Source organism: Mya arenaria, chromosome 14 (genome assembly GCF_026914265.1).
Source record: "Mya arenaria isolate MELC-2E11 chromosome 14, ASM2691426v1".
In the NCBI taxonomy this organism is placed as follows: domain Eukaryota; kingdom Metazoa; phylum Mollusca; class Bivalvia; order Myida; family Myidae; genus Mya; species Mya arenaria.
In genome coordinates this window covers 24,085,456-24,157,544 of record NC_069135.1, presented here as the reverse complement: position 1 = coordinate 24,157,544, position 72,089 = coordinate 24,085,456, and the positions used below count along the sequence as shown (strand labels likewise).

At 35.1% G+C, this 72,089-nt stretch overlaps 1 protein-coding gene across 1 annotated transcript; it reads right to left on the bottom strand.

Moving 5' to 3' along the window:
• Nucleotides 1-32,303: 32,303 nt before the first annotated feature.
• LOC128215934 (uncharacterized) lies at nt 32,304-52,646 on the bottom strand. The gene is made up of 15 exons (XM_052922534.1): nt 52,548-52,646; nt 51,762-51,932; nt 49,687-49,860; nt 47,710-47,880; nt 47,293-47,463; nt 46,668-46,838; nt 46,272-46,442; nt 36,218-36,379; nt 35,712-35,971; nt 35,178-35,376; nt 34,542-34,688; nt 34,153-34,323; nt 33,432-33,578; nt 33,042-33,212; nt 32,304-32,483 (listed from the first exon to the last, which is right to left on the bottom strand). The coding sequence occupies exons 2-15, from the start codon at nt 51,862-51,864 to the stop codon at nt 32,338-32,340; spliced, it is 2,364 nt and encodes a 787-aa protein (XP_052778494.1). The 5' UTR covers nt 51,865-51,932; nt 52,548-52,646; the 3' UTR covers nt 32,304-32,337.
• Between the last annotated feature and the right edge of the window lie 19,443 nt (nt 52,647-72,089).

Here is a 72,089-nt window from a genome sequence, read left to right as displayed (position 1 = left end):
ATTACGTTGCAAGATAACATCAGACACAACGCTGCAAGATAACATAAGGCACAACGCTGCAAGATAACATAAGACACAACGATGCAAGATAGCATAAGACACTACGCTGCAAGATAACATAAAGCACAATGCTGCAAGATAACTTATGACACTACGCTGCAAGATAACAGTAGACACTACGCTGCAAGATAACAGAAGACACAACGCAGCAAGATAACATTAGACACTACGCTGCAAGATAATATAAGGCACAACGCTGCAAGATAACATGAGACACAACGCTGCAAGATAACAAACGACACTACGCTGCAACTAAACACTAGACACAACGCTGCAAGATAACAGAAGACACAACGATGCAAGATAACATGAGACACTACGCTGCAAGATAACATAAGACACAACGCTGCAAAATAACATAAAACACAACGCTGCAACATAACACTAGACACAACGCTGCAAGATAACACTAGACACTTCGCTGCAAGATAACATATGACACTACGCTGCAAGATAACATAAGGCACAACGCTGCAAGATAACATAAGACACAACGTTGTAAGATAGCATAAGACACTACGCTGCAAGATAACATAAGACACAACGCTGCAAGATAACACTAGACACTACGCTGCAAGATAACATACGACACTACGCTGCAAGATAAAAGAAGACACAACGCTGCAAGATAACAGTAGACACTAGGCTGCAAGATAACATAAGACACAACGCTGCAAGATAACATAAGACACAACGCTGCAAGATAACATACGACACTACACTGCAACTTAACACTAGACACAACGCTGCAAGATAACAGAAGACACAACGCTGCAAGATAACAGAAGACACAACGCTGCAAGATAACAGAAGACACAACGCTGCAAGATAACAGAAGACACAACGATGCAAGATAACATAAGACACAACGCTGCAAGATAACATAAGACACAACGCTGCAAGATAACATTAGACACAACGCTGTAACATAACCATAGACACAACGCTGCAATATACCACTAGAAACTTCGCTGCAAGATAACATAAGACACTACGCTGCAAGATACCATAAGGCACAACGCTGCAAGATAGCATTAGACACTACGTTGCATGAAAGCATAAGACACAACGTTGCAAGATAACACTAGACACTACGCTGCAAGATAACATACGACACTACGCTGCAAGATAAAAGAAGACACAACAGTGCAAGATAACATAAGACACTACGCTGCAAGATAACATAAGACACAACGCTGCAAGATAACATAAGCCACAACGCTGCAAGATAACACACGACACTACGCTGCAACTTAACACTAGACACAACGCTGCAAGATAACAGAAGACACAACGATGCAAGATAACATGAGACACTACGCTGCAAGATAACATAAGACACAACGCTGCAAGATAACATAAGACAAAACGCTGCAAGATAACACTAGACACAACGCTGCAAGATAACACTAGACACTACGCTGCAAGATAACATACGAAACTACGCCGCAAGATAACATGAAACACTACGCTGCAAGATAACATAAGACACTACGCTGCAAGATAACATAAGACACAACGCTGCAACATAACACTAGACACAACGCTGCAAGATAACACTAGACACTTCGCTGCAAGATAACATACGACACTACGCTGCAAGATAACATAAGACACAACGCTGCAAGATAACATAAGGCACAACGCTGCAAGATAACATAAGACACAACGTTGCAAGATAGCATAAGACACTACGCTGCAAGATAACATAAAGCAAAACGCTGCAAGATAACACTAGACACTACGCTGCAAGATAACATACGACACTGCACTGCAAGATAACAGAAGACACAATGCTTTAAGATAACAGTAGACACTACGCTGCAAGATAACATAAAGCACAACGCTGCAAGATAACACTAGACACTACGCTACAAGATAACATAAGACACAACGCTGCAAGATAACATAAGCCACAACGCTGCAAGATAACACTAGACACAACGCTGCAAGATAACACTAGACACTACGCTGCAAGATAACATACGACACTACGCTGCAAGATAACATGAAACACTACGCTGCAAGATAACATAAGACACTACGCTGCAAGATAACATTAGACACAACGCTGCAACATAACACTAGACACAACGCTGCAAGGTAACACTAGACACTTCACTGCAAGATAACATACGACACTACGCTGCAAGATAATGTAAGACACAACGCTGCAAGATAACATAAGACACAACGCTGCAAGATAACATAAGACACTAAGCTGCAAGATAACATAAAGCCCAACGCTGCAAGATAACACTAGACACTACACTGCAAGATAACATACGAGTACGACACTACGCTGCAAGATAACAGAAGACACAACGCTTCAAGATAACAGTAGACACTACGCTGCAAGATAACATAAAGCACAACGCTGCAAGATAACACTAGACACCACGCTGCAAGATAACATAAGACACAACGCTGCAAGATAACATAAGACACTACGCTGCAAGATAACATAAGACACTACGCTGCAAGATAACATAAGACACAACGCTGCAAGATAACAGTAGACACTACGCTGCAAGATAACATAAGACGCAACGCTGCAAGATAACAGTAGACACTACGCTGCAAGATAACATAAGACACAACGCTGCAAGATAACAGTAGACACTACGCTGCAAGATAACATAAGACACAACGCTGCAAGATAACATAAGACACAACGCTGCAAGATAACAGAAGACACTACGCTGCAAGATAACATAAGACACAACGCTGCAAGATAACAGTAGACACTACGCTGAAATATAACATTAGACACAACGCTGCAAGATAACATGAGACACAACGCTGCAAGATAACATTAGAAACAACGCTGCAAGATAACATAACACATTAAGTTTCAAGATAACATCAGACACAACGCTGCAAGATAACATAAGGCACAACGCTGCACGAACAATAAGACACAACGTTACAAGATAACAGTAGACACAACGCTGCAAGATAACATAAGATACAACGATGCAAGATATCGCAACACGCAACGCTGCAAGATAACATAAGACACAACGTCACAAGATATGAGTAGACACAACGCTGCAAAATCATACTAGACACAACGCTGCACGATAGCATAAGACACAACGTTACAAGATAAAAGTAGACACAACGCTGCAAAATCATACTAGACACAACGCACCACGATACCATAAGACACAATGTCACAATATAACATAAGACACAACGCTGCAAGATAACATAAGACACAACGATGCAAGACAACGCAAGACACAACGCTGCAAGATAACATAAGATACAACGATGCAAGATAACGCAAGACACAACGCTGCAAGATAACGCAAGAAACAACGCTGCAATATACCATAAGACACAGCGATGAAGATAACGCAAGACACAACCGCTGCAAGATAACATAAGATACAACGATGCAAGATAACAAACATTACACATTTCAATGTCAGGTGATAATATCATTCGTGAAATTGAGGAATGTAAAAAAACTTCATTTACAAAGAGGGATCTTTTTTACGCACATGCATCCAAACTTTAGATACAGCAGGCTTGGTTTGATTTGAAATATTTATTGTTAATAGAAGTAATGATAAATACAACGCTAGCATGGGCTTAAGCACTTTGTATTCTCAAACAATATTGCAATCACAGATGCCACCTACCTGCACAGTTCTGATCAAAGCAATCGTTGCTTTCTCGTCCTTCGCCTTCACAATATCTGCCTCCGTGTTCAGGCTTAGGATTTTCACAAAGCCTTAGTCTGAGATGTGTTCCATGCCCGCAGGTCGCCGAACAAGCCATCCATGAGTACCAATTAGTCCAGCCTCCCTGCGCTGAATGTAGTATACCTCATTTAGAGTATGTGTCTGTTTCTCAAGAAAGTAATTGTGGGTTGTAGCATCTCAAATGATGACAGGAGATGTTTGTCAAACAATCTGCCCCCACCCACCTGAGCGCCATGTTGTCAGGATTATTTGGACAATTGAATGAAATATGCATAGACCGAAAGGACAGCTGATTTGGCATTGATATGGATGCCTTTGGGACAGTTTTAAGATTATGACCATTCAAAGGGTGAGGATAGTAGATACAGTTTTTAATCATGTTCAGATGATGACTGAAATTTGCAGATTAAAATATATCCTCTTAGCAGCAGGGAATAAGTAAATAAGACAAAATTTTAATGATGAACATGAGTTATGACCATGCCTTTGACTCTATGACCTCAAAATCCTTAGGGGTCATCAACTGGTCTCCCAAAACTTAAATGTCAAGTTTGAGGGTCATGGGTGCAGGCATTGTCAAGACCTTGACCTTTGACCTGCTGACCCCTAAAATTCAAAAGGGGTAATCGACAGGTCAGGCACAACCTGCAAGTCAAATTTGAAGGCCATTGGTGCAGGCATTGTCAAGTTATGACTCGAACAACATTTTCGCAGCCTCCATGTCAAGTTTTATGACCATACGTCCAGGAATAGATATCACTTGGACAAGCTATGTTCTACCGACGGACCGACCGACCGACCTACCGACCGACAGACACGTGCAAAGCAGTATACCCCTCTTCTTCGAAGGGGGCATAAAGATGAAAACGTTTAAGGTGAATTTCAATAAAGAGGCAAATTATGTTTTTAAACTATGTTAAAACGTGACAAACCTGAAAGTACTAATATGCATTACGTGAAATATGATAGACTTACATGGGAAAAGGATAGGTGATATGTCAATGACATTGTACTTAGCTAAAACCTGTCCAGTATAAACAATATATCATCATTTTGCGGGGTAAGTGAGGTCATACTTGGACATAGGGCTGAGGCATCAGGTATGCAGCCGATGATTTGTGTGTAGTTTCCCTCACACTGCTTCCCTGCGCCAACTGGTGACGGATTTTCACATTTTCTTTTCCTGTTCTGTTCGTTTTCACAGTCACATATCGACCAGGACTCCCACGTTCCCCACCCACCGTCAACTGTATTAAAACAAATAAACTGATATGCTAAGAATGAATCACTCAAACTACAGGAACAAGATTAAACCAATATCAAGTGAGGGTGCATTAGCTCAAGTAACCGCTGGTACCGCTATAACTGTCATCTGTTCACTTAGTTAATTACCCAAACATACACCTATACATATACCGGAATAAATTAAGTGCATTCACGCCTATGCTGGCCATAAAAAACTATCTGCGAATTGGGTACGATGCCTGTTTGGAGCAACATTTAGTTTTTAATTTGAGAAATATGGCAATTTATCGACCTTTTTTTTCGGCTAGACCGATTCATTTTTCCCATACATATAGTGACAAGGTTTGGTAAAAAATCAATGAAATAGAACTAATTTAGAGAGCGGATAGTTGTGACTCCGTCTACGACTCACTATATAAACTACTAAGCATTCGGCACGTTGTGGCCCTACCATAGTGTCACTTTTAATCCTCATATGTTGGTGTGGATTTTAGAATTCACGATAACGTTCGAATGTGTGTTGGTTATATAAGTTCCATTGCTTAAAATAGGCAAATCAGAGTTATACATTTCAAGCACTATATTAAGTATATTGGTGTACGGTTTATTAATAGGACCATGTCATCACACTTCATGATGAACTTACGCAGGTTTCAAAGATAAACTGTAAGTCAATTAAAGAGCATGTATTACAAAAAAAGCAAACGTATCTAAACGTTCAGTGTCTCTCCTTTAAATAAAACCTTTTCATTATGTAAAACTTAGTAGATGAACTATAACCTGTGCATATTCATAAAAAAATGTAATGACCTACCTGGACAGACGACATTACGACAGGTCTCAGTAGCGAAGAAGCTTCCGATCGTACAGTTCTCTCCACCAAAGGCCGGTTTGGGGTCAGAGCAACTACGATTACGTGACCGCTGGCCCTCTCCGCACGTCACTGAACATTCCGTCCAGTTGCCCCACAGTGACCAATGGCCATCCACTAGCATAAGTTTATAGACATCTCGTTCATTCTTATTGGCAATTTTCAATAAGTTGAGCTAATCCACTAAATTGCTTTGTTAAAAATGGCACTGAATCGTAGTTGTTGTAGAATCAGAGGTATTACATATGTGATTGAAATGATAATCGCTTAACAAAGGGATTCTAAAAGAGTTTAAACATTGTATAAAAAGTTACATGTTGAAAGGTAATTCCAGAAAAACAAACCCGGGCAAGGATCAACACCACAAACTGCCGCGTCCGTAGGGCTTCCAATACTACTGCAGTCATGCCCCCCTGCTGAAGGCCTGGGATTGTCGCATTGTCGGTTACGTATCCGATACCCACCACCCCATCCGCCATCACATGATACAGTACAATGTCCCCATTCGTTCCACACGGAGTACCCCCCATCAACTGTACAAAATTGAAATGCTAAAATGCTACATGGTTTTACCAAACAACATCATTTAATGTTAGATAAAGAAATAAGTTTGACATTTCATCGAGCTATTTGTATAAATATTCAATGTTCATGAACTTCAGGTACTCATTTGAATAATTACAATAGGTAGAGTAAAGGTATTGGATGTTTTATTGTTTTTTAATTTATCTTGTTTTTTTACACCTTTATGTATCCCACCTACAAATATGTGGAATTTGGATGGTTTTGGAACCAATATGTTTCGGTATTATTTGAAAGAGTGTCCTGTATAGAAACATGCAAGTCAAGTCAAGTCAAGTCAATATTTATTTATTGTCGGGTACTATCATCAACAGTTTAACATAAGCTATGAATAGCTTTTGACCGACATAATAAAAAAGCATAATTTATGTAACTAATATATCACACACATCAGTGCATGCAAATAATAATATTCAGTACAGCATGTACACTTGAAAAAAATAAATAATTCTTATAATATTTATTTGTTTCAGGTGTACATGCTGTACTGAATATTATTATTATGTTATAGTATGCGCGCTTTCAAAACCAATAAAGAGCAAATATACAATCTTATGTCCTAATAGCCTGGACAAGCAGTTACTTGAATTCTATCTTCCGTTTGTACCTAAACAACTATTGCCGTTTGAAGAAGTGGGCAAAATATTTCAGTTTGAAAATTATAACACCATGTTTTGGGCATTCACATTTATCAAAGATTTAGTAATGATAAATCAAGCCTCTTATTCAATCGCTGTTATATCATAAATTGATATTTTTCCTTATTTCTTTTATGATCGTAGACAAATCATAACACACGTTACATAAAGCATACTTAAATATTGAGCGCTGCCTGATCACTATTTATTATTCTTTTAATCTGTAAAGTTAAACACTCTGTTTTTGTACGTTTGTGAATTGTCGTTCTTTAGCAAATATCATAATTCAGAAATTTACCATTAACACACAATGCATTCTGGTACTTAAGTTCATCATGGACAAATATTCTAATGAAGTAATAGTTGTAAATGAGAACAAATCAACTATCAAATATTGGAATAACGCTTCGAAACATTCATCTTAAACAACACATATAAGATGGACATATCGCACAATGTTATGTTTGATAACGCCATTGGTTTAAAGGTTCGTAAGATTTATCGCGGCTATATTGAGGAAGGTTGGGGGACAATATTGTGCAAGTATTCTTCGAGGGTGGTGCTGCGGAGGGTGTTTTATTGATATTGACACAATATATTGTACACACTCACCTAGGACTACTAAATATATATTTCATCGTTAATAAAATAAAATATCCAATCAAGTTCCTTTTCTTGAAATACATCGTCTGTATGGTAAAGCAAATCGTCATGTTATATGCAACCAAGCATATGAACTTAGGATAATCCGTAAAATTGGTTTCAAATATAAAACAATGTTAGAGTGTAAGAAAATTATAATCATTTAAAAAAACCTTTCCAAAAGAGGCGGTTAATCCGTAAAACCAAACATCAATTATGCAATAATAATACGACAGACATAACAACAAAACAAAGATGTAAGTAAGTAACCGTTATTTACACGACACATGATACAACTTTAAAATATATTATGCATAAATATAATATCAAAATATTTCGTTGATAAAGAATGCAAACATACAATATCAAACTTTCAGAGTGTAGAATACGTTAAATATCGTTTTGACAAAGGCTATTCCTCTAAAACTGTGATATAAACAGATAAATTGGAAATATTAAAAAAGGTAAGGCTTTAAACTAGCGTATGTTTTAAAGGCATTCGAATAAATTTTGTTAGAACAAACTAATAGCCTTCTAATAGCGTTTGTTTAAAATGTCTACTATTAGAGTATGTATTTATGTGTCTTAATAGTTTGTCCTAAAAAGCTTACTCATAGCGTTTGCCTTAACAAGCCTACTTGCGCATTTGTCGGGTGATCTACAATCCCTCATGGCATACTCATCACCCTGACACTTGGCTCCGCCGAACAAGGGATGTGGGTTGTCACATGATCTGTTTCTCGACTGAGTGCCCTGTCCATCACACGTGACTGAACACTGCGTCCATTCTGTCCAGTACGACCAGCCGCCGTCAACTGTTGCAAGGAAAACACATTAATGCCGAGCTTAGGTTACCTAAAATTGAGGACGCAATTAAACAAATCATTTAATAATAAAATACAATATTAAATGCCAGACCTTCAAGTAAATTAAAAAAACAACATGATACAACCTTCGACTACTTAGTTTAAGATTCATTTAAAAAAGCCAGACGTTTGCTAAATGTGAATGAGAGAAATCTAACAACGCCAGAACTTCTCTTACAGTAAGTTGAATTCATTCGACATCTCTAGACTTAAGATGCATTTGACAACGCCGGGAATTAAACAAATCTACAACGCCAGACATTCTGTAACTGTAAACTAAAAACACATTATACAACGTCAGTTCTTCGGTCACTGTAAATGGAAAACATGGTAAAACCGTCAAGCATTCAGCCATTCTTGAAGAAATATGTATTCAGCAAAGCAACTCCGGTTAACACAAAACGTTATAGTCAGAATTGCTCTAGAATGACGGAACTAATTCATTGCTTACGTACGACATATGGCAAACACATATAACTCATAAATAATAAAGTTATCTGAAAACTGTGAAACTTTGGTAAAATGGTTATTCTTTTATCACCTTTAATGATTGATGAAATAAAGTCAGTTACGTTCAAACTTTAAAATATACATTTCTATGATAGAGTTAGGTAATAAATTTAACTTACCAGGACAAAGAACATAAGGGCATTTAACATTCTGTTTAGATGACCCGAAACAGTTTTCTCCGCCATTGTGTGGCGCAGGATTGGTACAAGTACGGGATTGTGTTTTGTAAGCATCTCCGCATGAGGCAGAGCAATCTGAGGTGTCCACCCACATAGACCAACGGCCGTGCACTAGTATAATAAAAAAACACAATTTCGTACCTTTGGTATATATGTCGCCAGATAAACAAAATGGGTAAATATCGATTTCAAATACTCTGAAAATAAAATGTGTTGTACTTTACTCAAATCTATATTAATAATTAAATAACAATATTTATCACTTCTACAGACAAATAATAAGTCATATATAAGGTAAAAATATACGAATCGTTCATAAAAATCATAATAAGTATTATCTGTTGAGCATGTAAAATATTTACCCGGACACTTGTCATCACCTCCTCGAACACAGCTTTCAGATTGGTATGACTGTCCTTCACAAAAGGTGCCGTTATTTTGAGGTGCAGGATGGTCACATGCTCTCTGTCTGTAGCGGATGTTGTTACAGCTACATACTCCCCAGCTTTGCCAGTCCGACCAGCTTCCCGCGACTTGTAATAATACAATGGGAACTACACGAACAAGCCTAATATACAGTGAACTATGTAGAGCTGGTTAAGAGGCACCTTAGGGAACAACCAGACACACACAGAGCAACAGCACGACAAAGACAAATTACTTATAGATTGAAATTCATTTATTATAAAAACTCGGGCGAGCGGTTAAACAAGTTTTCAAGAGCAAAGTACACGACAAGAGCATATTACAGGGTTATGTTTAAACAATAAAATCCACTTTTTAAGGGAAGCAGCATTTTAACACGATATTTAAAAAAGGCGTGCATGTTCGTATTTGGAAAGCAAGGCTGTTGCTACAGAAAAGGGCGTAATGAAACTGCCATAGAGTCGGTAATGTTATCAACGAACGTTTGCGTCTTACAACTGACAGCGTTATCACCATGATTGTTTATCTGTTTACATATTTGTAATGCTTATGATGAAAATAAAATGCATACAATTTCTTTTCCCATTGCAATTGCCATTCCAATTACACAGAAAATACCAGTGCGCTTTCTTGCACGATTATCTGTCAACACTGAAAATACCAGTGCGTTTTCTTTCACGACTATCTGCCACCACAGAAAATACCAGTGCGCTTTCGTTCACGTGTATCTGTCAATACTGAAAATACCAGTGCGATTTCTTTCACGTGTATCTGGCAATACTGAAAAAAATAATATCAGTGCGCTTTCTTTTACGACTATCTGTCAATACTGAAAATACCGATGCACTTTCTTTTACGACTATCTGTCAACACTGAAAAAACCAGTGCGCTTTCTTTCACGACTATCTGTCAGTACTGAAAATATCAGAGCGCTTTGTTTCACGACTATATGTCAATACTGAGAATACCAGTACGCTTTCTTTCACGACTACCTGCCAACACAGAAAATACCTGAGCGCTTTCTTTCACGACTATCTCTCAACACAGAAAATATCAGTGCGCCTTCCATCACGACTATCTGCAACCACAGCAAATATTAGTGCGCTTTCTTTTACGACTATCTAATACTGTACATACCAGTGCGCTTACTTTCACGACTATTCGTCAATACTGACCATACCAGTGCGCTTTCACAACTATCTATCAATACTGAAAATACCAGTGCGCTTTCCATTACGACTATCTGCCACCACAGAAAATACCAGTGCGCTTTCTTTCACGACTATCTGTCAGCACTGAAAATACCAGTGCGCTTTCATTCACGACTATCTGTCAACACTGAAAATACCAGTGCGCTTTCATTCACGACTATCGGTCAATACTGAAAATTACAGAGCGTCTTCCATCACGACTATCTGCCACCACAAAAATACTAGTGCGCTTTCTTTCACTGTCAGCACTGAAAATACCAGTGCGCTTTCATTCACGACTATCTGTCAACACTGAAAATACCAGTGCGCTTTCTTTCACGACTATCTCTCAACACAGAAAATATCAGTGCGCCTTCCATCACGACTATCTGCAACCACAGCAAATACTAGTGCGCTTTCTTTTACGACTATCTAATACTGTACATACCAGTGCGCTTACTTTCACGACTATTCGTCAATACTGACCATACCAGTGAGCTTTCACAACTATCTATCAATACTGAAAATACCAGTGCGCTTTCCATTACGACTATCTGCCACCACAGAAAATACCAGTGCGCTTTCTTTCACGACTATCTGTCAGCACTGAAAATACCAGTGCGCTTTCATTCACGACTATCTGTCAACACTGAAAATACCAGTGCGCTTTCATTCACGACTATCGGTCAATACTGAAAATTACAGAGCGTCTTCCATCACGACTATCTGCCACCACAAAAATACTAGTGCGCTTTCTTTCACTGTCAGCACTGAAAATACCAGTGCGCTTTCATTCACGACTATCTGTCAACACTGAAAATACCAGTGCGCTTTCATTCACGACTATCTGTCAACACTTAAAATACCAATGCGCTTTCTATCACGACTATGTGCCAAAACAGAAAATACCAATGCGCCTTCTTTCACGACTGTCTGCCAACACTGAAAATACCAATGCGCATTCTATCACGACTATGTGCCAAAAGAAAAAAATACCAATGTGCCTTCTATCACCACTGTCTGCCAATACAGAAAATACCAATGCGCCTTCTATCACGATTCTCTGCCAACTCAGAAAAAATCACAATTTTGGGAAAAGTGTGGTAAATACTTGCACGACCATCTGTCAACACTGAAGTTTCAGTGCGCATACTATCACATCTATATTTTAGCATCTAAATACCATTGCAATATTGTCATGACTATATGTCAACTGGGTTAATTTCGTTCGAAATCTACAATTAAAAGACAGGAATAGTTTTATCATTATACAAAAGGATATAAAAAAACATAAAAATGACGATGACAATTTAAAAAAGGCAACCATTGCCGCACTCTACGAGTGAAAAAGAATGGTATAGTCTGCGTTTTCTTTATCAATCTCAACAAAACATGTACGCAATTGAGAAATGAGAAATTATATAATACACTAATAGAGAAAACAGTCCAATATCGCTATGCAATTGCAGTTATTTAGAAACAGTCCCGAAAAAATAGTAGAAGAGCGTCCAGTTCGGCAAGGAAGGCCCCGGGTTCAATCATTGACAACGTCATACCGAAAGACGTTAAAACTATAACCAAAAGTTGCCTGGAGCTGGGCAATCTTGGGTAGCACTAGGCGAATTGGAGTACTCAGTAAACCTGGTGACCCCATATGATGTTGGTAGCGTATGTTAAGAGAAGGAATGTATAACAAATATATCGAAAACATCTTAAACAAAGACGTTGTTTGGACTGGAATTCTTGCAAATGAGGTACTTTTATATATAAATTATGTTGAATTAAAACACATAAACATAAACTGCATTATTTCTTATCTATACTCGATTTGTCTTTGGCGTTTAAACAGTGCCATTAAACCGGGTTTATGTTTAAACCTTTTGCTACTGAGCTTGTTTCTGTAGCTTTTTGCATAAATATTGCGATCATTTTTCTTACATATATAGTAATCTGTAAGCAATTCCAATCCAAAATATACCAAATTGATCTATTTTAAGTACGTCGAGCTATATATAATGCAGCCTGTGTTCTCAAACATACCTTTATAAACTACAGAAACCAAAATGTTATCAACTAGCCCTACCACATTACAATTGTGCACAAGAAGAAAGTTTCTCAAAAGTTTAATGCTATCTTTTGTGGCAAAAAAAACCACAAAGATGTCGGTGTTTTGCATAATAATATGTTTTAGCGTAAATTGTTCCAATTCTCCGCATGATTTAAAGTGATACTCTTATTCAAAATCAATACATACAAATGTAACAAACATACATTTTGAGTGATAAATCTCAAACCACTTTCTAGAAAATGCATTTATGTAAAATATTAAATACTGAGAAAAAAAAACAACGTGTATTTAATAGCTGTAAAGGAAAAAAAATAAACGAATGGTGAGTGATAAAACATTTACTGTGATCTTTAACGTCTCATAACGTAGAAATACCGTATGTCTGCACTTTCCTTTAAAATTAAACTCGGTCTCCTTCATAAGAACCATTGTTTTCGATATTTATGTATTCTGTTTGCTATATTAAAATAATTATATTCATTGTGGTAAATCTTTTTTGGAAGTAAGAAGGCATCGTAAACAATAAATGCATTCATATCACTTTGAAATGTTTGTAAAATTGGAACAGTACATAATATATAATGACTCTAATGGCTCCAGAAAATAGGAGTCTTTCTGTGTCTCAATAAATTGAGATTTCAAATAATTTCAAATGCAGCGGTATCGATACTTAATGAAATCCTACTACATCAATTTTCAGTTTTTCAATAACAAATCTGGATCGTATGCAATAATAAATTGTAATAAAAAGCGTTAGTTTGACTCACTTGTTGAGGATTTCAAGCAATAAAACTATTGTCTGATTGAATGTAAAATTTAACAAAAATTGATTACTGTCGCAAGTATCATTGAAGCATTGCCCCCTCTCGTATATTGGTTCATGGCATGTATTGTTGACATAACACGCCCGCAGTCTGTGAAATATGAATTGGATATATATATATATGAATACATATATAAAAGGCAATAAGGTATTATGCAACTATCAACCTTAAAGCGTTTTCTGTATATATTATTATGTTTTGTATATAAATAACACAATGAAAACTACAGGGACTTTCCCATTTTGTCACAACCTGATAGAATGCTTAAGGTTTTGGTTTCACACGGCACAAAACAAGATACACAATCGTACAGATACCACACTCAAATGACACAAGTAAGTGTTTGAGACAAATATATCTATAATTGGTTCCATTGTCATAGCTAGGATGCTGTAGTTTACGACATAACTAAGGTTCGGACTAATAATCATAAAATAAAACATAACAAAACAATTCAATCAACTCAAGTGAACAAATTAAATATATCATATGAATAACAATATGTATGACATTTTGATTATGATATTATATTTTTGATGTCTGAATGTTTTATTTAACCAAACAAGCAATTTCTTACCTAAACGATGTTCCAATTTTACAATTTTCAGCTCCAAAGCAAGGACTCCAGGCCCCCCATTCCCCCCAGTCTGAAGATACAGTTTACTACAATAAATAACCTTTTATTTTTATGAATGAAATATAACGAAATAACTATAATGCAAGTAATACGTCCAGTTGAAAAGGGAAACATACTGCTGATGTTTTCTGACAGAAATGGTCAAACTCCCAACTAAAGGTCGACTAGGACATTGATACATAAAGGATAACTGTTTGTTTTTTTGTAAAATCGTAATATATTCCTCCGAGGAAGCACAAAAAACGTATTTCACGAGTAATGCATATTATTTGGTGTTCATGAGGTGAAATATAATGCGATCTTACATTGGAACAATATATATATATATATATATATATATATATATATATATATATATATATATATATATATATATATATATATATATATATATATATATATATATATATATTGTATATTGTATGCCTAAAGAGGATTAAGAATAACAGTTAATGGTATTTATTTGGAAAAGGGCGCAAAATTGTATACGAACGTAGCATCATTTCGGGAATAAAGTCGTTAAAATTGTGTCCCAATCCCGTGCGCGCTGACCTTTGATTTGAAAATAAAAGCGGGCTACAATTTCAAAACGGTGAAAACTATCAAATTGCTATTTCAATGTTGGAAACAATGGATAATTTTTACTTTACTGATAAATCTCTTTAAACCAACGGAAAACATTGAAAACAATTTTAATAACAAACAGCATCAATAAAAGCTTGCTTTGCAAATAAATTAATTCAAAGCATGATGCAGATTAAAGTTAAACATATATTTATATATGTAAATGAAAAGGTTTTATATTTGTTAGAATTTATGGTTCAAATTCAAGCTTATTGAACTGTTTAAGCTGTGTAGATTTTAACAGATTCGCGCTTAAAGCAATCAAATTACCACAGGAAATTAATTCGCTTTCCTATAGTTTTAAAGAGAAGGTTTTTAAGAATAATTGAACATTGATAACAATATTAGTCTTAAAATGACTTGCTATGTGTTTCATTAAACTGAAATTCACTGATAATATTCCTTAAGGGTTAGAAAGCGAGACATTCAAACAATTAAGTAATTTGTTAGAATTGAACGCATTTTTTGTTCAAATTGCTGCCATGTTTCCGGCCAAACAAAATATTGTTTAAATAGTGGGTGCTTCTAGTAAATAAACGGAATTACTCTACATTTCAGAACAAAAATAAGTCATAAAATGAACGAAACCTGTTTGATACAGAGGTACAGAAAGGGTAATTACTCGGTTAATTAGTTAAAATACGTTACAAAATTATATAGTTTGCTATAAAAGTTGTATGCCATTTTTGAATGTGATTGTCGATAAACAACATTACATATATTGGAATTTGAAAAGTGATAAAATAGAAAATGTTGTTAAGTGTATAACCCTAAAACTTTGGAGGAAAATTTTACTGAAACATAAAATGTCGCTGTATACTGACGCACATTGTCATGAAATTTGTTGCGAAACTTCTAACACTAAATGGTATTCATTCAAAATCTTACCATTACTACATGTTTTATATTCATATCCAAATCCATTGCAATAATTTCCTCCGTTCGATGGTTTTGGATTATCGCACAGACGGTGTCTAATACAAGAAAGAAACACAGAAAACAATATCGTGAGTTTTTGTTTTTGTCTTAAGTTGTCTCTATGCACCTATGCTGAGTGGATACATGACGTCGTATAACATATTGCTTTATATCTAATGGGCCGACTGTTCAGATTTTGGTTAAAATCAATAATGAGATAAACGAGATAGTTGTTGACTTTTAAACGTAAATTATTTTATATTAAAAAAAACAGGTACAGCTTTAAGATTTGTCTCAAATATCGTAGGAAGTACTTTAGGTGACCAGTGTATCCAATAAACTTCTAGAACAGTGAAAAAACAAAATCAACAACGATGACGTTAACAACGTTGTTAACTTTAACAATGTTCTGAATAATCGGCCGAATGTGTACATTGTCAGAGACTGAAATTTCCGGGTGTTTTTCATTAACCGTTCAAACTCGGCAGAGGTCATACATAACGGGACATGTAATGTTACTGTATACTGAATATGTTTGCCGTCATTTTGTCTCTTCAAAGGGGATACATTCTAGCATAATTATAATGTTCTAATATAGCGAGTATGAATGCCGTCAGTTGTCCCTTTATAGCGGGGAAAATCTAACAATATTATGATGTTTTTGTATACTGAGAGTATGTATGCCGCCAGTCGTCCCTACATGGCGGTAATACCTTGAACATAATATCACTATAAATTGAATGTGTATGTAGCCATTTTTCTTATGTGGTGGGAAAATAATATAATTTCGCTATTTACCGACTTTGTAAGCCGTCATTTGTACTTTCATAGCGGGAACATGCATTCCATTCACCCCAGTCCGTCCATCCTCCATCGACTGTAATTTAGAAATAGCACAAGCTTAAATAGCACAGAATATTACAACTTATATTACTATAATGATGTTGAATTGTAAAGGGACAATGAATAAACAGAAAATGAATATTGTATCAAATAAATCGTATATAAATACATATTGATTTTATAAAAATGTATATGATTATAAAACAAGCAAAGTTCAATTATCTATTTTCCAACATAAATAACTAACCATCATAACATACAATATATAACAATGGATTGGTGACCTAGAAATAAAAGTATTTAGTTTTAAATAGGTAAAATTTGGGGAAAATATTAACAAAAGCCAGTTATTTTCATTCAGACAGTTGCAAGGAGTAAATTGGGTAATCAATGTATACACTGATAGCATCATCTAGTTTTCTCGGCAATAATTCCAGTCAACACGGTTCCGCTTGTTGAATTTCTACTGTATTTTAGTTAGTTATTTCAAGAATATGAATAAAAGATAATACTAGTAAACACCAGAGTTAATATGTACATTCTGTAATGTTAGTAACAGCATGGTAGAGTAATGCGTATTTGGTTGAAAACAATGTTATTGGTTAATGTACTGCTTTAGCCTGCTAAAAAATATTTTGGAAAGTATTGCTTAGAGAAGGAACTTTACTAACCCTGTAATTATATGTAGATTAAAACAGACTTTGCTCCCATTATCAGAAAAAGAAATGTACACATTGTGTCATGGTTGTTCTCTATTGGAATGAATGGGGTTAAAGTCGCACAAACGTGTTGCGATTATTAAATTATTAATCAAGTTCAACTATCAAATCTTTCGTCGAAATGATATATTTGTGAAAAGAAAGAAAATTGCCTCAAACTCTTGCCACTTCTTTCCATAATTGATATGTTAGTTTTGATTTATCTAATCGAGTATCATTGGCAAGACCATATCCTCTTCCATTTAATTATTACACTTGTGTTTGAATTGTACTTGACATGATAATTTGCATTCAAGTATTAAACCAAATTAATTTAGAAACTAATCAAAACTAATTGAAATAAAAGACATGATGTACTTAACAATCAGCTGCCAGCCTCAAATATATTTGGTTGCGAAGTTTTTCCCTGTTCTATGCCCATGTTCATATGTTGCTTTTAAATGACGTCTAATTGGACGGTTGACATTATATTTCAAGATGCTATCAACATCAAGCAAAAAAAATGTCCGCTTCTTCTGTAAATGATCCTAAACCTTAAAGTCAGAATATAATACACAAAATCTGTGTATTGATCTTTATATGTATTGCCTCCCTACAGTCTTTTGTCAGGTATCTGCTATATTACCTGTGTATTGCTGGTTGAGATGAAATTCTCTCTTGCCAACGGGGTCCATGTTATTGTATTAAGGTATAATTAAATATTATTTACCATACCGAATTATTCTATTCGAAATTGATATTAGGAAATATAATACAAGTTATTTTATAAATATGCAAGGTCTTGAAAAGCACTCTTATGTTTATAAAATAACTAAAATTTATGAGTACACAAGAATGGATTTCTAAGACTTCAGATGTAAGTTTTCACTAGTCCCTTTACTAAATATTTTGACTTTGTTTCTTTGATATTATTTGGAAGCATTTTGCACTCCCTTTTACCTTTGTAATAAATGGAAGATGCTGTTAGACCATCAATATGCGGGACATGAAAAATTAAGTTATATCTTCTTCCATATGAGTGAACTTCAGTACATTTGGTAAACGATCCTTTCTTTACTTTAACATGGACATTTGTCATAAAATATTTTATGAGTATGATTTTTTCTACATATCTGTTTGACATTCAAAAATCGAAGATCGTCAAAACTTGCCACCGAGAGCGAGGTTCTACAATGAGCATAAGTGATCAAAGGGACCATTTAATTATATTCTACCTGGAGTTTTTAACTCCATGGTGAGACCACAGACCCGAGACGAAGAAGCATAATCCAGATGACTTGTACTAATGTGTTACAGAGAGTTTTCCTGAGAAGTTTGATTTAAAATTTCACTTCGTCTATATATGTTTGATTCTAGTGTTACCTTCTTATTAATAGTGTTCACAATAGATGTACCTGACAAATCAGAGTCCGAAATTGACACTAGATATTTGACAGATTCTTGTGACTTGATTTTATGGCGAAACCATTGTTCGCTAAAACACCGACTTTACCAAGCGTAGGTTTGATACATTAATAAAAATCCCTATTCTGAATAAAATCTAATATATCAGAATGAATACCTGGTCACTTCTCTGTTTTCAGCGTTCTTCCTAAATAGGAGTAATGTTGTTTAAAACGGATAAAATGCATCTCTAAAAATAACCAAGATGATTGTAAAGAATCCATCGTAAACATTTCAAACCAATCACAAAGTTTTTATTTACAGATGACATCATCAACTCTAGTTTTTGGTTCACCTTACATTAAACAGTATTGCGTTTGTAAGGTTAAACATTTGTAGATTTTCTTGTGCAAAAGACTGAAAAATGATCACTCAAATGAATTGGTTATGTATCTGACTTAGAACTAGGTTTACTAGGTTTGTAAATTGTTCGTTTATAAAACATTTAAACTTTAACAATATATCAAAATAATGTGATACATATTTATAATAAAAACAATATTTAAACATCTTAATGTTTAACAAATTGTTTTTTCATAAACTAATTCTGCAGTAAGTTATTAAATTTCAAACGCTTTATTATTTACATGAAAGGTCAGAATGAAAGTTATGCTCTAAATCTTAATTAACATTAAAACATCCGTTAAACTACACACATCATGCTCAGTTTCACTGTAAATTAATATTTATTATAGACTGAAGAAGCCTTATCTGGTCAGCCCCTTGTCTTTATTTAGTATTTCCCTTGTCTTACCCCAGTACACCATGTAGTGCACATGTAGTGCACCACTACTGCATACAAAGTGCACAAAGTGTCAAGTTTAGTCTTAAAAGTACTGTAAATATTAAAAGTCGATCAAAGAAAATTAGAGTATTTATAGGTCCATCTCGATTATTCAAACTATTTCCGAACTATATCTGAAATATTTCTCAAACAAGACCCAACATATTTATTCTCAACTAAGAACACCCTTAACACTTACATGTACAAACATTTCACATAAACTGTAAACAGAATTCCTTCAAAATTATTCCTGCCAACCTGCAATTAATTAATAGATTAATTAATGATTGACTGAATGCATTTGATTCTGGTAATGCAGCAGGAGCCTTTTTTCTTGATGTAAGAAAACCATTTTATCTAGTTGATAATACTTTTGTACAGCTGAAATTACAACAAATTTGAACATGCAATACTGTTCTGGAAATTATACCTTTTACATAGGCAACAATGCATTTAACTTAGAAAAGTACAGACTTCAAAGTTGAAAAAAAGATCACCAGGGCTCTATACTTGGTCCATGAAATCGTGTTTTAGAAATAGAATGGGTTTTCATCTAAACCAAACAAAGTGTACGCTATTGGGATCACAGTATAAATTTGGACAAAATAAAAACGTGGGGCAGTCATAACGCATTGTTTTCAAAAAAGCGTAACAAAAATATCTCTTTTAAAGTGCTTTATATCTCATTTTATAAAGTATCTATTTTACAATCCAAAGTGAGATCTTTTCTTGAACACTAATGTCCAGTATCTGTAAAAGCAGCGAGTATGTATAACTGCACTGCAAAGAAGAAACTGATCAGAAAACCATCCATTTAAATTTCTGAACCGTGTTTTTCTTCTTTTAGTGCGTTTCGCTTTGAAAACGTAAACAGTGCTGGGCAAGAACACCAATGACTTTATCTGACTTAATACATTGAATATTTCGGGTTGTGAATGCAACACAGGTACACGTCGTATTTCGCATTCTTGCTATATTTCATTCCGAAACAATTGTTAGACTGATCACGTACGAAACAACAAGTTTGAATTAAACACGTGCTTGTGTTTGAAATAATATGTTTATCGGAACAATAATATTGATTACTTATTTCTTTTTGAAACCCACGGTAATTCTTATTGCTATGTAAACTCTGATATGTCAATAAGCTAGACGTATATAAACCGCTTTAACTTTTACTCTTATTCTTTTTTGGTCAGGATCATGTGATTTTAACTGCTGTATTTCTCATTGTTGCATTTATTGCAGAGGAAATGCCAATTTGATATTTGACGCCGGGTCGTGTTTGTCGTGGGCCTACCTGGTTTTGTAGTTGTTCCTGCGATCGTGGTCATCCCAGCTATGGGGCCAGCGTCCTTGCACCAGGTCGGGGCTACAATATGAATCCTGTGGTCTAAACATTGGGCCTGTGCCAAAAAACAACTGAAAAAGATACAACTAAATTATGTATCTTCGATGCAGCCTCAAAGTATAATCAATTATTTGAGTGATTTCATACGATTATATATTTATTTGAGCAATACACTTACTATGAAACTAGGATAATTATTATACTGAACACGGCATTCAAGGAGAATTGTTTAGTAGTCATGATCTTTATTCAAGGTGTAATATCGATGTGTTTCATGGACTATTTGATTAACTGACAAATACACTGTATAGAATCACTGATAATAAGGATAAGTGATATTATGAATACCACCCTTGGCGTATTATTTGTTAAGGAATAAAGTTAATCAAAATGTGAACTGTGTCAATATCTATTTGATAATAGGTGACTTATTATTATAAACCAATGAAATGTTTAATGCATCATTTAAAGAAATATATTTAATTAAATGACATTGTAATGAGCCGTTGGGCATAAAATCCCTGTCATAGAAAATAAATCGAAAAAAGAGAAGATAATTGTTGGTTTCATTGCGATATCAATTATGTCACATTCAGTAAATATACTAACTTTCTTCATGAGGCCAAAATAATTGCTATCTTACTGAAACAATAAATTGCTTAAAGCTCCTTCAAAATGATGTTAATTAGTATTTAATTGAAAAAGCGCGCTAAATTCTTGATGACGGCAATCCATTACGGATTGCATTGCAGATATGTTCAAGCTTTGTTCGTGCTGACGTCAGATTAAGGTACTGAAACTGGCCACAGTTATAAAACAGTGGATTTTATCAAAATGTTATGTAACTGACACAGAACAGTAAGATATCATTTTCAAAAAATACCTATAACAAGTAAAACTCTCTAACGTTTCAATCGGATGAAATTTTATAATGAACGTCTTACTCCTGTTATTCATTTATATATTAGTGTGTATATATAAATGCTTTAATATTTGATATCATAGTTTGAGACTCTGTCAGATCATTTTTTTGTGTATGTTAGTTTTAGGCCTTGTCCGAGCACTATGCCATCGTTCTATACTGATAATATATATCAATACAAGGTCTGACGGACCTGTTCTGATAAGTCACCCCATTACTGCCACAGACGTGTGACATGGCGCGGGTGGAACAGTCCAACTTCAGGATGAAAGTGTTGCACTGGCTCTGACATCTCACTCCTGAAATCGTCATTTGTACAGTATAGATTAAAACATATATACATTCGTATGATATCATTTCTATGTGTATACTAACCTCAACAATTAACATGAAATAGATCACCCGATGAAAAAACGGTTAAACTCAAAATAGTAAATTGAACAGAATGTTAGACTGTTCAATTAAGACGAAGATACCTTTTTAATTTACTAATCGGTCATTTAAAAGAATAGATTAGTTTGTGACATATATTAATACATTACTAAAATTCTGATTTTAAAATGATTGTCGTAATTTGATAAACTTAAGAGACACACTATGTGTTAGAATTTCAAATTTTAATTACATGTTTAATTTTAACAGCAATAATAGCAAGTGTTACATTAAAGTGTTTGATGCCTAGTCGTTTTCACTGTACTTGATTGCATCCAACTACACGTAAGACTTTTGCTATCGATACTATCTCATTAGTATTCATGTAAACATGTTTACCTGCTCAAATCAAACATATCAAAATCCATTGTTGATATGTCAACCTTATTGATCGTTGTTCAAAACAATTATCAGCCAAGATATGAATACTTGAATACAAATTGTACGAAAGCACGCTATATAAGATTATAATACGTTCAATTTGACTCACCTACAACCAGCACAACAAAAAGTATAAGTGATTTCATTGTTTTTTTTATAAACAATTTTTGTAGAATAGTGGAAATTTAGTCATTCTTCTTAATGTGTAAGAAATCCTCCTATCTTACAATATTTGCACATGGCCCTCCTATCTCACAATATTTGCACATGCCAATAAGAACGCAGACAATGGTAGTGATAAAGTAATACTGCCCTAATTTACAAGATTTTAATATTATCACACATCTTTCCATATTTGACATCGGAATAGCGGAATTTGTCTGTCGTATATCACGAAACACTTAAAATCCATTCAGAAACGTTTGGTTACAAATGCCGTAACAGTCATTTATAAATATACTTATGATCGGAAGTAGAGCAGCAACTAAGGCAAGCCCGTAGTGGATATTCTATTACCAACTATTACAACCAAGAAAAACATAGCCTTTTCAATATTTATTTCATTTTCATTGTCTTTATCTTATGTTAGGGAAATAATGGGCAAGGCTCGGACAAAGTGTCGATAAAATATCAACGGTTCTGTCATGGTATATCTATGATCAGATCCGACCAATCTATTTAAATACCACAACTTGTCCATAAACAGTTACTTGAGAGTTGCCAATCGCCAATGATAGGCGGAGATAGTGAAAGCCGATCTGCCCCAAAAAAGCACACACCAAATACTATACATAGTGAGTAGGTCAAATATTTTGGATTTTTTTGGCTTGGCAACACGAAATGTTACAAATTGAGCGTGCCGTTTTTTGTTTGCGAATGCGCCAAGCAAGGTCTTACGCACATAGTAAAATGACTTTATAAAGGCTATAACAAGACATAGCATAGCGTAGCAAACATTGCATATATGTATGTATAAATGAATTGCGTTTTAAAGAGCCAAGAGCATTGAGGCATGTTGCAAGATTTAAAAGCTGAATTTCTCATTTCTGTTTTATACCCATCTTCATCATATATTGCAAAGAGCTAAGGCCGGGCCAAAGTTGCCTCAGGAAAGTTACTAATTGTGTCACCTGCCAATAATTTAGTTTAATTTATACATATTTATTTTACAACGATTGTGAAACAAGTTATTACAACATTATATTAATCACTCTCATTGGCCCGATTTTACGCGAGAGTGTGGTCATGCCAATAATTTGGTTGGCGTTTTTATGGCGATGCTATATATTCGCAGCAATATGATTTATTACATATATAAATTTAGCATGCAATGGGTGTTGTTGCATAGCATTGCGTGGTGTTGTTGCATAGTATAGCCTGGCAACCATAGCATAGCGTTCCGGCCTTCAGAATTCTGAAGGCCATGTATATGTTAACAGCTGTGTAAGACCATCACTGTATATATGTAGTTAAGATTACTAGTATTTCGTTGGTTGTCCAATCTGCTTTTACATGATTATTATTTTGGTTGTTTATATATCTTGCACCAAAGTGTTTCACAAAAAGACACTTCAAAGTAAAATAGTTCAAGCATGGTTATAATATAAATATATGAAGCTGGTGTCAGTAAGTGATATGCAACACGCATAGAAAATACGTAGTTGACGATATATTTTTGGTTTGCAAATTGAATTCGAATTATTTCTTTGTAAGAAGTGGCTTATTCCATCAAGTCCAGTGGCTTCTTTACGTCTACATTACTAAGTATATCTGTTATATCTTGTTCTGTTATTTCATTTCAAAATATTCATTTAGTGCATATCTTTATCAGTAAATATATACTTATTGTCATTAAATGATAAAAAGGTGGTATTTGTGCACAGGCCTTATTTTCTTTTAAAAGTTTTATTGTTTTCCAATATTTGCTCGAATTATTTTGAGACATATCATTTGAAGAATTCTCTAAATGTCCGTACAATAATTCTTTTCCATGTTTCATCAAGTTATTAATCTTATTTCTAAGTGTTATATATTTATTCCAGTTGCTAGGTAACTTTTTTATTATAGCTTTACGTTTTTGTCGTTCTCTATGTCGAAAAAAGTTCCGTATTACAGAGTCGTACCACGGTTTATCAATTGGTCTAATAATCACTGTTTTTCGTGCAATATGTTTTTCAGCTATCTCAATAAAAACTTTTGTGAAGGCACAACGTGTATCATCCACAGACTTATGAACTATAAATGACCAGTTATACTCATTAGTTTCATTATTAAGTTACTCGTAATTTCCATTTTTATACCGCTATCTTGAACATATATATTGTTGGATATCATAATTGGATCAAATAATGTCTGTTTAATTTGAGTGACTCGTGTTGGTTGCGTTATAATATTATTTTTTTTTTAGATCAAATGTCATCATTGTCGGGACGAGTTTATTATTTCTATTTAATAGGAATTTCAAAGGCTCTTTATAGGCTAGTTTTAAATCTGTCCCAAAATTCAACTTCTAGTATTTGGACGCCTATACAATGTACATAGTAAATATATGTTAACAACGTCAATTAATTAAATCCAAATTGATTCAGAAGGATCATTCTCAAGTTCGGTGACACGTTGCGATACTAAATCATTGTTATTGGCGTATACTAGAATCCCACCAGAGAAATTATTCATATCTTATCTATAAATAGTGTTCAAGTTATTTAGTTTTACAGTTGAGTCTAAAACTTCATTTGAAAGGTGGGTTTCAGAAAAACATAATATTTCAATCTGGTATTTGTTCGTTTATGTATGCTAATTTATTTCTTAAGCTGATGTTTAGATTAATGATTGATAGCGAATTGCAACCTTCTTCAGTAATCGGATCGGGATTCTGTTCAATTCGTTAGATAGAAGGAATTATAATATAGTGATGTACATGTACATATGTATACCTAACATCGACAAAGTACTGTCTACCCAATAAGTACTTATCATTTTAAAATACGTTTCTTTCAAGTCACTTGACATTTGTATGAAACAAATATTTAGAAAAGGCTGTGAAACAATACGCACAAACCTCCGTTTTAAGGTGAGGGTAAAATAGCAACTGGTGACAAAGTGTAATTGTTTGACCTAGTTACCCCATTTCTTTTAGCGTAGTACAATCCGATGGATGCTCGCCATTGGTCTTGTTTAATACCCGTGTTTTACATGGTATTAATCAGAATGATTGGATATGTAAGAATGGCTATGCATCCACCGAAGGGACCACATATAACTGAATACCCAGACTAATATATATTGGAAAACAATGAGTCAGACATAGGAGAAGAGTAAAGATAAATAAATCAATAAAGAACTGAAATGGTAGCAATGTTTTCCGAAACTTATTTATTATTTATTATTTTTCTTCTGCATTCATCCCAGCCACGACTTTGGTGCGCGCAAAATGATTTTGTGTAGAACCGAGCTTTTCTCAATGAATTCGTTATTTTTTCAATAAAATTTGGGTGGAGAAAGTGTATTTGTTTGTCTCACTACAGTCATTGTTTTCCATTGTTTTCCATTAAAAGTCAACAATTATTTACATCTAAAAAAGTACAAGACGAAAACAAATCAGATAATACTAAAGGTTTTGTCAAATCTCTTATTCTTATTAACACTTAATTAGCTATTTTTGGACCTTCTCAGGATTAAGTAAGCAATACCCTTCCAGAAGATTCGTTGCATATCAGCAGCATATCATATTTTCATATTAAGCAAATAACCAAGTGGATGTCAATGCCCTTTAATCGATCAAATAACATGACAAATGTTCGTGTTTTTCATTGTGAACAGTCGCTCAAAGTTGTGTGCTAATACATTTGATGGTGTACAACGTATTACGAAAACTAAATACATTATTGGCAGGAGGTTCCTTGGATGCACAATTTTGACAAAAGTATAAAAATAACCTTCAAGTTCATCGTAACAATTTATTGGCAGTTACAAAACGGGATACTCTTTCAACGCCTCATAGCACCAGCTTGAAATGAGAGAAAAAAAAATCTATATTTTTAATATTTATAAAAAGGCTTCACAAATACGGTATAAAAAAGTTAAGAAAAACTGTCATTATTTAAAATGTATATCAACAGATAGCAAGTGACTGTTAGTTGGAGTATTTGAACGTATTATGTGGCAATTTAAAGCTTTAAAAGCGCGAATATTTGAAATGCGATATGGGATAGCAATCAATACGTACCTCACTTTGCAAACAGAATGTATATAGTATGGAAGCTGAATGCCAATCCGAATAAAACTTGATAGTCTCGATTCAAGTCATTTAACTTTATGAAATGATCTCAGAAGTAAAAAATCATATTGCTATAACTAGTATTGTCGCTGCAAATTCCGAAAAATTACAACTAGTATGTTTAAACATTTAAACACATGCAGGTACCTTTCGGAAAGACCTACGAAAGAACACAAAAACAAAAACAAAACAAGAAACATGGAAGAACAGCACAAAACTCCACAAACAGCACAGTGCATTCATACTAAAAAAAAACTAGGTTTATCAAGGATTGTTAGGTACCGCCTTGTAACGGTCAGTAAAATATAAAATTACTGAAGTTTCATAGCTTTAGGTGCAATACTCTTGGACCCACGAGTAGCTATATAGTACAATATTTTTCATATATTTCTTTATTAAGTCAAGTACAATTACTCTTGTTAGTCAGACGGCAATGTGAGGAGCACGGCAGCCAATTCTGACCAACACAAATGTGAAGCAGTATAGTTAATGCTATATGCCACACAATAATTTGCATACCAATTATTACCAAGATTTTTTTATGCAAGACATTAAAGACACGATTAAAATATTTGCCTGTAAACTGTAAATGAATGTATTACATTATTAAACCCAGAGAGTGCCATGTTGTCAAAAAAAAACGTAAATGTTTAAATAAAACATAAATTAAACAATAAAACACCTCCCAAATTGCAGCCAATTAGTCAATTCGCAGTATAAAACATTTATAAAACAATTTAGGGGAATTGTAGATAATATTCCACACACATAAGGTTGGTATATAGGTGGGTAATCGCCTCCTTTGAGTTTATGAGGATCTTTTCTTGCCCTATAATGGCTGCATTATCGCTTAATATACGTAATCGTCTGGAACAAATCGTTTATTTTAGGAATCCTATCATTGCGATTAACCACAGACCTGTAAAAAGGTGAATCAATATTGGGATCCCCGCTACATTTCCTTTATTCTATCAAAGGCATCTCTGAATGGTTAGCAAAATTGGTCCAAACTACCGCACGTGCAGGGATGCTTAGCTATCTTCGAAACAAGGTACCCAAATTTACGGTATTTTCGCGCTATTTTGATCGTAAACGAGAAAGTTGCACGTGTTAGTAAACGTTGACGCCGGCACGTCAGAGATGCGCCGACTGTCGTGTCACGTAGGGCATGGAAATATCAAAACAGCAATACCGGTCCCGACCGCCCGCATTTGTGGTTCCGGTGATATCGTCGGAATGAACTTTACATAATAATGTATGGCAAAAACCGCTGAAAAACTACAGTTTTGGACGCATCTTGCGGCCTAAGAAACCGGTGATCGCATAACGTCCCAGGCACACCCAAAATTGCATACGTAGTTATTAGCAAACCCTATACAGCAAAATTCAGTCCCAACTTCTGCACATGTATGGAGCTTAGCTATTTTCGACACGTGTACCACATTGTATGGTATTTTCGTGCCATTTGGATCGTAAACGAGAACGTTGCACGTGTTAAGAATGCTGGCACGTCAGAGATGCGCCGAGTGTCGCGCGAATTAGGGAATGGAGATTCCTAAACGACAATACAAGTCCCGACCGCGCCGCATTTGTGGTTCCGGGGATAACGTCGGCATTAACCTTACAATATAAGGTATAGCAAAATGCTAAAAAAACTACGGTTTTTGACGCACTTTGCTGGGTTAGAATCCGGTCTCCGAATAACGTCCCTGGCACACCGAATATGCGTCACGTAGGTATGAGCAAACCATACACAGCAAAATTGGTCCAAAATTCCGCACGTGCAGGGATGCTTAGCTATCTCCAACACGAGGTTCACCATTTTACGGTATGTTCGCGCCATTTTGATCGTTAACGAGAAAGTTGCATGCGTAAGGAAACGTTGACGCCGGCATTTCAGAGATGCGCCGAATGTCGCGCCACGTAGGCAATACCGGTCCCGACCACCCGACTTTTGTGATTTCGGAGATATCGTCGGCATTATCTTAACTTATATGGTTTGGCAAAAACCGCTGAAAAAATATGGCTTTGGACGCACTTTGCGGCCTTTGCAACCGGTGACCGAATAACGTCCCAGGCACACCGGAAATTGCGTCACTTAGGTATAAGCAAACACTACACATCACAATTAGTCCCACTGTCAACACGTGCAGGGACGCTTAGCTATCTTCGACACGAGGTTCCCCATTTTATGGTATTTTCGCGCCATTTTGATCGTAAACGAGACAGTTGCACGCGTAAGGAAACGGAAAGGCTGGCGCTTCAGTGATGCGACGATGGTTGCGCCACGTAGAAAATTGAGATACCTAAACGGCAATACAGGTCCCGACCGCCCCGCATTTGTGGTTCCGGAGATATCGTCGGCATTAACTTTACAATAATAGGTATAGCAAAACCGCTGAAAAGCTATGGTTTTGGACGCACTTTGCGGCCCTGGAAATCGTGACCAAATAACGTCACAGGGACACCAAAAATTGCGTCACGTAGGTATAAGAAAACCCTTCACAGCACAATTTGCCCCAACTTCAGCACGTACAGGGATGCATAGCTATCTTCGACACAGAATATCGTTTTGTGGACCTGTTCAATCGGTTGCCGTTTGTTGTTTATGAAAGGTCCAATCAAAATCGTCCCGCTCTAGACGTTATGCCAGGACGTACACAACGTGCTGTCTTCAAAAGCGCAGTTAACTAAAGACTGAAAGTTTGCTAACTTCATTGTATCTTCCACTTCTGTTTCCGCATTGGTAACCTCAAAACATGCATAAGGAGACACCAATCGAAGGGTACTACGTTATAAACACGTCAAGTAGGACTAATTAAAATCACTGGATAATATATTATCTCTTGTTTTCTATCCCACGCATAATAGTGACATAATAATGAGTTGTCACTTTTGTCTCCGAATCTAGTAAATAAGTTTTCTTAGTGACCTATAGTTGTTGCAATCATTTTCATAAGGAAATATAAACTTTAATTTGGGGACAGAACTGGGGACGTGGGAGGTTGCTAAATACATATTTCAACAGACTGATTGTAAGAAAATTGCTGTATTTATTGCATCAAACGCAAGAGTATGACTTCAACCTTACTCGTTTACATAATAATATAATATTTCTCCCTCACTGGTATAAATCGCATTATTTGATCTAGGTTCCTTTCACCAGATCCCCTCTCTGCGCCCATCCGCTATCAAGAGCGCTTCCACCGTTATGGGCATTGCTATGCCTGCGCGTAGTGTCTCTGTCGACATGTGTTCTGAATTCCATTTGAAAATCATAAACGTTTTTAAGCTTCTTCAACGTGAAATCGATTGAACGCCGACGACTGCAACACAATTAAACTATCAACAAAACTCCACGTATGAGTAAAAAGATGCACACTTCAATAAGTATGACGTGTACTAGCATTCTTTTTCAAAATCTTTTTTTTTAGTCTTTTATATTTCAGTGATCACAAATAGAAGATGTGGAGAGAGAGGTAAAACTTGAGTTAATATTTTAACGGCATGTTGCAAGGACAATATAATTGAAATATATTTTCATTTGAAAAAGTGTAGAAAAAATATTTTATAGATTTACATTTTTATGATTTGTATGTTCATTAATCAGTAATCAAACCATCTTTGGTATATATCTGGTCAAAAGAAAATCAGCATCCAAATCAATACGATCATCAGCACACGATACCTTATCAATTGTGAAAGTTTGAAGAAAATCTGCCAATGTTGTGAAAGGACTCAGGAACACAATATGTTATTGCCATATTATCTATTATCGATATTGAGACAAACCAATCAAAAGAGGTGCAAGTGAAGCGCAAAAGCTCAATAAACATGACTTCTGCCTATTGTGTATCAGGATTACGGCAAATCACTAAAGGGCGTAAGAGGAATTCAAAAGAAGAATAATTCACTATATTATAATATATAGAGAAAAAACAACAAAGGGCCATACACAAAATAGACAGACCACTAAATTATTTCTTTTGATCATATGCACATATTGCAAATATTGCAAAATGAGATCGGCACAAGATGTTTCGGTACTCACGTTCGTTCGCATACAGATTGCTTGCAAGAGCAATTGTTTATATTGCTGCTACTTTTGTGGGAAATAAAACAAACATGATCTATTGCAATACGTTTTTGATGTTTTATTTTTAGAGTTAGATGTACCAATACCAATTACACGTGCATAAACACACTACCAAGTGTCAGCAGCCCGGCCTTGTGCAGGAAAACGAGCTAAAAGCACTACCTAAGCAGTCCTCGTCATTATCAGAGGGGCAACACCTTAGTCGAGACATTGATCCGACACCGCAAGTAACAGAGCAGACCCATCAAACACGCCGACCATGCTAAAAATAAAACAGTTGGTGTAGAGAAGTCTGTGTTCTCTTTATGGTTCCACCATTTCGATTAATATATTAATAATATTATTAATTTCATGAGACCATGGTCAAGCAAAGAAGTGAAATATCAAAACTTATTTGTAATAGATCTGGTGAAAAAACGCAGCACAAATTCCTTTACGCTTATCTCATCATGGTACACTATTAACAGTAAAAGTTTGTTGCAGTCCTGGTAATATCAATGATTGTGGTGTGTGTATGTGATGTACGTTTGTTTTGGTGTTGGTGTTTTTGTACGTGATGTTAATATGTTTGTAGTTCATTGTCGTTTGGGTCCTTGATCTGCGCCCATAAACAGTGATTTATTTTCTATTCTTTGACTACTGGGCTTGTGACTGTATTTATCATTGTTTTATCGAGATGATGTAGGCATAAAGATGTTTGGTTTGTACTCTAATATCGAAACAGATAAGAACTATATGGTTGGGGGGAGGGATAGCGCAATTGACCCATTTACAAAATGATAATGCGAAAAAACAACAACATTTTTTCACTTTCACTTCGAATATATAGAAAAAAAACCAAAGGGCAATACTTACAAATAGAGTACTAAATATTTTCATTTCAAGCATATGAAAATCGTAACTTTATGATCGTTAGCACATGTTCTAAATATTTGTACGCAAATATATTCACTGCGCAGGCAAATTTGTGTATGACTACTTCTTTTATGGGGTATAAAACACACACACAACCTAAAAATGCATTTCTTGGAGTTTAATTCTAGATTCAGACGTACCAATACCAATTACACATGCAAACAAAATGTAATCAGGTTTCAGCAGCCCGGCTTTGTGCAGGAATACGAGTCAAAGGGACTACCTAAACAGTCCTCATCGTTACCAGAGGAGCAAAACCTTAGTCGAGACATTGTTCCGACACCGCACGTAACAGAGCAGTCCCCATCAAACCATGCCGACCATGCTACAAATGAAACAGTCGGTTTAGAGACGAAGAGTTGTTTGTTTATGTTTTCTTTACGATTCCATCAAATTTGAAATAAGCTTAATGCTTATATTTTATATATAATAAAAACGAAATGATTAAACAATTCTTTTACTCAAAGCGGCACTCTCACAGATTTACCATTTTTACAACTTTTATTTTTTGTCTTGGAAATTTTTGTGAAAACATCTTCAAACCAATAATATATGATTGCTGACAAAAACTCAGATCGTAGATTTTCATATTTCCGTTCGAAAATAAATGTTTTATGGCCTAAACCTTACTAACGGTTTAAGAAAAATGCATAAAACATCATTTTTTGAACTTTAATACAAATATCTGCGATCTAATTTTTGTCAGCATTCTTATTTAACTTGTTTCCATGGATTTTCGCAAAAATTGGATCGTTCCAAGACAAAAAATAATAAAGTTGTAAAAATGGTAAATCTGTGAGGGTGCAGCTTTAATGTATCGTTTACTTGAATCAAATCGTTTGATTAAAATTTTTTTAAAGCTTGTATTTAAAGTGACAAGTACATGGACATGTAGCCAATGAGCATTGAAGCATCTCGATGCCATTTCCGCTGCAGTCGTGTCCTCCATGTGCAGGTGCAGGGTTAGTACATGTGCGCATGCGCTGGACGTGGCCGTTCTCACATGTAACATCGCACTGCGACCAAGCTGACCAACTACTCCATCCGCCATGAACTATATAAAATACATTACATTGAAAACAATTATTTATGACAATCCGTCTGTTATTGAACATATCATTTTACTTTACATATAGATGACAGTTTAAGAACAAAGGCTGTCATGACTAAGATTAAATATGTCAAAGAATAAATTATCTTAACATCTTATCAATACCTGATCCATTTTCAAAGTGTACTTTTATGTTGCATCTTTGACAACTATTCGACGTACCTGTACACGGCGTCATGTTGCATGTGACAGTGTCCATGTTTTTGCCGGAACAGTCATCCACGTGTCCGCTGCTGCAGTGGCGTAATCGGGTTCGAGTTCCATTGCCGCACGTTGTTGAGCATGGTAAGTTAAACCAGCTCGACCACGCTGAATAAGAACTATATTACTAAAGATGGACATTAGTTCCACATCTTGGCAATAAATTAAAGTCAAATTTTGTTATAATAATGAATGTTATTACTTATCTATGCCATTGCATGTGATGTTTAATGATTTGTTCTGCCCGATTAAAAGGCATGTCTCTGGATCAAAAGTCAAAACCCGTTTCACCCCGTAGAGATGATTTTACTAGTAAATCAAAATGTTTTGTTTTGGAGTTAAGGTTTGGTTATTAGTAAGGCTAAAGACTACTGGAAATTATCGAGGTGATATGTTTTACCAAATAATCATTAATCTTGGTCAGAATGACTTCGATGAACTTTTGATTAAAATCCATAATGAGTAATGCTGCTAATCATAATAGTGACAATTTTCTTCCAGCAACAAATCGTTATTTATTTTCATCGCAATAATCATTAAATGATTCTTGTGATCATATATCAAAATGTTCAAACCTTCTAGAAACAAGAATGGTAAGAGCCTTAACAAAACAATCAATATATTTGTGTAAAATATGTTCACCAAATATCGTTCTAATCTAATGTATATATGTAGTGCTTACTCGGACATGCTTTCAGTGTACATGTTTCTGTCTCCTTGTCTGTGCCAGTGCAGTTCTTTCCATCAAACATTGGTGCCGGGTTAGAGCATGTGCGAGCGCGCTGTCTGTAACCACTAGCGCAAGTGACGTCACACTGTGACCAAGAAGACCACTCGATCCAAACGCCATCAACTGTGCGCAAATATTTATCTTATTGTTATGATAATATTCTAACACAAACAATTATGGTAATACTATGTAGTGTAGTACCCACCATATTTTATTATTACACCATGGATCATTTCAAGCGGGAACATACATCTGAACAGAACCAGGAAAGTGACCTGGCTCTCGACTCTTTACTTACTTTGGCTTGAATAATAACTTATGAATTGCCTCTAAAATAAAACCTGGACAAGACTTCATTTGACAGGCGATTGTTTCCGTTTTATTGCCCGGGCAATCCACCACGTGTCCCGTGTTACAATGACGTAGTCTGGTTTGGCTCCCTGTACCGCAGGTTACCGAACATGGACCGTGGAACCAAGCAGACCATCCTGTTAACAATGAAAAGAGATACATTATACAAGATAATACACATCTTTTTACAAACACGGCGAACTTCATTGAAATGCAGAAATTCAATTGATACTGCCGTTTTTAGAATTGTCAACTGCTTTAGTGTTTACATGCACATAGGGCAGCAGTGATTTTTTAAATGTTTTCCATGCCTATATATGTTTGGCTCTTTACACCAACTTTATGTTTTTAAAGCACCTTTTCTGTTGGTGTTGTTGTTGTTGTTGTTTTTAAAATTAAAATTGTGTTAATAGCCGCTGTTTCCCAAACAAATATGTATTTTGTATATATATATATATATAGGTTAGGAAAACATAAACCTTACTTTGCCCCTTTGTTAACATGATAGAAGTGTATCGGTAAATATATATAAAATGATAAAAAATATTAATCAAATGAGACTTTTATAAATACAGACATAAGCTCATCGTATCAGAAAATACAATTTTACTCGCAAATGAAAGTACCAGATATATGAGTTACGGGTGTTGTAGATGTGAATGCCTGTTGTTGTGAAGTATGTGATACTGTCGTGTGTACCATTGTCGTATAAACCGATGGGTTCGCTGACTCTGGTAACATGATACAGTGACGGTCGTCTAATGATATGTCGTCAATTGCTACATCACCAAGGTAGCCGTTGCCAACGGTAGCCTCAATAATTACCTTAAAATCACACAATACAAAATCTTCAAACTGGAAAAAGAACTGCTGAGTATCGGTATAAGGTTTGTAGCAAAGTAGACGACGTTTGATTTACTATAATGATATGGTTTAAGCCAGGAGGACTGATTGATCTATAGGAGGTTTTATACAGCCGCAACGAAACTTAAACCAAGGAATTATTAAATAGGTTTTAACAAGATACTGTATCTCTAGTATTGTGTAAAAACATATCAAACACGTCAAGGCTGATAAGCTCTTACTACTCGTAATTTTATTATTGGAATATTCAAATTCCGTTTGTTTAGATGAATCATAATTTTAAAACATATACGAACTGAGAAGATGACGTTCGATGTTAATGGAACATTAGCTTGCTGCCACTTATTTCCTTGGTTTCCATCTAAAGACCACGCTATTTTTCCGGGACGTTGAGACCCATCGTACTCGTAAATGTTAAGTTGACCAATACTAGAACCGTACATAGAAAACCAGAACGATAAACAAAGAGGGTGCCTTGCAGCAATCAACTGGCTCTCTAACCAGGCTTTCTCATTGGTTTGACGGGGTGAACTGGATTCTATATAGATATATGTGCCTGAAAAACGAGAGCAATTGTCAGCGCACTCAAAGTAAGAAAACATCAGAGTTTGTCTATGCATATGAACAAGTGAAACATTTATTGAACATGTAACTGGCTTGACAAATAATTAGATCAAAACTAAACACAACACTTATAAGTAATAGTTAAGCGGTACATTACTACATGTTCAATTTTCTAAATGTTAGCTTTAAAGTTATGGAACATATCTTTTGGCTGCCCATATGAACATTTAAAACTCACCAGAGCTGTTGCCAAAAGTATGATCGTTTTGTGGCCCTGTTCCGTCGGTTGCCGTTTGTTGTTTATGAAGAGTCCAATCAAAATCGTCCCCGCCCTGGGCGTTATGCCAGGACGTACACAACGTGGTGTCTTCAAAATCGCAGTCAACTAAAGGCTGAAACCCTACAAGTGTAAAACACAGTCATTATGCAAATAAAATACCGAAATGCTCAATACCGTTTCATTAAATCTCCCACGTCCGTGTCGCTATTGATAACGTCAAAACATGCAAAATGGGATACCAATAGAAGGGTAGTACGTCATACGCATATCATGTTGCGGTGAACACTTATATGAACTTCCACTGTACAAGCTTACGTAAAAAAACTTTATTTCTTAGGTCTTCACTAAACTCCCTTATTATTTTTGTTAAGGTTTTGGATTTGCTACCAGCCTCAAATCTGGTAGCCTGAAATAGATATTTAGTTATGCAGTTTTTAGGGTTTATCTGATTTAAATTCTCAATATGTTTTTCAAATTTAGTAAGCTGTATCTTTTATTACAAATTTATATGTTTTATCTTTAAAAAACACCTATATTTTCCAAACATTTTAAGGTATAGCTCTGGTTACTTAAAGCGTAACTGAAATCTGTTGAACGCAAATAAGTGTACCTTGGTACAAATGTTGCCAAAGACAATTACACACATGTAAAGCAATGGCCCGAAACTAAGGTTATACTATTCAGAATTTATTTCAAAACCAGGTACTTTTGCTCACGATGTTGTCTAAATTAAGGAATGAATTGCGGTATTGATGTCATTATCGGGGATATGAACGCAATTGGGCTGGTCAAAGTGTGTGGACTCCACGCGTACTTTGACCAGCCCAATTATGTTCATATCCACGATAATGACATCAATCCCGCAATTCATTACTTATGTTTACATCAATAGTTCATTATTTCATTCAAGAATTGTTAAACTTACTTCATTTTATTTAAGACAACTTTCAGTAATCTTTTCTCACCCATTCTGTAAAAAGAACGACACGACTGTAACCGGAAATATTTTATCAAATCACAATAACGCGGAAAAAGATCAATCACTTGAAATCACGTTTAAACGTAAAACTGAAACATTTATGGCAAAAACATTTATCATATCATAAATTAACACTTTTTAAAATGTTAATTTATATTTTATGGGACCTGCTGACACAATACAAATCAAAACAAGATCAACAATTTTAATGTTTATTATTATGCGATGAGTTGCGAGCCGAACATATCCGAATATGTTGCGTTCATCTGATGATAATCGCAATTGCCGAAAGGCAGTTCATTTAAAGAATTGAAGTTGAGGTGTAAATTTAGTAGCTTATACAATCACTGCTACAAACTTATTGTAAAAAGGATAAAGATGAACTTTTTATGATTTTGTACAAATGCAAATGAAAAGTTATGAAAAGGTATTTTCTTAAATATCAATAACAACAACAACAACAACAACAACATCAACGACCTTTATTTCCCATGGTAACATGGCTACAACAGACTACAAAGTTCGATGAAGCATCGGTAAACAAGATAGTAATGAATATTTCGTTAACGATACATTTGCTTAGATATTTCTATGCTATCAAAGTGAAATTATTACGCAATATAATAATGTTAACTTTTGCAACTGAAGCTTTATGAACGTACGAGTATTTATTTTAACAAATCATTTTCCTTTTAAACAACCACCCACCATATTTCCCAGATTTGGCACCGTTTGATTTTGCAATCTTCCCGACAAAAAAAAAAACAATTGAAAGGAAATCGTTTTGATTCGCTGACAGATCTCCGTACAGCGACATCACAAATTATCAAACAATATGATTCTGAGTGGTATAGGGATGTATTCCGACACCAATGGACTCATCGCCACCAACGGTGCATTCACTGTGACGGCGATTATTTTGAAAAATACTAGGTTGACGTCGTTTACGTTGTTAACGTCATTCTAATGCATTCGGCGTGCGCCGGGTCTGCGTTAGTGACCCTGTTCAGACCCCTGTAACTTCTGCACCATGCATACAAATTTCATGATATTGTCAGTGTTTGTAGCGGATACTATCCGCATCTTGTTAATGTATATTTTGATGTAGAAATATTAAACCATATTTGTTATATGATAACAATCCTGTTTATTTTGGATCATCCCTCTTATTGGCGGGTTCAGTGACATTGGTAAAATTAGTTAAACAATTCATTTGACACTTTGAAGTAAAATGTATATTTCTTTATTTTCATTTTGTTTTGGGGAAAATCAAACGTAAAATAGTATTTTATGCAAATAAAAAAAATAATATCAATAACAGTATGAATATTGTTAAACCCATACACAATACGTGCCAGCGTTAATTCACGACTTAAAATTGGCAATCTTATTTATAATTAAGGACAACTGCCCCTCTAAAATACATCCAGGTTATATAATTATACTAAATTATGCGAGTAATTAAGGACAAGCTTTGTAGTATGATAAACGCGAGATCTATAAAAATGTTTAAAAATGATTTTCAATAAAATTCATCGTAATCTATTGACATACTGCTTTATTTATATCATGCTTATTATTTTAGGTTCAAGTGAACGTCTTCTAATTTATATGGGACATTTTCAAATGTCCTGATTTTTGTTTATACTCTTGAAGCAAATTTTGTGGAAATGTAATCTATGACGTAAAGGTATCGTTTGATTATTCCTTTAGTTATAACTAACATAAAATGCTCTATCGACAGGATTCGAGTTTGCGATGTGCAGTCCTTCAATTCACTACAATGATTAAAAAACACCAACGAACTCCAACAATAACAAAATCCAAATTTGGCGTTATAATTCATTATATCACCCTAGACTGTGTATTTATTCCTAAATTTTATTTATATTTAAGATATTTTGGCAATCATGCAATACATTAAGAAGCTACTCGTTTTAGTATGGTGTCAGTTTTGTTAAAAAAAATCGTGTCAAAGTTGCAGTCAGCATTCAGTTTTCAATGAGATTCCTTTTATGTGTAATGTTAACAATAGTACATTCACATGAAATAAAAATCAGTTTTCCGACATAATATCAAAACATATATATAATATATTAACATGGCCATGAACTATGATCGTTAAAATCTAAACGGTATAGAAATACAAACGAGCTAATCTTTAAGCTTATTGTCATTTATTTTTAGTAGTTAAACAAGGTAATTCAATTTGACTTTAGATATACTTTTTCACATCTATTAAGTTTCATTTTATGCGTGTGGGCAACGCTTGAAGTGACACTTACTGCAACAATCATGTCAAAGTATATATTCATATTTATAAAAAAGCTTAACATTGACCATCGTTTGGAGGTCAGATTAAATACATTCGATTATTGCTATGAACATTCATTTGCAAATCCCTAAATCAATTACTAGTATATCATCATTAAAGAATGAACTTAAAAATTACTAACCTGTGCACTCCCTTTCAAAACACGTTGTCAAAGTATGTGTGAGAAAAATCCCAAATGGTTCTCTAATAGTCAAAGTAGTTTCGCATAAACACGATCTATCAGCCTAGCTAATTCAGTTCTTTTTCTTCCAATAAGTACGCGGAAAAAAAATTTGTAAGTATTTAAAATATCTGAAAAAAGACTCACAACAGTATCTGATTTTCATAATTGTTTAAGATAATTTAGGCAGAGTGCCCCCCCCCCCCGCCCACTTCCGATTAACAGAATGAAAATGAAAAATGAGTATTCCAAATGGTGCGCCGATAACGTCGGGTTTTAGGAACGGTATAATAAGTATTTTAATTTGATAAGAATGAGAATTTTAGAAGTATCTGTCGTTTTACCCCCTTCCCCCTTACCTCAAATCCTGGACACGCCCCTGTTGCTAATTCATTACGCCGCATTGACAGAGGATGTTCCGTTATGAATATAAAATCAAAAATGCCTGATGATTATATCAAGAAAAGTTAGTGTTATTTCCTTGCAATGTCAACGCAAAACATAAACACAGTTTGACTTTCTAAAATAAGCAACGTACTTATACGTTTTGCGATACTGTGTACCTCGTATTAGAGTGATAAGTCTTAAACTGTGGTAGTTTATCACTGCACAGGTCTTATATTGATGATCGTAAAGGGCAGGTAACTGAGTGACGTGGAGCTTGAAGCTCACGACAAATATGTCAGTAAGGTATTCCTATGATTGAGTTAATGTATGACAGGTTTAATAGTACGAGTGAGGGCCTTCCAATCCCATAATATACATATCCGTTATAAAAGCAATATTTAACATCGCAGTTATCTCGCGGTGAGTACACCTTTAATTCCGTATAGGAGCCTACACAGTCGGCACCGTACTGGGCTGGAGGGTTGCAGGTGCGGTTGCGAGATTTGTACTGTGATGAATAGCTCTTAACGCCTAAGGACGTGCCTATCCCATTACATAAACTTAATATTTACTATTGCAGTTATCCCGCGGTAAGCACACATTAGAGTCCGTAAAGGAGCCTACACAGCCAGCACCGTTGTACTGGGCTGGAGGGATGCGAGATTTGGCACCATTCAGACACGTCACGGTACATATCAGACCATACACCCCATCCGCTCCATTTTCCATCAACTTAAATACGCTAACTAGTAAAAATAGATTGTTATATTTAGACGATATTTCAAAAGAAATTACAAAATATTTCGGAGTTTAAATAGTACAGGTTTACCACAATTTTACTCACAGACTGAAATAGATAAGTTGATGGAGTGGATTACACAAAGTACAAATGATTTTGTGCGTCGTCTTAATTTCGCTGTATTTTGAGGTAAACATTACCCCGGTTCCCGTTCGCGCGTAAAGTTGAAAAGCGCATGCCGGGTCAGGCCGGTATGCATGGTCCAAATTACTGGCGAAGATTTGTAAGTCGGTAAAAAAAACAGTGTTCTTGGCAGAATTGTCAAAGAAAATTGCGAAAACGCTTCTAGTTTGTGCTTGTTGAGCGATTGCACCTTGGAGATAACTTTCTTCTGAACATGCATGCGACGTATACAGTTGTTTTATCGAAAAAATCTTGTAGATTTGAGCTCGTTTTCACACATATGTCTCAGCCCGAAATCTGCTAACCTTTTTTTTTCTTTTTGAGACATCAATGAAGTCCCTTTTATTTTCCCCAAAACATATGTGCTACCAGGGATTGGGGCACCCCTGACAACACTTACAATTATACATAACAAAAATAATTAATCAGTGTTTCGACAAAGGAAATGTTTCAAAGAAATATATCAGATATACATATATATTTTATCAGCAATACATCAATTCAGTGGTGCAATAAATATGGTGTAGTGTAGCCCCATTCACGGGTTACCTCCCTTATCTTGAACATTTCTACTTCCGTTAAATTTACATGTGCTTCGAATTTATACATTGTTCTTTTTGTCAAGTTCTAGATGTTATTTTCGTTTGTCAAGCAAAGATTCAATTGGAATACGCAGGAAGAATACTTGGATCTACTTCATCCATCAAAATCTACTAAATATCTTTGTGAGTAATGACTAATTGTGATACGAAATGTATCAACATTTAACAGTTTAACATAGTCATAGAGAATGTACATTGTATTATTAAGATACTGATATTTTTCAAGCTATAATAAAATATTTACAGAATATCATAAATATGTAAGCTCAAGATCAGATTTTGTGGCTTTGCATCATTTTAAGTTTAAAATTTTATTTAAATTCCTTTTTTTCTCTCTTTCAGGTCAGTCGCAGGGATGTTTATCTTTGATTCTTTTCGCCATTGTTTTTAGTTATCAAAAACAAAAGTAATGGTGAAATTATCAAATTTACTTCATGGAGTATTGACACTTGTCGTTGCCTGTATGGAACGAAAAAAAAAATGAAGGCGTTGATGTGTGACTCTTAACCTTAATTAAATTGTGAGTATTTAAAAAAATATTTCATTAAAGAAAGAATTTTTACACTCATCTTTTAAGAATTTATTTTCTAGCTTATACTCTTATCTTTTTTATCAGTGTACATAAATGAGTTTGATATTTCGTACGACTTATTATGCATGTACAATATTCAAATATTCCACCTTATTTTTTTAATACAGCTTCTTCTGATAGTCCTGTTGCACCATTAAATTTACATTCATTTCTCTGTTTCCATATTTGCCATTTTGTTTCAAAAATAATTGTTTTTATGATGTCTTTCATTTTAGATTTTTCAACCCCTAGAACAAGACAGTTATAGTTCAATTGAATACTGTTTTCATTGTTATATTTGAGTATCTGATTCACTAAGTTGTTAATTTTGTTCCAAATTAGTTTAACAACTGAACAATCCCAAAAGAGATGAAATAATGTCTCTCTATTCTTGAGACATATATTACATAATCCATATCTTGATACTTTCATAAGAGCAAGGCGATGCTCTGTGAAGATTATATTTAATATGTACTTCCATTGAAATTGCCGAGCACCTAAAGATGCATTTAAGCTATAAATATGGTTCCAATTTTTTTTTCCAATTTAGGTTTGCATTGTTTAAACTCGCTTCCCATTTTATTTCACTTGGGATTTTCTTACTTTGCCTTTGGAGGTTAAATTGTTTAATGATAGTTTTAACTCTAAGTTCACTACCTTTAAATTTGCTAACCTTCAATACTTGTGAATGATAAAGAATGTATGGAATTTTAAAATACTTAATGTATAAAAATAAACGACCAAAAGTTGATTATTTGTTTATTATGTGTATCATAGAGTACTAAAACACATTTTGTTATGATTCTCAGTCCAAGAGGTTACCCTAGGGACCAATCGCTCGACTGGCCAAAAAATGCAGTCCAAATACCAAGTAAGTGTGGTTTGTGATGGATTTCCAATGCAGAATATTTTCAAGGTAAGCTTTTAGACTTATATGTTTCGCAGAACTATCGTTTTTATCTCATGCTATGCCTTGTTGTCAATATTTTCTCTATTGTATATGTGTAATATAACAATTTGACTCCGCATTATCAGCGGCAGGTTAATATGAACAATTAAATTGAAAACAATGATGGCTTAATTGGTAATATTTCAGCAAGTCATGCGCTCTTCCCTAATCCTGTTTAAATCATAAAATATTTATTTGAATAAAGCAGCTCATTTTCCATTTAAATCATCGGAGGAAAACATTGATATATTCTCTTGATTTCATAATAAAGTATTTCCAGAACGTAAGTCAATTACTGTTTTTTTTACCGGAAATTACGTCATAAGCATATAAAAATGTGACAGACATAAACAGACTGTCATTGTTAAAACAAGAATTAAAATTTCTGAAGAATACGAACTCATTCTTGCATTAGTTTAAACATTATATATTTTACAACGATTGTGAAGAGAGCTATGATAGCTTATACTAAGTCGCTCTCGTTGGCATGATGTTGCGCGAGAGTGTTATCTTGTGTTGTGGGGGAAACCGGAGTACCTGGAGAAAACCCACTTGTCCGGCTTGGTGACCACAATCCAAACTCACACGCGCCCGGGTCGCCTTGGTGAGAAGCGAGTCCGCTAACCACTGCGCTAACCGGACATCCTTTGCGTTCTTGCATTAATTAACAATTAAGGAAAATACATGAAAGTAACCTGCAGGCGTTGTTGTTGTTGCTACGGTTGTCGTAGATGTCTTTATTGTCGCTGCCACTATTGTCGTATCAGTCAAACCGCCAGTGACAGATGAGATCGCTGTTGAAGCTACGGTCGAAGCAGCAGAGTCAGTACCAGACGAGGGTGAGTGCATGGAAGAAGTGGGTGCACCTGATGCAGATGTTGTTGCTGTAGAACCAGGTCCAGCCGAAGTAACTGTGTCAGTAGTAATAGGTGCATTTGTAGTTGTTGGCGCTATGATCAATAACATTCAATGAGCGGACTTGAATCAAAAGGCCGAAAGTACGTTAAAGTTTGATGAATAATGAAGGTTCTTGGATCATTTACCTATAAAAAAACACTTGGACGGAGACATATCCTATAATTGGCATGTTTGAACAAGTACTATATTTTAACGCTAGTTGGCGTATTATGTCAAACATTTACAAATTTCAACGTGTGTTTTGGCTAGAATACCGCGTTAGCCGCTGCTAGGGGCGTAGAAGGTGTTTTATATTCCGTAACTCAAACTGAAACTGCTATTTTTGAAATATGGATGTGGTTTGTGATGGATCTCCAATGCAGAGTATATAGTACACGAGGTAAGATTTTAGACTTATATGTTTCGCAGAACTATCTTCTATTTTATCTCATGCTATACCTTGTTTCCGATATTTTCTGTATTGTATATGTGAAATATAATAATTTAACTCCGCATTATCAGAGGCATGTTAATGTGAACAATTTAATTGAAAACAATGATGCCTTGATTAGTAATATTCCAGCAAGTCATGCGCTCTTTTCTAATCCTGTTTAAATCATAAAATATTTATTTGAATAAAGCCATATTCCATTTAAATCATCGGAGGAAAACATTGATCTATTCTCTTGATTTCATAATAAAGTATTCCCAGAACGTAAGTCAATTACTGTGTTTGACCGGAAATTACGTCATAAGCATATAACAATGTGACATCAAAATTTATATGAAAGAAAATTTAGTTTAAAGTATAGTATTTATTTTGTTATTCTTAACGGATATCATTTTTAAATTTATTTTACTTATTAACGAAATTAAATCGATAAAATATATATACATTGCTTTGAATTATTCCGGGTACTACATTTCTACAACGCATGTATCGCGGAAGATTTCATTGCTTTGTCAGTGTGTGGTATTCGGCTCATCATAAGCGCGAAGCAGAAAGATATTTGTTTTATATATCTGTTGTACCGAAAAAAGAATGTGACACGACTCTGCCACTATTCATCATATAATATAATACACAATTTAATGAAATCCTTCCGGAAAACATTTTAGTAAGCTCACTAAAGACTGGGTTACTAAAAAATGTCCTCAACTAGTTGAATAAACACAATTTAATTAAATTCTTCCGGAAAACATCTTAGTAAGCTCGCTAAAGACTGGCTTACTAATTTCTTGAACTGGTTGAACTGGCTTACTAAGAAATTTCCTGAACTAGTTGAACTGGACTACTAAGAAATTTCCAAAACTAGTTAAGTATACACAATTTAATTAATTCTTCCGGAAAACATCTTAGTAAGCTCGCTAAAGACTGGCCTACTAAGCCATTTCCTGAACTACATGTAGTTGAATACACTTGTTACTAATAGGACGACTCGTGACAAATCATATATATATATATATATATATATATATATATATATATATATATATATATATATATATATATATATATATATAACATAACTGGATATGTGGTGTATGATATGCTAGCGGACCAGTCAACGTTTATTGCACCTACCACACATTTAGGTGATATAGAAGAAATATATTCACCCCCTCCCCTTCAACCCCCGTCTTGTTCACGAAGCACTTCCTGCTGGAGTAAGCTAAATAAAAAGCTTTTCTTACTTGTCGTACAATAAATAGGAAGACAAGTGTGGTCAGTTTGTCTGTATACACCAATACAATAATTGCCTCCACAAGATGGAACGGGATTGTTGCAGTTCCGGAATCTGGACCGAGTTCCAGAGCAGTAGCCTTCGCATTCCGACCACGGATACCATAATGCCCAGTTTCCGTCCACTATTGAGAAGATTTTACTACAGTAACACAATGACACGTAAAATGCAATAACATGCTTAGGGCTGTTACATTCCATTTTGAAGCATGTACTCTAGATAGTCCCTTTCCTTTAGGCAACTTAGAGTACACAATTGGAAAAACAATAATTAAAGAAATATAATTGTTTAAAGTTTGTAAACTCCATACTCGGCCATATAAACCGTAACTGCCGAAATGTCAATAAAATAAATATTTTATTCATTGGATAATGTATGACTTATGGATTTCTCGAAAAAGTTAAACCGAACTTGCAGTTGACATGTAATTGCGTACAATGCCGAATACTTATATCTGTTTGTTACCTGGACAACACGTGTCTGGGCATTCTGTTACGTCAGTTGCATTTCCGACGCAGTCCTCTCCTCCAAATTCGGGCTGAGGATTGTCACATGATCGACTTCTTGTCATTGTTCCGTTTCCACAGGTGACGTCACACGCGCCCCATGCAGCCCAATCCGACCAGATACCATTGACTAAAAGGATAAAGGCAAGTATGCGGTTAGGTTTAGGTAAATTATCATTGCTCATTCTCATTCCATCCCTGTATTTGTGTATTTATTCCATTTAAACTTATATAAAGTATTCACCAAGTATCATTAATTCGTCTTTTATAATACTATAAGGAATGATGCAGCTATATTATAAAATCATATTTACTCGCTCCAATAGGACAATCACTCAATCTCTTTAATACATACTTGGGCAGTTAACAAGTAAGCATAGCTGGTCCTCGCTACTATCTTCCGTGCAGTTGGCACCGCCATGCATGGGTGAGGGATTTGTACAGGCTCGAGTTCGTGTTTGGGTTCCATTTCCACAAGAATGGGAGCAAGTTGACCATTCACTCCAATCAGACATACCACCGTCAACTATAATGATAAAAATTTGACCATAGTCACATTGTTCATAATGTACGTAATGTCTACGGGGATCGGATTATTATCACACTGGAAAAAAACTATTTGACCAGTTTCTTTATGGTTTGAAATAATTATACTCGTTATTTGTATAACTTTTGATATTTTAATGCTATTTATTCTCATACATTTTTTATGGAATGTAATAATGACAAACAGGTATATGTACAGAAAGTATATACAGTAACTACATGTGCGTACTAAGACAACGCTAGTAATGATGCTTATTTGAAAAGTCTAGACAAAGGCTTGGTTGATAATTTTAAGAACGCTTTGACATTGTCAATCACTTGGAGGTCAAAATGCAGGCACTCGACTACTGCTATTAACATTTTTTTTACAAGTTACCACAAATTACAATCAAATCATTCTGCGAGGAGCTTTAATGCTTAACGAAAGGACGAACCTGGACACTCCCTCTCAACACATGTAATGTTGTCATTGAATGAACCGGGACATGGTTTCCCACCGTACTCCGGCGCCGGTTGGTCGCATGCCCGTGAACGAAGTCTCCATCCCGTTTCGCAAGTGGTTGAGCACTCGCCCCATTCCATCCAAGAATTCCAAGCCCCGTCGACTTTATATTTGCAAACAAATCGATGAACAATAAATATAGTCTTTAAACAAATATTATCAATAATACGATATATTAAATAATATTTTATCTTAGTAAACTAACTTACAAAACGTGTGTTAGTTTATTTGTTTTGCAAAAAAGTAATCTTTTAAACGAGCATTTCACCATCAGTATCATGTGACTGATGTTTAAGAAGCAAAATCGTTAATTATACTTGTTCTGCATATCCAATATACAGTTAATTACCCGGGCATGGTTTCACAATACAGGGTGCTGATTTGGAGACCTCCCCTTGACAGTATATTCCATTGTTTTGTGTTGGTGGGTTATCACAACCACGGAAGGCCATTTTTGTACCAGGTCCGCATTTTGTATCACACGGTGTGTAACCCGACCACTCCGACCACCCACCATTAACTGAAAAAATATGTGAGAGAAATATCCTAAATGGTGTTCTATTAGTCCGAGCGTCGTCGAGCATACAATGTTATGTAGCAAATTCATTTTTTTCCTTCCAATATGAACGCGGACAAAAGTTGTAAGTATTTGAAATGTCTGAAAAGAGACTCACATTAGTAGTGCAGGCAGTGTTACAGTCAAGACCTTTAATTTGAATATTAGGATCAACAGTTAAAACATTGAACACTTTAACAGAAGGGATAAATACTAAATACTCATGATAAATAACATTGACAAATAGATAAAATCATATATATTTTATGATTATAACAAGGAAAGAGTTTTTATAAGGTCTATGCAGAACAGCAGTGTTTATCAAGCAAAACAACTTTGGGAAAAGTGCGTTCCACTTAAGTATTAATTATAAGGTCGAGAGCAATCTGAGACGAGTTGACCAGGGGACAGATAAGAAACGCCGACGACGACTACTCGTCAATGTTATAACGTACACCTGAAACTGTGAGAGTACAGGGTAGTTCGCTCAACGATCGTCATAGTAACCGAAAGCGTGAAAATCATGTTCAAAGGACATAACTGAATAATGCAAACAAAAGACGGAATGAACCTGGGCCAGAAACATTACTACCCACTACAGTGGTAATGTACAACAAGATTCAGAGACATTCGGGGTCTAGAACATTTAAAGCTGCACTCTCACAGATTGAACGTTTTAGCAACTTTTTTATTTTTTGTCTTAGAACGAGCCAATTTCTGCGAAATTCCATAGAAACCAGTTATATAAGACGGCTGACAAAAAATTAGATCGCAGTTTTTAATATTTAAATTCAAATTTGATGTTTCATGCATTTTTCTTAAACCGTTAGTAACGGTTTAAGCCGTAAAACATTAATTTCGAACGGAAATATGAAAATCTTTTGTCAGCAGTCTTTTATCAATGGTTTGCAGATATTTACGCATAAAATTGCTCTTTCCGAGACAAAAAATAAAAAAAAGTTAGCAGCTTTAAGAGATAAATCCAGTCTTTGTGTTTGCAAAGCGTTCTTGATCCAATGATGAGCGTTTTTATAGTAAAAAGCCAACTATATAATATAACTGTCGATTGAAATATACATACAGATCAGTGAAGATTCATTACGTTTTTAGGAAAGAATTTGAATTGTCGGATTCATTAATACATTAAAAAGAACATTGAGTACTGTTAAATTGCTCAAGTAAGACATGATACAAGATTCATGGTTTGTTTTTGTTTGTTTTTTGTGTTCTGTCTTTCTTGTTGACCCTGTGCCATTAAACGGGGTTTATGTTTAAACGCTCGTCTACTGTTCTTGTAGTTTTTCATAAAAACATATATGAAATATAATACAAAACCGCTAAGCTATCTCGCAGTGAACACAATTCTGGTTGAAAACATTGCAAACAAAATATAGAAATGTCCTCTGTTGTGTTAGCAAAGGCTAGTCTGAAAATATTCGGAAACATTAAGTAACTTAAAATACATTCAGTGTAAATACGTTTTAACCAAACAGAGTGTAAAATTAGTTTCAGAAGTGATTACTCGTTTTTGGCGTCCTGACTGAACAATGATGACATGTCACTAAGCATAAGGGAAGATACAGACACATTCTAACTAATACCATCGCGGTTATACCGAAAGCAGCACATAACTCTGGCCTTATCTGACCACGAATCTGACCCAACAAAGTCGGCACCGTTGTAACAGATGCAGTTGCGAGATTTGTACTGTGAAGACTAGTTTATAAAGCCTAATGGCGTGCCTATCCCATACATAAACGTAATACATACCATCGCAGTTATCCCGCGGTCTGCACACATCGACGTGCGTATAGGATCCTACACAGTCGGCACCGTTGTACAGGGCTGGGGGGTTGTCACAGGTGCGTTTGCGGGATTTGGTACCGTTCAGACATGTCACGGAGCATTCAGACCATACACCCCATCCGCTCCATTTTCCATCAACTTAAATTATCGAAATTGTTTTTTAACGGTTTACATATTGCGACATGGACTACAATCCTTATGGCATTGCAGGTTGCACTGAAACTTAAGTTGCTGTGAAAACAGTGTTTACACGAAATTAACAATAAAAATAAGGTTCTTATACGTGCTCCGTCATTAGGGATGTCATCTTCTTTTGAGTTTTCCGTCAGCCAAATTGGAGGCCTTCTTGCGAAAAGTCGTGAACAGCGATGGAGTTAAATTAGCCGATATTTCGTTGGAATCCAAAATTGTTTCGGCTATTTAATTGTAAAAACGTTTCCACATATTTACTTCCAGTTAATAATTATTTAGAAGGGGCGATGCGAGCGAAGCAAGTGAGTCCTCTTCTTAAAGGGTCTGTCAAACCTTACCGATTTGGCTTACCGGCGCTATACCGGAGCACAAATATTGCGAATTTCGGGGATCGCTACTAGTACGGCAGGGCAACGGTACACATCTTTAAGAACGGTTATACATCGTCAAGACATCGTCAGAACATCGACGAAAATTAGCATTGGCCGGAGACATGCTCAATTACAACGAAGGCGCCTCAGAAAAAAACATCGGTTACAGAAATGTGGTATTTGGTAGCACATCGGCTCTTACGCCGGTACTACATCGATATTGCTACGACTACAGTTTTGATTTTTAAAGTGATTTCTCGACAGCGCTCCGCCTATTTTCTCGCCGTAGTTAACATTTTGTTCCAGTTTAGTCCCGGCGAGGTACATCGATAGTGGTTGACAGGCCCCTTAAAACCAAAAAGATTTTTTCTTAATATATACTGACTTGGAATGCAACCCATATTTCTTTGGCTGATACGCATCGCAGTATCTGGAACTGGTGTGTAACCGTACCCAATTCGACTAAATTATTTTTGAAAAGGATGGCAAAAAAAGATTGTAAGTTTGTTTAAACTATTTCAAAAACAGTTTAGATTTTGAAGCACTGATGTTTTGCCGCATCCTTCCATTCATTATTTTTTTAGTTTGAAGTGATTTTGATAAAAAAGTAATCTTGCAATGCTCGACTTGACTGCTGTATACAATTCGTCCGATCATTGCACTATTTGGGCTAAAAAGTCTGACAATCATTTATTTGAAATTAAAAAACAGTGGTTGCTATTATTTTACTTGTTCATTGTTTTACTGTGTATTCAATTTTTTATTTAAATTAGAAACATATACCACCAAGAAATTCGCATGTATATCACAAAAGAGTAATACTTAAACAAAACAAGTATTTTAATATCGTTAATGTATTGTTTTGATTTCAAGGGTTAAACACAAATAAATATTTTCTGAAAACTCTGAAAGAATGTTAACAAAACGGAGCAAAACGTGTTTTAAAAGGACATTTCCAAATATGGTAACGCTTATTTTGAGTAGACGGAGCTTGAAAAGCCCGCTGGAGGTTATAATTCTTAACTATTAAACGTAGTTCTTAATACAGGTATGAGCCGTTTCATTGACTGAAAATGTAGGTTGCATTTAAAGCCGGAATACCTCAATCGATTGAGCAGACGACTTATGTATCATTTTTGCGCCGTTGATTCGAATCACACTTTTGCTATATTTGGTCAATCACACTTGTTAGAAATAAATCATTAAAACGACCCTTTTGCAATTCAATGACTGTATTATTTACAGGATATGTAACGTTGGTTTGAGCTGAGGTATAAATAGCAATTTTGAAAGTTCAGATCATTCACAGCAAGTTCAATAGATCAATGTATGATCTTACTGTAAGCTAAAGTAAGAATTTGCAAATCAGTCAGATTGCAATAAATGTATATACTTAACAAATTAGTTCACGTCGTTTAGGTGTGCAAAATTATTACATAATACGATTACTTTTAGGTTGACATGTTCTAGACTTACTTGGACAAGGACCCTTTTGGCATTTTTGGAATTCTGTCTCTTTCCCAGCACATCCCTGACCCCCGAACGCCGGAAGTGGATTGTCACAACTACGATTTCGCATCTGGTTGCCCAAGGCGCAGGTGACGTCACACTCTGCCCAATGACCCCATTCACCCCATACGCCATTAACTGATGACAAGAACAAAAATAAGTACAATGTACAATTAATTTGTCCAAACAAATGTTTTCTTGTATATTGCAGTTAAACTGGTGTTTTATGTCAAACTGGTGTTAAAAGCAATGTAAAGCAGATATTTTAAGCAGGGTCAGACTGGTGATTAAGGCATGGTAATACGACTGTTGTTTTAGGCAAGGTAAGACTGGTGTTTCGGTCAAGGATAAACTGGTGTTTCAAGCAAGGTTACAACATACAATTATATTGTTATAAAGCTATTCATTAATTTCTTCTAAAACATATGTTTTATTACTGATGTCATTAAATGGAAAACAAAAAAGGTTCATATAGAAACTGTTATAAACCACACAAAAAAGAAATACGAAAAGGAAACTAAACGGAAACTATGAAAACTTTTTTGTTGTATATTCTACAAAGAACAAAAGAAACATAATATTACGTTAGACCTTTGTATACACATTCAAATGCATGACAAAGCAAATGGATTTTTCTATATCGAAAAATGAACTTTTTTGGTAAAAGACTATGTAATATGTCATAAAGTAACGAGTGACATAGGAGTATAAGCTTTTGCACCTTCTGACATTGGCCGCTTATAAAGACCTGACCTGGGCAATGTTGTGAGTTGCATGTTGTCGTGTCTACACCTTTTCCGCTGCAGTTTTGCCCTCCGTAGGCTGGCTCGGGGTTTGAGCAGGTCCGGTTTCGTGATTGGTATCCAGTGTTGCAGGGTTTGTCACAAGCACCCCATCTCTCCCATTCAGACCAGTTTCCATCAACTAATTTACCAAATAAATTCCATAACAGTGAGATAACCCTTTAGTTTTGATATGTATATACACTGTTGTGTTAATTTCTGGCCGTAATCTTAACAAAATTACTACAGCCATATTTCAGTTGAGAAGAATATTTAACTCTTGCCATATAATGAATACATATTTTTATTATATGCCGAAGTTGATTCTTGCTATTGTATGATTAATCTTTAGATACCAATATACTATTCAAGAAAATGAGATTTAAAGAGAAAATTTAATATCGTTTGAATTACGCCACCTGGTTTGTGGGAAGATGGAGTCCAGAAAGAGTTTGAGAAACGCATGCTGTTTTGGACAAGGAGTTTGAATGCTGTGTATCTTTCTTTTTTGGAGTAATACAGTATGTTCGATTAATTGATTCCATTGAATGGTTTCATGTTCATGTACTGTCCTTAATTGTGTGTGTTTGTGTGACAAAATGGTATGCGCTTGTTTAACTAGACTTGGCTAAATCGTTCTACAAGACACATGTAGTTAAATTCGATTAAGATAGCCAATCGTAAAACACAGGATCGAGTTTCGCCCAAAAAGGGGGTCTCTTAGTATACTGCTATCCGTTGATAAAGAAAGATGATAACTATGTCATGAAGGTATTTAGGTTATACAATATTCTAAACAATCAATCAAACAAAGGAAACGTCAAGGACATCATCAGTTGCCTAAAAATTAACCAATACCATGTTTATTTACAAAAGGATTAATGCCAAACAAACGCCAAAAATAACACTACAAGATAAAATAAAACACAACGCTGCAATATAATATACGACAAAGCGCTGCATGATTATAAGTATCTTCCATGGTCGAGAGTGTAAGATAGGCTCATTCCGACCCGAGCGTAGGGTGTTTTGCGGAAACGAAGTTTACCGAGTTTCCGCAAAACACCCTGCGCGAGGGTCGGGATGAACCTATCTTACACGAGCGGCTATGGTAGATGCCTTTCTCTCACCTGAGTTAAACAAAATTAAGTAAAAATGTATTTTTTGCTGGAACTCTTTTGTGCTTAATGAAAATAATTGCGTATAATAATATACGCGCAGTGATTTAGATAATGTTAATGGTCAAATCGGTCTTTAAATAGTTCTAAGTAGAATGAATCATTTTTTTAAATGGTGCGTGAAAACTGTTTGAGAGTGACATTTGAAGCGAGAAATAGTTAATTAGCATTCTAATTATTGCAACAAGACAAGGTTTCCATGATGCTGCAGTAAACAGTCTTCGACAAGGGAGGTATTTACTAAGTGGCGATCATTAAAAAGGAGTTCCATACGGGCATTTAATCTTCGCCCGTGGGCAAGATAAGAATTTCTAGCATGGTTAAATTTTTGGATCTACTTATCTGGGGTGGGAGAAAACAGAAGACACAGCGCTGCAAGAAAACACAAGGCACAAGGCTGCGAGATAACACAAGGCTACAAGATAACACAAACCACAAGGATGCAAGAAAACACAAGACACAAGACTGCAAGATAACTTAAGGCACAAGGCAGCAAGATAACACAAGGCACAAGGCTGCAAGAAAACACAAGGCACAAGGCAGCAAGATAACACACGGCACAAGGCTGCAAGATAACATAAGGCACAAGGCAGCAAGATAACTCAAGGCACAATGCTGCAAGAAAACACAAGACAGAACGCTGCAAGTTAACATAAGACAGAGCGCTGCAAGAAAATACAAGGCACAAGGCTGCAGGAAAACACAAGGCTGCAAGATAACAAGGCTGCAAGAAAACACAAGACACAGCGCTGCAAGAAAACACAAGGCACAAGACTGCAAGAAAACACAAGGCACAATGCTGCAAGATACACAAGTTTGCAAGATAACACAAGGCACAAGGTACAATGCTGCAAGAAAACACAAGATACCATGCTGCAAGATAGCAAAAGGCACAAGACTGCAAGATAACATAAGGCACAAGGTTGCAAGATAACATAAGGCACAAGGCACAAGGCTGCAAGATAACACAAGGCACAAGACTGCAATATAACATAAGGCACAAGGTTGCAGGATAACACAAGGCACAATGTTGCAAGATAACACAATGCACAAGGTTGCAAGGTAACACAAGGCTGCAATATAACACAAGGCAAAAGGTTGCAAGATTACACAAGGCACAAGGTTGCAAGATAACACAAGGCACAATGTTGCAAGATAACACAAGGCACAAGGCTGCAAGATAACAAAAGGCACAAGGCTGCAAGATAGCATAAGGCACAATGTTGCAAGATAACACAAGGCACAATGTTGCAAAATAACACAAGGCACAAGGCTGCAAGATAACAAAAGTCACAAGGCTGAAAGATAATACAAGGCACACTGTTGCAAGATAACACAAGGCACAAGGCTGCAAGATAACATAAGGCACAAGGCTGCAAGATAACACAAGGCACAAGGCTGCAAGATAACACAAGGCACAAGGTTGCAAGATAACACAAGGCACAAGGCTGCAAGATAACAAAAGACACAAGGCAGAAAGATAACACAAGGCACAAGGTTGCAAGATAGCACAATGCACAAGGTTGCAAGATAACATAATGCACAAGGCTGTAAAATAGCATAAGGCACAAGGTTGCAAGGTAACACAAGGCACAAGGTTGCAAGATAACACAAGGCACAAGGCTGCAAGATAACAAAAGGCTGCAATATTACACAAGGCACAAGGTTGCAAGATAACACAAGGCACAAGGCTGCAAGATAACACAAGGCACAAGGTTGTAAGATAACAAAAGGCACAAGGCTGCAAGATAACAAAAGGCACAAGGTTGCAAGATAACATAAGGCACAAGGCTGCAAAATAACAGAAGGCACAAGGTTGCAAGATAACACAAGGCACAAGGCTGCAAGATAACACAAGGCACAAGGTTGCACGATAACACAAGGCACAAGGTTGCAAGATAACACAAGGCGCAAGGCTACAAGATAACACAAGGCACAAGGCTGCAAGATAACAAAAGGCACAAGGCTGCAAGATAACACAAGGCACAAGGCTGCAAGATAACACAAGGCACAATGTTGCAAGATAACACAAGGCACAAGGCTGCAAGATAACACAAGGCACAATGCTGAAAGAAAACACAAGGCACAAGATTGCAAGATAACACAAGGCACAAAGCTGCAAGATAACACAAAGTACAATGTTGCAAGATAACACAAGGCACAAGGCTGCAATATAACAAAAGGCACAAGGTTGCAAGATAACACAAGGCACAAGGCAGCAAGATAACACAAGGCACAATGCTGCAAGATAAGACAATGCACAAGGCTGCAAGATTAGATAAGGCACAATGCTGAAAGATAACACAAGACACAAGACTGCAAGATAACACAAGGCACACGGCTGTAAGATAACACAAGACACAAGGCTGCCAGATAACACAAGGCACAACGTTGCAAGATAACACAAGGCACAAGGCTGCAAGATAACACAAGACACAAGACTGAAAGATAACATAAGGCACAAGGCTGCAAGATAACACAAGTCACCAGGCTGCAAGATAACACAAGACAGAGCGCTGCAAGTGAACATAAGACAGAGCGTTGCAAGATAACACTAGACACAACGCTGCAAGATAATAAAGATACAACGCTGCAAGAATATATAAGATACAACGATGCAAGAAAATATAAGATACAACGATGGAACATAACATACATAACAGATGTCATTGTCAGGTGATATGATAACGTCATTCGTAAAATTGAGAAATGTAAAAAAATACATTAACACAGAGAGATCTTTTTGACGCACATGCATCAACATTTTAGATAAAGTAGGGTTGGTCTTTATTGGTAATGGTATTAATGATTATTACAATGCTAGAATCGGCTTAAGCAGTTTGTATTCTCAAAATAAATTACAATCATCAAAGTCATCTACCTGCACAGAACTTGTCAAAACAATCATTGCTTTCTCGACCTTCGCCTTCACAATATCGGCCTCCGTTTTCAGGTTTAGGATTTTCACAAAGCCTTAGTCTGAGATGTGTACCATGGCCGCAGGTCGCCGAACAAGACATCCATGAGAACCAATTAGTCCAGCCTCCCTGCGCTGAATGTACATTTGTAGTACACCTCATTTAGAGTATGTGTCTGTTTCTCAAGAAAGTAATTTGGGGGATTAACATCTCAAATGGTGAAAATGAAAACGTTTAAGGTGGCTTTCAATAAAGAGGCAAATTAAGTTTTATACTATGTAAAAACGTGACAAACCTGAAAGTTCTAACATGCATGGCGTGTAAGGTATACATGTACGGGTATCTAGGTACATGAGTCTTTGATATCGGGGTATTTCTAATAACAAAATCAAAGGGTCCGCTTGAAATATGATAGACTCACATGGAGAAAGGATACGTGATATGTCAATTACATTGTACTCGGCTAACATATGTCCTGTATAAACAATATATCAACATTCTGCGGAGTAATTGAGGTCATACTTGGACATAGGGCTGAGGCATCAGGTATGCAGTCGACGGTTTGTGTGTAGTTTCCCTCACACTGCTTCCCTGCGCCAACTGGTGACGGATTTTCACATTTTCTTTTCCTGTTCTGTTCGTTTCCACAGTCACATATCGACCAGGACTCCCACGTTCCCCACCCGCCGTCAACTGTATTAAAACAAATAAACTGATATGCTAAGAATGAATTACTCAAACTACAGGAACAAGATTAAACCAATATCAAGTAAGGGTGCATTAGCTCAAGTAACCGCTGGTACCGCTATAAATGTCATCTGTTCACTTAGTTAATTACCCAAACATATACCTATACATATGCCGGAATAAATTATGTGCATTCACGCCTATGCTGGCCATCAAAAAAACAACAACTGCGAATTGGGTATGTTGCCTGTTTGGAGCAACATCTAGTTTTTAATTTGAGAAATATGGCAATTTATCGACCTTTTTTTCGGCTTGACCGATTCATTTTTCCCATACATATAGTGACAAGGTTTGGTAAAAAATCAATGAAATAGAACTAATTTAGAGAGCGGATAGTTGTGACTCCGTCTACGACTCACTATATAAACTACTAAGCATTCGGCACGTTGTGGCCCTACCATAGTGTCACTTTTAATCCTCATATGTTGGTGTGGATTTTAGAATTCACGATAACGTTCGAATGTGTGTTGGTTATATAAGTTCCATTGCTTAAAACAGGCAAATCAGAGTTATACATTTCAAGCACTATATTAAGTATATTGGTGTACGGTTTATTAATAGGACCATGTCATCACACTTCATGATGAACTTACGCAGGTTTCAAAGATAAACTGTAAGTCAATTAAAGAGCATGTATTACAAAAAAAGCAAACGTATCTAAACGTTCAGTGTCTCTCCTTTGAATAAAACCTTTTCATTATGTAAAACTTAGTAGATGAACTATAACCTGTGTATATTCATAAAAAAATGTAATGACCTACCTGGACAGACGACATTACGACAGGTCTCAGTAGCGAAGAAGCTTCCGATCGTACAGTTCTCTCCACCAAAGGCCGGTTTGGGGTCAGAGCAACTACGATTACGTGACCGCTGGCCCTCTCCGCACGTCACTGAACATTCCGTCCAGTTGCCCCACAGTGACCAATGGCCATCCACTAGCATAAGTTTATAGACATCTCGTTCATTCTTATTGGCAATTTTCAATAAGTTGAGCTAATCCACTAAATTGCTTTGTTAAAAATGGCACTGAATCGTAGTTGTTGTAGAATCAGAGGTATTACATATGTGATTGAAATGATAATCGCTTAACAAAGGGATTCTAAAAGAGTTTAAACATTGTATAAAAAGTTACATGTTGAAAGGTAATTCCAGAAAAACAAACCCGGGCAAGGATCAACACCACAAACTGCCGCGTCCGTAGGGCTTCCAATACTACTGCAGTCATGCCCCCCTGCTGAAGGCCTGGGATTGTCGCATTGTCGGTTACGTATCCGATACCCACCACCCCATCCGCCATCACATGATACAGTACAATGTCCCCATTCGTTCCACACGGAGTACCCCCCATCAACTGTACAAAATTGAAATGCTAAAATGCTACATGGTTTTACCAAACAACATCATTTAATGTTAGATAAAGAAATAAGTTTGACATTTCATCGAGCTATTTGTATAAATATTCAATGTTCATGAACTTCAGGTACTCATTTGAATAATTAAAATAGGTAGAGTAAAGGTATTGGATGTTTTATTGTTTTTTAATTTATCTTGTTTTTTTACACCTTTATGTATCCCACCTACAAATATGTGGAATTTGGATGGTTTTGGAACCAATATGTTTCGGTATTATTTGAAAGAGTGTCCTGTATAGAAACATAAAAATAACATATACCAGTCACATGAAAGAATGCTACAATTGAGTTTTTTAGCCTTCAAATATTACGACTTAGGCAATGTATGCAAGTCAAGTCAAGTCAAGTCAATATTTATTTATTGTCGGGTACTATCATCAACAGTTTAACATAAGCTATGAATAGCTTTTGACCGACATAATAAAAAAGCATAATTTATGTAACTAATATATCACACACATCAGTGCATGCAAATAATAATATTCAGTACAGCATGTACACTTGAAACAAATAAATAATTCTTATAATATTTATTTGTTTCAAGTGTACATGCTGTACTGAATATTATTATTATGTTATAGTATGCGCGCTTTCAAAACCAATAAAGAGCAAATATACAATCTTATGTCCTAATAGCCTGGACAAGCAGTTACTTGAATTCTATCTTCCGTTTGTACCTAAACAACTATTGCCGTTTGAAGAAGTGGGCAAAATATTTCAGTTTGAAAATTATAACACCATGTTTTGGGCATTCACATTTATCAAAGATTTAGTAATGATAAATCAAGCCTCTTATTCAATCGCTGTTATATCATAAATTGATATTTTTCCTTATTTCTTTTATGATCGTAGACAAATCATAACACATGTTACATAAAGCATACTTAAATATTGAGCGCTGCCTGATCACTATTTATTATTCTTTTAATCTGTAAAGTTAAACACTCTGTTTTTGTACGTTTGTGAATTGTCGTTCTTTAGCAAATATCATAATTCAGAAATTTACCATTAACACACAATGCATTCTGGTACTTAAGTTCATCATGGACAAATATTCTAATGAAGTAATAGTTGTAAATGAGAACAAATCAACTATCAAATATTGGAATAACGCTTCGAAACATTCATCTTAAACAACACATATAAGATGGACATATCGCACAATGTTATGTTTGATAACGCCATTGGTTTAAAGGTTCGTAAGATTTATCGCGGCTATATTGAGGAAGGTTGGGGGACAATTTTGTGCAAGTATTCTTCGAGGGTGGTGCTGCGGAGGGTGTTTTATTGATATTGACACAATATATTGTACACACTCACCTAGGACTACTAAATATATATTTCATCGTTAATAAAATAAAATATCCAATCAAGTTCCTTTTCTTGAAATACATCGTCTGTATGGTAAAGCAAATCGTCATGTTATATGCAACCAAGCATATGAACTTAGGATAATCCGTAAAATTGGTTTCAAATATAAAACAATGTTAGAGTGTAAGAAAATTATAATCATTTAAAAAAACCTTTCCAAAAGAGGCGGTTAATCCGTAAAACCAAACATCAATTATGCAATAATAATACGACAGACATAACAACAAAAAAAGATGTAAGTAAGTAACCGTTATTTACACGACACATGATACAACTTTAAAATATATTATGCATAAATATAATATCAAAATATTTCGTTGATAAAGAATGCAAACATACAATATCAAACTTTCAGAGTGTAGAATACGTTAAATATCGTTTTGACAAAGGCTATTCCTCTAAAACTGTGATATAAACAGATAAATTGGAAATATTAAAAAAGGTAAGGCTTTAAACTAGCGTATGTTTTAAAGGCATTCGAATAAATTTTGTTAGAACAAACTAATAGCCTTCTAATAGCGTTTGTTTAAAATGTCTACTATTAGAGTATGTATTTATGTGTCTTAATAGTTTGTCCTAAAAAGCTTACTCATAGCGTTTGCCTTAACAAGCCTACTTGCGCATTTGTCGGGTGATCTACAATCCCTCATGGCATACTCATCACCCTGACACTTGGCTCCGCCGAACAAGGGATGTGGGTTGTCACATGATCTGTTTCTCGACTGAGTGCCCTGTCCATCACACGTGACTGAACACTGCGTCCATTCTGTCCAGTACGACCAGCCGCCGTCAACTGTTGCAAGGAAAACACATTAATGCCGAGCTTAGGTTACCTAAAATTGAGGACGCAATTAAACAAATCATTTAATAATAAAATACAATATTAAATGCCAGACCTTCAAGTAAATTAAAAAAAACAACATGATACAACCTTCGACTACTTAGTTTAAGATTCATTTAAAAAAGCCAGACGTTTGCTAAATGTGAATGAGAGAAATCTAACAACGCCAGAACTTCTCTTACAGTAAGTTGAATTCATTCGACATCTCTAGACTTAAGATGCATTTGACAACGCCGGGAATTAAACAAATCTACAACGCCAGACATTCTGTAACTGTAAACTAAAAACACATTATACAACGTCAGTTCTTCGGTCACAGTAAATGGAAAACATGGTAAAACCGTCAAGCATTCAGCCATTCTTGAAGAAATATGTATTCAGCAAAGCAACTCCGGTTAACACAAAACGTTATAGTCAGAATTGCTCTAGAATGTCGGAACTAATTCATTGCTTACGTACGACATATGGCAAACACATATAACTCATAAATAATAAAGTTATCTGAAAACTGTGAAACTTTGGTAAAATGGTTATTCTTTTATCACCTTTAATGATTGATGAAATAAAGTCAGTTACGTTCAAACTTTAAAATATACATTTCTATGATAGAGTTAGGTAATAAATTTAACTTACCAGGACAAAGAACATAAGGGCATTTAACATTCCGTTTAGATGACCCGAAACAGTTTTCTCCGCCATTGTGTGGCGCAGGATTGGTACAAGTACGGGATTGTGTTTTGTAAGCAGTTCCGCATGAGGCAGAGCAATCTGAGGTGTCCACCCACATAGACCAACGGCCGTGCACTAGTATAATAAAAAAACACAATTTCGTACCTTTGGTATATATGTCGCCAGATAAACAAAATGGGTAAATATCGATTTCAAATACTCTGAAAATAAAATGTGTTGTACTTTACTCAAATCTATATTAATAATTAAATAACAATATTTATCACTTCTACAGACAAATAATAAGTCATATATAAGGTAAAAATATACGAATCGTTCATAAAAATCATAATAAGTATTATCTGTTGAGCATGTAAAATATTTACCCGGACACTTGTCATCACCTCCTCGAACACAGCTTTCAGATTGGTACGACTGTCCTTCACAAAAGGTGCCGTTATTTTGAGGTGCAGGATGGTCACATGCTCTCTGCCTGTAGCGGATGTTGTTACAGCTACATACTCCCCAGCTTTGCCAGTCCGACCAGCTTCCCGCGACTTGTAATAATACAATGGGAACTACACGAACAAGCCTAATATACAGTGAACTATGTAGAGCTGGTTAAGAGGCACCTTAGGGAACAACCAGACACACACAGAGCAACAGCACGACAAGGACAAATTACTTATAGGTTGAAATTCATTTATTATAAAAACTCGGGCGAGCGGTTAAACAAGTTTTCAAGAGCAAAGTACACGACAAGAGCATATTACACGGTTATGTTTAAACAATAAAATCCACTTTTTAAGGGAAGCAGCATTTTAACACGATATTTAAAAAAGGCGTGCATGTTCGTATTTGGAAAGCAAGGCTGTTGCTACAGAAAAGGGCGTAATGAAACTGCCATAGAGTCGGTAATGTTATCAACGAACGTTTGCGTCTTACAACTGACAGCGTTATCACCATGATTGTTTATCTGTTTACATATTTGTAATGCTTATGATGAAAATAAAATGCATACAGTTTCTTTTCAAATTGCAATTGCCATTCCAATTACACAGAAAATACCAGTGCGCTTTCTTGCACGATTATCTGTCAACACTGAAAATACCAGTGCGTTTTCTTTCACGACTATCTGCCACCACAGAAAATACCAGTGCGCTTTCGTTCACGTGTATCTGTCAATACTGAAAATACCAGTGCGATTTCTTTCACGTGTATCTGGCAATACTGAAAAAAATAATATCAGTGCGCTTTCTTTTACGACTATCTGTCAATACTGAAAATACCGATGCACTTTCTTTTACGACTATCTGTCAACACTGAAAAAACCAGTGCGCTTTCTTTCACGACTATCTGTCAGTACTGAAAATATCAGAGCGCTTTGTTTCACGACTATATGTCAATACTGAGAATACCAGTACGCTTTCTTTCACGACTACCTGCCAACACAGAAAATACCTGAGCGCTTTCTTTCACGATTATCTCTCAACACAGAAAATATCAGTGCGCCTTCCATCACGACTATCTGCAACCACAGCAAATACTAGTGCGCTTTCTTTTACGACTATCTAATACTGAACATACCAGTGCGCTTACTTTCACGACTATTCGTCAATACTGACCATACCAGTGCGCTTTCACAACTATCTATCAATACTGAAAATACCAGTGCGCTTTCCATTACGACTATCTGCCACCACAGAAAATACCAGTGCGCTTTCTTTCACGACTATCTGTCAGCACTGAAAATACCAGTGCGCTTTCATTCACGACTATCTGTCAACACTGAAAATACCAGTGCGCTTTCATTCACGACTATCGGTCAATACTGAAAATTACAGAGCGTCTTCCATCACGACTATCTGCCACCACAAAAATACTAGTGCGCTTTCTTTCACTGTCAGCACTGAAAATACCAGTGCGCTTTCATTCACGACTATCTGTCAACACTGAAAATACCAGTGCGCTTTCATTCACGACTATCTGTCAACACTTAAAATACCAATGCGCTTTCTGTCACGACTATGTGCCAAAACAGAAAATACCAATGCGCCTTCTTTCACGACTGTCTGCCAACACTGAAAATACCAATGCGCATTCTATCACGACTATGTGCCAAAAGAAAAAAATACCAATGTGCCTTCTATCACCACTGTCTGCCAATACAGAAAATACCAATGCGCCTTCTATCACGATTCTTTGCCAACTCACAAAATCACAATTTTGGGAAAAGTGTGGTAAATACTTGCACGACCATCTGTCAACACTGAAGTATCAGTGCGCATACTATCACATCTATATTTTAGCATCTAAATACCATTGCAATATTGTCATGACTATATGTCAACTGGGTTAATTTCGTTCGAAATCTACAATTAAAAGACAGGAATAGTTTTATCATTACACAAAAGGATATAAAAAACATAAAAATGACGATGACAATTTAAAAAAGGCAACCATTGCCGCACTCTACGAGTGAAAAAGAATGGTATAGTCTGCGTTTTCTTTATCAATCTCAACAAAACATGTACGCAATTGAGAAATGAGAAATTATATAATACACTAATAGAGAAAACAGTCCAATATCGCTATGCAATTGCAGTTATTTAGAAACAGTCCCGAAAAAATAGTAGAAGAGCGTCCAGTTCGGCAAGGAAGGCCCCGGGTTCAATCATTGACAACGTCATACCGAAAGACGTTAAAACTATAACCAAAAGTTGCCTGGAGCTGGGCAATCTTGGGTAGCACTAGGCGAACTGGAGTACTCAGTAAACCTGGTGACCCCATATGATGTTGGTAGCGTATGTTAAGAGAAGGAATGTATAACAAATATATCGAAAACATCTTAAACAAAGACGTTGTTTGGACTGGAATTCTTGCAAATGAGGTACTTTTATATATAAATTATGTTGAATTAAAACACATAAACATAAACTGCATTATTTCTTATCTATACTCGATTTGTCTTTGGCGTTTACACAGTGCCATTAAACCGGGTTTATGTTTAAACCTTTTGCTACTGAGCTTGTTTCTGTAGCTTTTTGCATAAATATTGCGATCATTTTTCTTACATATATAGTAATCTGTAAGCAATTCCAATCCAAAATATACCAAATTGATCTATTTTAAGTACGTCGAGCTATAATGCAGCCTGTGTTCTCAAACATACCTTTATAAACTACAGAAACCAAAATGTTATCAACTAGCCCTACCACATTACAATTGTGCACAAGAAGAAAGTTTCTCAAAAGTTTAATGCTATCTTTTGTGGCAAAAAAAACCACAAAGATGTCGGTGTTTTGCATAATAATATGTTTTAGCGTAAATTATTCCAATTCTCCGCATGATTTAAAGTGATACTCTTATTCAAAATCAATACATACAAATGTAACAAACATACATTTTGAGTGATAAATCTCAAACCACTTTCTAGAAAATGCATTTATGTAAAATATTAAATACTGAGAAAAAAAACAACGTGTATTTAATAGCTGTAAAGGAAAAAAAATAAACGAATGGTGAGTGATAAAACATTTACTGTGATCTTTAACGTCTCATAACGTAGAAATACCGTATGTCTGCACTTTCCTTTAAAATTAAACTCGGTCTCCTTCATAAGAACCATTGTTTTCGATATTTATGTATTCTGTTTGCTATATTAAAATAATTATATTCATTGTGGTAAATCTTTTTTGGAAGTAAGAAGGCATCGTAAACAATAAATGCATTCATATCACTTTGAAATGTTTGTAAAATTGGAACAGTACATAATATATAATGACTCTAATGGCTCCAGAAAATAGGAGTCTTTCTGTGTCTCAATAAATTGAGATTTCAAATAATTTCAAATGAAGCGGTATCGATACTTAATGAAATCCTACTACATCAATTTTCAGTTTTTCAATAACAAATCTGGATCGTATGCAATAATAAATTGTAATAAAAAGCGTTAGTTTGACTCACTTGTTGAGGAGGATTTCAAGCAATAAAACTATTGTCTGATTGAATGTAAAATTTAACAAAAATTGATTACTGTCGCAAGTATCATTGAAGCATTGCCCCCTCTCGTATATTGGTCCATGGCATGTATTGTTGACATAACACGCCCGCAGTCTGTGAAATATGAATTGGATATATATATATATATATATGAATACATATATAAAAGGCAATAAGGTATTATGCAACTATCAACCTTAAAGCGTTTTCTGTATATATTATTATGTTTTGTATATAAATAACACAATGAAAACTACAGGGACTTTCCCATTTTGTCACAACCTGATAGAATGCTTAAGGTTTTGGTTTCACACGGCACAAAACAAGATACACAATCGTACAGATACCACACTCAAATGACACAAGTAAGTGTTTGAGACAAATATATCTATAATTGGTTCCATTGTCATAGCTAGGATGCTGTAGTTTACGACATAACTAAGGTTCGGACTAATAATCATAAAATAAAACATAACAAAACAATTCAATCAACTCAAGTGAACAAATTAAATATATCATATGAATAACAATATGTATGACATTTTGATTATGATATTATATTTTTGATGTCTGAATGTTTTATTTAACCAAACAAGCAATTTCTTACCTAAACGATGTTCCAATTTTACAATTTTCAGCTCCAAAGCAAGGACTCCAGGCCCCCCATTCCCCCCAGTCTGAAGATACAGTTTACTACAATAAATAACCTTTTATTTTTATGAATGAAATATAATGAAATGACTATAATGCAAGTAATACGTCCAGTTGAAAAGGGAAACATACTGCTGATGTTTTCTGACAGAAATGGTCAAACTCCCAACTAAAGGTCGACTAGGACATTGATACATAAAGGATAACTGTTTGTTTTATTGTAAAATCGTAATATATTCCTCCGAGGAAGCACAAAAAACGTATTTCACGAGTAATGCATATTATTTGGTGTTCATGAGGTGAAATATAATGCGATCTTACATTGGAACAATATATATATATATATGGCAAGACCATATCCTCTTCCAGTTAATTATTACACTTGTGTTTGAATTGTACTTGACATGATAATTTGCATTCAAGTATTAAACCAAATTAATTTAGAAACTAATCAAAACTAATTGAAATAAAAGACATGATGTACTAAACAATCAGCTGCCAGCCTCAAATATATTTGGTTGCGAAGTTTTTCCCTGTTCTATGCCCATGTTCATATGTTGCTTTTAAATGACGTCTAATTGGACGGTTGGCATTATATTTCAAGATGCTATCAACATCAAGCAAAAAAAATGTCCGCTTCTTCTGTAAATGATCCAAAACCTTAAAGTCAGAATATAATACACACAATCTGTGTATTGATCTTTATATGTATTGCCTCCCTACAGTCTTTTGTCAGGTATCTGCTATATTACCTGTGTATTGCTGGTTGAGATGAAATTCTCTCTTGCCAACGGGGTCCATGTTATTGTATTAAGGTATAATTAAATATTATTTACCATACCGAATTATTCTATTCGAAATTGATATTAGGAAATATAATACAAGTTATTTTATAAATATGCAAGGTCTTGAAAAGCACTCTTATGTTTATAAAATAACTAAAATTTATGAGTACACAAGAATGGATTTCTAAGACTTCAGATGTAAGTTTTCACTAGTCCCTTTACTAAATATTTTGACTTTGTTTCTTTGATATTATTTGGAAGCATTTTGCACTCCCTTTTACCTTTGTAATAAATGGAAGATGCTGTTAGACCATCAATATGCGGGACATGAAAAATTAAGTTATATCTTCTTCCATATGAGTGAACTTCAGTACATTTGGTAAACGACTCTTTCTTTACTTTAACATGGACATTTGTCATAATATATTTTATGAGTATGATTTTTTCTACATATCTGTTTGACATTCAAAAATCGAAGATCATCAAAACTTGCCACCGAGAGCGAGGTTCTACAATTAGCATAAGTGATCAAAGGGACCATTTAATTATATTCTACCTGGAGTTTTTAACTCCATGGTGAGACCACAGACCCGAGACGAAGAAGCATAATCCAGATGACTTGTACTAATGTGTTACAGAGAGTTTTCCTGAGAAGTTTGATTTAAAATTTCACTTCGTCTATATATGTTTGATTCTAGTGTTACCTTCTTATTAATAGTGTTCACAATAGATGTACCTGACAAATCAGAGTCCGAAATTGACCCTAGATATTTGACAGATTCTTGTGACTTGATTTTATGGCGAAACCATTGTTCGCTAAAACACCGACTTTACCAAGCGTAGGTTTGATACATTAATAAAAATCCCTATTCTGAATAAAATCTAATATATCAGAATGAATACCTGGTCACTTCTCTGTTTTCAGCGTTCTTCTTAAATAGGAGTAATGTTGTTTAAAACGGATAAAATGCATCTCTAAAAATAACCAAGATGATTGTAAAGAATCCATCGTAAACATTTCAAACCAATCACAAAGTTTTTATTTACAGATGACATCATCAACTCTAGTTTTTGGTTCACCTTACATTAAACAGTATTGCGTTTGTAAGGTTAAACATTTGTAGATTTTCTTGTGCAAAAGACTGAAAAATGATCACTCAAATGAATTGGTTATGTACCGGACTTAGAACTAGGTTTACTAGGTTTGTAAATTGTTCGTTTATAAAACATTTAAACTTTAACAATATATCAAAATAATGTGATACATATTTATAATAAAAACAATATTTAAACATCTTAATGTTTGACAAATTGTTTTTTCATAAACTAATTCTGCAGTAAGTTATTAAATTTCAAACGCTTTATTATTTACATGAAAGGTCAGAATGAAAGTTATGCTCTAAATCTTAATTAACATTAAAACATCCGTTAAACTACACACATCATGCTCAGTTTCACTGTAAATTAATATTTATTATAGACTGAAGAAGCCTTATCTGGTCAGCCCCTTGTCTTTATTTAGTATTTCCCTTGTCTTACCCCAGTACACCATGTAGTGCACATGTAGTGCACCACTACTGCATACAAAGTGCACAAAGTGTCAAGTTTAGTCTTAAAAGTACTGTAAATATTAAAAGTCGATCAAAGAAAATTAGAGTATTTATAGGTCCATCTCGATTATTCAAACTATTTCCGAACTATATCTGAAATATTTCTCAAACAAAACCCAACATATTTATTCTCAACTAAGAACACCCTTAACACTTACATGTACAAACATTTCACATAAACTGTAAACAGAATTCCTTCAAAATTATTCCTGCCAACCTGCAATTAATTAATAGATTAATTAATGATTGACTGAATGCATTTGATTCTGGTAATGCAGCAGGAGCCTTTTTTCTTGATGTAAGAAAACCATTTTATCTAGTTGATAATACTTTTGTACAGCTGAAATTACAACAAATTTGAACATGCAATACTGTTCTGGAAATTATACCTTTTACATAGGCAACAATGCATTTAACTTAGAAAAGTACAGACTTCAAAGTTGAAAAAAGATCACCAGGGCTCTATACTTGGTCCATGAAATCGTGTTTTACAAATAGAATGGGTTTTCATCTAAACCAAACAAAGTGTACGCTATTGGGATCACAGTATAAATTTGGACAAAATAAAAACGTGGGGCAGTCATAACGCATTGTTTTCAAAAAAGCGTAACAAAAATATCTCTTTTAAAGTGCTTTATATCTCGTTTTATAAAGTATCTATTTTACAATCCAAAGTGAGATCTTTTCTTGAACACTAATGTCCAGTATCTGTAAAAGCAGCGAGTATGTATAACTGCACTGCAAAGAAGAAACTGATCAGAAAACCATCCATTTAAATTTCTGAACCGTGTTTTTCTTCTTTTAGTGCGTTTCGCTTTGAAAACGTAAACAGTGCTGGGCAAGAACACCAATGACTTTATCTGACTTAATACATTGAATATTTCGGGTTGTGAATGCAACACAGGTACACGTCGTATTTCGCATTCTTGCCATATTTCATTCCGAAACAATTGTTAGACTGATCACGTACGAAACAACAAGTTTGAATTAAACACGTGCTTGTGTTTGAAATAATATGTTTATCGGAACAATAATATTGATTACTTATTTCTTTTTGAAACCCACGGTAATTCTTATTGCTATGTAAACTCTGATATGTCAATAAGCTAGACGTATATAAACCGCTTTAACTTTTACTCTTATTCTTTTTTGGTCAGGATCATGTGATTTTAACTGCTGTATTTCTCATTGTTGCATTTATTGCAGAGGAAATGCCAATTTGATATTTGACGCCGGGTCGTGTTTGTCGTGGGCCTACCTGGTTTTGTAGTTGTTCCTGCGATCGTGGTCATCCCAGCTATGGGGCCAGCGTCCTTGCACCAGGTCGGGGCTACAATATGAATCCTGTGGTCTAAACATTGGGCCTGTGCCAAAAAACAACTGAAAAAGATACAACTAAATTATGTATCTTCGATGCAGCCTCAAAGTATAATCAATTATTTGAGTGATTTCATACGATTATATATTTATTTGAGCAATACACTTACTATGAAACTAGGATAATTATTATACTGAACACGGCCTTCAAGGAGAATTGTTTAGTAGTCATGATCTTTATTCAAGGTGTAATATCGATGTGTTTCATGGACTATTTGATTAACTGACAAATACACTGTATAGAATCACTGATAATAAGGATAAGTGATATTATGAATACCACCCTTGGCGTATTATTTGTTAAGGAATAAAGTTAATCAAAATGTGAACTGTGTCAATATCTATTTGATAATAGGTGACTTATTATTATAAACCAATGAAATGTTTAATGCATCATTTAAAGAAATATATTTAATTAAATGACATTGTAATGAGCCGTTGGGCATAAAATCCCTGTCATAGAAAATAAATCGAAAAAAGAGAAGATAATTGTTGGTTTCATTGCGATATCAATTATGTCACATTCAGTAAATATACTAACTTTCTTCATGAGGCCAAAATAATTGCTATCTTACTGAAACAATAAATTGCTTAAAGCTCCTTCAAAATGATGTTAATTAGTATTTAATTGAAAAAGCGCGCTAAATTCTTGATGACGGCAATCCATTACGGATTGCATTGCAGATATGTTCAAGCTTTGTTCGTGCTGACGTCAGATTAAGGTACTGAAACTGGCCACAGTTATAAAACAGTGGATTTTATCAAAATGTTATGTAACTGACACAGAACAGTAAGATATCATTTTCAAAAAATACCTATAACAAGTAAAACTCTCTAACGTTTCAATCGGATGAAATTTTATAATGAACGTCTTACTCCTGTTATTCATTTATACATTAGTGTGTATATATAAATGCTTTAATATTTGATATCATAGTTTGAGACTCTGTCAGATCATTTTTTTGTGTATGTTAGTTTTAGGCCTTGTCCGAGCACTATGCCATCGTTTTATACTGATAATATATATCAATACAAGGTCTGACGGACCTGTTCTGATAAGTCACCCCATTACTGCCACAGACGTGTGACATGGCGCGGGTGGAACAGTCCAACTTCAGGATGAAAGTGTTGCACTGGCTCTGACATCTCACTCCTGAAATCGTCATTTGTACAGTATAGATTAAAACATATATACATTCGTATGATATCATTTCTATGTGTATACTAACCTCAACAATTAACATGAAATAGATCACCCGATGAAAAAACGGTTAAACTCAAAATAGTAAATTGAACAGAATGTTAGACTGTTCAATTAAGACGAAGATACCTTTTTAATTTACTAATCGGTCATTTAAAAGAATAGATTAGTTTGTGACATATATTAATACATTACTAAAATTCTGATTTTAAAATGATTGTCGTAATTTGATAATCTTAAGAGACACACTATGTGTTAGAATTTCAAATTTTACATGTTTAATTTTAACAGCAATAATAGCAAGTGTTACATTAAAGTGTTTGATGCCTAGTCGTTTTCACTGTACTTGATTGCATCCAACTACACGTAAGACTTTTGCTATCGATACTATCTCATTAGTATTCATGTAAACATGTTTACCTGCTCAAATCAAACATATCAAAATCCATTGTTGATATGTCAACCTTATTGATCGTTGTTCAAAACAATTATCAGCCAAGATATGAATACTTGAATACAAATTGTACGAAAGCACGCTATATAAGATTATAATACGTTCAATTTGACTCACCTACAACCAGCACAACAAAAAGTATAAGTGATTTCATTGTTTTTTTTATAAACAATTTTTGTAGAATAGTGGAAATTTAGTCATTCTTCTTAATGTGTAAGAAATCCTCCTATCTTACAATATTTGCACATGGCCCTCCTATCTCACAATATTTGCACATGCCAATAAGAACGCAGACAA

Excerpts from the sequence above, each read along its gene's own strand:
- LOC128215934 (XM_052922534.1), bottom strand. The coding sequence starts at position 51,864 with ATGCGAAATCGTAGTTGTGACAATCCACTTCCGGCGTTCGGGGGTCAG. Across the intron at positions 47,881-49,686 it reads ACCGCGGGATAACTGCGATG|TTAATGGTGGGTGGTCGGAG; the intron begins GTATGTATTACG and ends ATATTTTTTCAG. Across the intron at positions 35,972-36,217 it reads TACTTTTGGCAACAGCTCTG|GCACATATATCTATATAGAA; the intron begins GTGAGTTTTAAA and ends CTCGTTTTTCAG.